The 72089-nt window shown below is 35.3% G+C and overlaps 6 protein-coding genes across 8 annotated transcripts; 3 read left to right on the forward strand and 3 right to left on the reverse strand.

Moving 5' to 3' along the window:
- Window positions 1–1515: 1515 nt before the first annotated feature.
- On the forward strand, window positions 1516–6897 carry LOC116209287 (3-phosphoshikimate 1-carboxyvinyltransferase 2). 2 transcript variants are annotated; one of them, XM_031542882.1, is made up of 9 exons: window positions 1516–2074; window positions 2680–2924; window positions 3365–3518; window positions 3997–4211; window positions 4299–4416; window positions 4883–5093; window positions 5676–5737; window positions 5979–6208; window positions 6542–6897. In XM_031542882.1, exons 1-8 carry the CDS (start codon window positions 1730–1732, stop codon window positions 6195–6197), a joined length of 1569 nt encoding a protein of 522 aa, XP_031398742.1. In that variant the 5' UTR covers window positions 1516–1729; the 3' UTR covers window positions 6198–6208; window positions 6542–6897. The 2 variants fall into 2 exon arrangements, with proteins under 2 accessions (XP_031398742.1, XP_031398741.1); XM_031542881.1 differs by lacking the exon at window positions 6542–6897 and having other exon boundaries at window positions 5979–6442.
- Window positions 6898–11685: 4788 nt separating this feature from the next.
- LOC116209086 lies at window positions 11686–12765 on the reverse strand. The gene has a single exon (XM_031542644.1). It carries the CDS (start codon window positions 12763–12765, stop codon window positions 11686–11688), a length of 1080 nt encoding a protein of 359 aa, XP_031398504.1.
- Window positions 12766–17495: 4730 nt separating this feature from the next.
- Window positions 17496–19753, forward strand: LOC116209275 (UDP-glucuronate 4-epimerase 3-like). Its single transcript, XM_031542870.1, has one exon. The coding sequence runs from the start codon at window positions 18004–18006 to the stop codon at window positions 19369–19371; it is 1368 nt and encodes a 455-aa protein (XP_031398730.1). The 5' UTR covers window positions 17496–18003; the 3' UTR covers window positions 19372–19753.
- An 8969-nt stretch (window positions 19754–28722) lies between these two features.
- On the reverse strand, window positions 28723–31036 carry LOC116209541 (protein transport protein Sec61 subunit beta-like). Of its 2 annotated transcripts, XM_031543198.1 has the most exons (3): window positions 30897–30993; window positions 30698–30756; window positions 28723–29237 (listed from the first exon to the last, which is right to left on the reverse strand). In XM_031543198.1, exon 3 carries the CDS (start codon window positions 29231–29233, stop codon window positions 28991–28993), a length of 243 nt encoding a protein of 80 aa, XP_031399058.1. In that variant the 5' UTR covers window positions 29234–29237; window positions 30698–30756; window positions 30897–30993; the 3' UTR covers window positions 28723–28990. The 2 variants fall into 2 exon arrangements, 1 of the variants encoding a protein (XP_031399058.1); XR_004157276.1 differs by lacking the exon at window positions 30698–30756 and having other exon boundaries at window positions 30897–31036.
- Window positions 31037–35115: 4079 nt separating this feature from the next.
- On the forward strand, window positions 35116–36046 carry LOC116208831 (two-component response regulator ARR22-like). The gene is made up of 2 exons (XM_031542394.1): window positions 35116–35441; window positions 35730–36046. The coding sequence occupies exons 1-2, from the start codon at window positions 35154–35156 to the stop codon at window positions 35904–35906; spliced, it is 465 nt and encodes a 154-aa protein (XP_031398254.1). The 5' UTR covers window positions 35116–35153; the 3' UTR covers window positions 35907–36046.
- A 1825-nt stretch (window positions 36047–37871) lies between these two features.
- Window positions 37872–40132, reverse strand: LOC116209531 (40S ribosomal protein S13-like). The gene is made up of 5 exons (XM_031543188.1): window positions 39954–40132; window positions 39750–39822; window positions 39009–39147; window positions 38693–38879; window positions 37872–38166 (listed from the first exon to the last, which is right to left on the reverse strand). Exons 1-5 carry the CDS (start codon window positions 39974–39976, stop codon window positions 38133–38135), a joined length of 456 nt encoding a protein of 151 aa, XP_031399048.1. The 5' UTR covers window positions 39977–40132; the 3' UTR covers window positions 37872–38132.
- Between the last annotated feature and the right edge of the window lie 31957 nt (window positions 40133–72089).

Here is a 72089-nt window from a genome sequence, read left to right on the forward strand (position 1 = left end):
TATATAAAAAAATTCATATATCCATATATTAATTACAATTATTGAGCAATTTTTTTTGAAAGAATCTTAAAAAGTAATTAATATATATTTATAATGTGGGCTAATTAGAAATGATTCATTAAAGTTGATATAGCTAAAAAAATATGGCGAGATCTGTTTAATTGCAATTGCAAGGACACTCATTGTGGATATAGAGCGTGCATGTCGCATTTTTTGACTAATATATTTTAAAAGGAAAAGCACTTTGCCTCATGACTTTTAGCCTTAGGAAAAGTTTGCCCTCAACCTTTAAAAATTGCAGGATGCCCCTGAGTTTATGAAAAAATAAGCACTTTGCCTCTTTCGGTCATTTTTCTTGCAAAAACGAGTCATGTGTGTGATATGTGACTTCTTTCAGAGGCAAATACCTCATTTCACAAATAAAAATCATAAAAAAATTAAAAAATGAAAAAACAAGAAAACATATCGGAGAAGGAGGGTGAGGGACCCCTCTCCGTTTGTCTCAAATCGAGGATAAGGAGGTTGTTGACTGTGCTAAATAAGATATTCTTTATTCTTTATAATTTTTATTTTGTGGAATGTCGCATTTGCCCCTTAAAGTAAGCCTACTCCAAGATGAGTGCTCTCCTACTCTGACTTCCTTGGAGCCTTTGGTAGCATAGTTGAGACAACGAGAATGGACAGGGAAAGCTTAAACCCAATTCCTACTGTGATGAATATAAGTGTAATTGAAATTCCTGGAGAGTTATACATTCGTATATTGATAAGATATTCACTATTTCTTGAAGCTTGATCTCTCCTGGATGAACCATATAGCCAAGAGAAACCATTGAAGTCACATGTCACGCACATATCTCCTTTTTGCAGGAAATAGGACCAAAGGGGGCAAAGTGTTAATTTTTTCATAAGCTTGGAGGGCATAGTGTAAATTTTTAAAGATGGAGGGCAAACCTCCTAAGACTAAAGGACAAGAGCAAAGTGCTTTTTTTTTTTTTTATCATAAATTTGGAGGATATGGTGCAAATTTTTAAAGATTAGGGGTAAGCCTTTTCTCAGACTAAAAGTAAGGGGCGAAGTGTTTTTATCTCTATAATTGGCTTAAAAGAGGTGTCAAATTGTGGAGAGCACAGTCCCTTCCCTCCTCTTGTCCTTACCAAACCTGAAGAGCATCACCAACTACCTCCCCATTGAGCCCGATTATTTTGAGAGTTGAAATTACTTTGATTTTAACTTTAACTTTAACTCAATAAACTATACAGTAAAAATATATATTTTTCAAATTAGAAATTTTAACTTTAACTTTAACTCAACACACTACACAATTATTTGACTTTTTTCATAATCAAAATTAAAATTACTTTAACTCTGAAATCAAACGCACCATTAATTTTTCATACCAAACAATACATGCCAAAGTCTACTTCACAATAATTTCATCAACTATTTTATTTTTATTTATTTATCTTCCCTAAAAGGCTAAAACCCTCGTGTCAATTGATCCCACATAGAAAGGGGAAGGGGTTGGTGAGAGCATATCGTGTTGGTGTGGGTAGGGAGTCAAACAATCAAGTCCTCCTCCTCCTCCACCTACACCCGCCACCAACTCCACCTCGTCTTCTCACCTCTCCTACCTTCCCAGCAACCAAACCCCTTCGCCCCCATCGTTGTAAGAGAGGCAAGACGAAGAGAGGAAACCCACTGAGGAAATTCCTCTTCTGAAGCAGAAGAAATGGCCCAAGTGATCAGAATCCCAGGTGGGTCTCCCGCCGCCCAGGTTTCCGGCAATTCCGCTGTTTCCTCCTCCAGACCCACCACGAGATTCAACGCCCTCGGGTCATTCCCCGTGAGGTCACAGTTCCTGGGCTCGAAGCTCCTCAGCAATGTGTCTCTCAGGGCAGCAGTCAGTGCCAGTCCCCTACCTCTCAGGGTCTCCGCATCGGTGGCCACCGCAGAGAAGCCGTCGAAGGTGCCAGAGATTGTGCTGGAACCCATTAAGGAGATCTCCGGCACCGTGAGGCTGCCCGGATCCAAGTCTCTCTCAAACCGGATTCTGCTCCTCGCTGCCCTGTCTGAGGTAACTCAAGAAATTGGGCTTCTCTGCTGAGTACAGCTTGTCCTTTTGGTTTTCTCTGCAATTGTTGTCATCTTTTGCTTGGGATTTTGCTGAAAGTTGTGATTTTTATGTCTTGTTTGTTATATTTGTTGAATAATAACTATAATTGGGATTAATTAATTGATTGTGTTAGCTAGCTGAGAAGTGAGAAGTTGTGTATCCATGGATCCTAGTCTGGTGTTTTAATTCTGCTATAGAAATTTTGGGGGTTTATTTCCTGCTGATGAAGCTGAATAGTACTCGGGTGTGCGATCCGAAAAGCTTTTAGGACTTGATTGTGCCTATTTTTGGTATATGAGATAGAAAGGAACTCACATTGCGCTGATGGTAAGTTCAGGACTTCCTATGTGATACTGAAAGCTTGACAGCTTTTGTTTGACATACAGTTTCCATTTTAAGTGCCTGACAGTTTGACTAGCTAAGGCTACATTGTTTACAGAGGCCAGGGTTGGATTAAATTAATTCTTATTATGCATTGAGCCGCTTTTAAAATTTGCTCTTCTTGCTCTCGTATTGTTACCCTGTCAATGGGTGTCTTTTAAGGCTCCTCTTGTTTCTACAACCAGGGAACGACTGTTGTAGACAACCTTTTGGATAGTGATGACATCCATTACATGCTTGGGGCATTGAGAACTCTCGGCCTAAAAGTTGAGGATGACAAGGCCCTTAGACAGGCAGTTGTTGAAGGGTGCAGTGGGCTCTTCCCGGTGGGTAGGGAGCCGAAAGATGAAGTTCAGCTCTTCCTTGGGAATGCTGGTACAGCAATGCGCCCACTTACAGCTGCTCTTGCTGCTGCTGGTGGAAACTCAAGGTCCGTTTACTCCATTGTAAACATGCACATTGAAGATATTGGATATATTTGGAACTATTTATAAATACGTAAAAAACAATTTCATCAAGAGCTTCATGGGAAATACTGTTCCTGGGAATGTCTCAAACATAATTTTTGGAAACAGGCGGGGGTGACTGGAACCGCAACTGTTGCCAATGCTGGCTTGTGGCTATCTGTGAAACTAGAGCTTCAGTTTTTTAGTTCATAACTTTGTTTCCCGAAGAACGTTTCTTAAGAGCACATGTTAGAGCAATATCTAAAAAAAAAAATTATGGGAACACTTATCTAGGAAAGAAAGAAGGTGCTTTTTGTTCTTCAATTTTGAAAGATGATTATTTAAGTTTAATTTCGAACACTTCATGTTCACCTCACTGCAACTCATATTCTGTTGTGTTTACTGATGTTCTGTTGTGTTTCAGTTATGTTCTTGATGGAGTTCCTCGAATGAGAGAGAGACCGATTGGAGATTTGGTGGATGCTCTTAAACAGCTTGGAGTGGATGCTGATTGTTTTCAAGGCACAAACTGTCCTCCTGTTCGAATAAACGGAAAAGGTGGCCTTCCAGGTGGGAAGGTGGGTCTTTCTTTTTATTACATGTAATGTTGTTTTGTTTTCAGAAGCCACAAATTTCTTGTTCTTTATGATCACTAGTACATGGTATGACTGTTAGAAGCTATAATCTCAACTGCACTTTGTTATGGGTTGACGAACATCTTTAATGAGAGCAACACCACCTTCACATTTCAAATAGTAACTGGAATAGACTGGTTAAAAAAAAAAAATGGAAGATAGGTTAATTAATGGTGCACTTGTATGTTGTTGGGAGTGTACCACCACATTCCTCATGAAATAATGCAATTTTTCAGCCTTTTCTTTCGTGTTACAACGTATATCATCCATTTGGTTTATAATTTTTTATTCAACTGTTTTGAATTGCTTCCAATTTCTCCATCTTTTGCAGCAAAATTTGTAATAAACCGTTGGTTTAGCTTTTTAGGAATTTAGCATCGGTGGGGATGTGATCTTGACAATATCTTGTATGTATGTTCAGGTGAAATTATCTGGATCTATCAGCAGTCAGTACTTGACTGCTCTGCTGATGGCAGCTCCTTTATCTCTTGGAGTAGTGGAAATCGAGATCATTGATAAACTCATATCGGTTCCTTACGTGGAGATGACCTTGAAGTTGATGGAGCGGTTTGGAGTTTTTGTGGAGCATAATGAGAGTTGGGATCGGTTCTTGATCCGAGGAGGGCAAAAATACAAGTAGGCTTATACTTTGAGATTAATTTAGCATTTAGCTGATCGATTTCAGTTTTCCTTGCTTACTGGAAAATTATAAAAACTCTGCAGGACTCCTGGAAGTGCTTATGTTGAGGGTGATGCTTCAAGCGCAAGTTACTTCCTTGCTGGTGCTGCGGTCACTGGTGGGACTGTCACTGTTGAAGGTTGTGGCTCAAACAGTTTACAGGTGAGCGAGTCAACTTAACATGTTTGATTCCACTGTGTTATTAGAGGATTAAATTGATTAGTTCGTAGACTCACTGTGATGCCTTAGATTGGACTATCTGGGCCCACGTGTAACACGGTGTAGTCACCTCCAATGTAACACGGTGTAGTCACCTCCAAGGATTTTATGTAGAGGCCTAGATTGAATTAGATATATAACAAGTCTGCAGGATGTTAAAGGGCTGACTGTGCTCAATAGGTAACATGTCTAAGATCTAAAACAATGCGGTGCAGTTGTAAGAGGATATACAAAGAATGAAAAGTATGCTTGAAGTATAAGGGGGTGAAAGAAACAAAAATCAACTATGATTTGAAAATCAGTAGGTTGTGAAGTTGTAAAAGGACGTATAGGTATGCTTAATAGAAGTATATTTGTTACAGGCAGTGAAACTCATTGGTTTTTTGTGGTTCTTGGTGAATAAATGAAGGGAGATGTGAAGTTTGCTGAAGTTCTCGAGAAGATGGGGGCCAAGGTGACCTGGACAGAGAACAGTGTCACAGTGACTGGACCACCACGAGACTCTTTCAGGAGAAAACACCTGAGAGCCATTGATGTAAACATGAATAAGATGCCTGACGTTGCCATGACTCTTGCTGTGGTTGCACTCTTCGCCGATGGTCCCACTGCCATCAGAGATGGTCTCTTTCTATCTCTCTCTCTCTCACACACACATACACAGAATACAGATTAACGGCTTGAACTTGGAAAATATTGGCTAGGACGTTATCAGTTTTTATAAAAATTTAATATCTGATCCTTTCTGCCTCCTCATAGAAAAGAATAAGTATATTTGTGGGCTTTTATTGTAAAGTGCTCCGACTTATGAAAAAAACATGAAGGGCTCCAAAATTGAAATGGAACGTATAATTATCTTATTTTGTTTCGAGAAAGGTAAAAAGAAATATGTTTCCTGGGGAAGTTTTCATGTTCCACCATTTTTGAGGTTCTGTATATGTTTATATATATTAGTACCTTTGAATGCTGTGTTCTCAATTCTTATGATGGACCCAACGTCAGAAAATGGGCTTTTGCTTGTACCTGTTATTTGAAAGCGGAACCTGCTTTCCGATTTCCTATGGAGATACAGCTGATGTTTCAAATTTGTGGATAATTGTCCTGCTTCTTGTTTGCCTTCGAAAAGCATTCCAAAACTGAACTCTCATTTGATTTCCCTTATCTGATTCTAATACACTAACTTTTTCGGTTGTGTTATGATTTAGTGGCGAGTTGGAGGGTGAAAGAGACTGAACGTATGATCGCCATTTGCACGGAGCTCAAAAAGGTATGGAACTGTTTGAGAAAAATTCCCGATTTTCATTTCCTTTCTTTTATGCCAATTGTGGAGATACGGAATACAAACATCCTAGGATGTGTGATCCAACGCTACTTTTTTCCTTGTTTTCCTTGTTCTTTAACGTGGACAAAACTATGAAACCAAAATAACCTCTTGATTTTCAGAACTCTATTTGCTGTTGAAATGTGCTATTATCCTCACCTTTTTCTTTTTCCTCTGAATATTTCAGCTGGGAGCGACAGTTGAGGAAGGACCTGACTACTGCATCATAACTCCTCCAGAGAGACTGAACGTCGCAGCTATAGACACTTACGATGATCATCGGATGGCCATGACTTTCTCACTTGCGGCCTGTGCCGAAGTGCCGGTCACCATCAAGGACCCGAGTTGCACTCGGAAAACCTTCCCCAACTACTTTGAAGTTCTCGAGAGCGTGACAAAGCATTAAGTTGAAGCCAAGTATGTCATCTATGTATACTAATTGTATGTTCTCGTGTTGTCCTTTTTTTTTTTGGCCATATTTTCCTGTTTTCCTTGGAACTGTTGATTTTGTTTTCTTTTTTTTTGTTCGCTATTTTTTATCGAGCCTATATTCTTTGGTCCCAAAAATATGAAGGCAGTTATTTATCATGTTAGCTGGATAGTGCAAGCCCTGCTTATGAAATTAATTCAAGTTCTTATGTTTTCTGAGTATTGGTTTTTTTTTTCTTTTTTCTTTCCCTTTTCGTTTTGTTTTTTTTTTTGGGAATCCCAACTTACTCCCAGAATACTTTGCATCCCGTTACTATACAGGAGAAGAAAAAGGTGCTCCCTTGTTTCCTCCTGCCCACAAAACTCACAAGCCTTATCAGGTATAAAAATGCCCCATGAATTAAGCCTACATTATGTACTTAGTCAATCCAAAACATATAACTAGGTTATGAAGGAGCATCTTCGAATGCTCCCTGAAAACCAAACAGCCTTATGCTATATCACTGGAGTCCCAGCAAGATCACTGGAGTCCCAGCAAGCCTTAAGCCTTGCCCAAGCACTTGCTAGGTTTGGTAGGCCGAATAAGAGACCGGATGGGATTTCTAAAATCCTAATCCTGATAGGCGGCGTTGTTGCCCCATATGAAAGTATGCCAATCAAGAACCCAACTTGATGCATTCGGTGAGAATATCCAATGCATACTTCCTCTTGCTCAAGAATAAGTCAAAGTCAGTGCGATTGACTTCAAAGCCGAGAAAATACGATCAAGGACCAATGTCCTTAATATGAAAGCACTGATGAAGATAGTTATTGAACTTAGCACGTTGCTCAGGCTTGTTGCCCACGAGAATCATATCGTCGACAAAGACTAGAACACCAAGAAAATGCCATCTTTTGAAAAAAGGGAATAGGGAATGGTCCGCTTACGATTGTTGAAAACCATAATGAAGTAGAGCAGTGGCAAATTTGGAGTACCGATTACGAGAGGCCTGATGAAGGGCATCCAAAGGCTTCCATGAGCAGCAAACTTAATGAGTTTGAGAAGAGCGGAAGCCCAGTGTAGGAGACATGTATTAACATGTAGATCTCCATGAAAAAAAGCATCATTAACATCGAGTTGGTGCATCTCCCAGCCTCATGCAACTGCTACTGTTAATAAGACACGATCAGTAACAAGCTTGGCGACATGAGCATGTCTCATGAAAGTCTATTCCTTCACATATGAGTATAAGTGAGAAAATGCCCGATAGGGTGGGACTTACTTGAGGATTTTGACGGAGTGGATATGACCCGTCAAATAATATCGCAATGCACAAATTGGAAAGAAAATTGGGCTTTATTTATGCTGACTGGAAATTTAGAATGCATCTACTTAGTACGGCAGCAAATATCACAAATATCCTCTATTAACCGAGTCTTCCACACACACAGAGAGTGGTACCCTTAAGTCTTGATCTGCCGATTTGGAAAGACTAGTCATCAATGCCAACTATGGTTTACCCCCTGTCTTGAAGTACGTGAATTGATGGTGCCAGTCGACGCAGGCACTTGATCTGCTCGAAGTATTTCGAACAAATTAAATACTTGGAAATAGTGCTCAATCTCCATTTGATTATGTCGGGATATGATACGAGATTATAGCTACGAGGATTGTTATGGCGACCAAATGGAGCTAACGCATATATATAGTGAAACTACAGCCAATTTTTGGCTGTCTGTTTGCTTTTGTTTTTTCTTTTCTGGATCAGTTTTATTGCTATTAAACCAATAAAAGAATTATACAAATTTAGCAATTACAATTCATTATCTTCAAACAACTAGTATTGCACGTGCCTTATTTACGATTATACTATTATCAAGATAGGATATATGTCACATGAAATTAGTACATTCTATTTACAACCGTGATCCGAATGCTATAAGTTGAACAAGGATAACTGGTAAGTAAGTTGATCAAAATAATCTAAAGTACACGTATTAAAAGTTAATTCAGCAACACCATGATTTGAATAGATAATGACCTTTTCAAAACACACCAACAGAACAAAAGGAAGTTATAGACCAAAATTGATATCAAAGAGAATAGCGCGAAAGAGGAGGAGGTTTAAATATTTGATTTTTTTCATAGGGCACAGATGAAAAGAGACCGTGTATTTGAAACACATCAATTGCTCTTGGGCAATAATTGTAAAAAATATCTAACCAAGAAAACAATGAAGTTTGGGTATCTCTCCAATTTGGAGGAAGTTTAGCTCAAATTGTGTTGGAATTTTATTGGGCTTGAATAGACTCAAGGACCCACTTTTGTGAGGGTTAATTTCAGTAAAAGAGGTGAGCAAAGAGTGGAGTAGTGAGTGACAAGAATCAACAGAGAAGCAGCGGCAGAACAGAGAACAAAGAAGCAACATAACAGATTTTTCTATGCGACCACAGCTAGATCAAGCCTCGATCAGGAAGTCAAACGAACTCCGATTGGGACGAAACTTTGGCAGCAACTTCACCACACGATGGGGCAAGGTTCTGAATGGTCATAATTCTTATTCGAACTCTCTAGGTGCTGTTATGGCTGGTTTGTAAACCACAATTATGGATGAGGAATTTAAAGTTTGAGTGATCCAAGAGCTTGTTATCTTGAGTTTGGTGGATCCAAGGGTATGTCCTTGATGAAAAACATTGTGTAATCTGTATTGATAGTGGATTGTTGATTCGGAGTTGGTCTCGTGGTTTTTCCCCACATCGGGGTTTTCCAGGTAAAAATTCTCTGTGTTTTTTCTTCTCTATTGCTTGTTGGTTAATTTGATTGTTTCCTATCTCGATTACACTAGTGGGGGAGGAAGACTAATCGTTGCGTTGTTATTTGGCCGAACACACCCTTCCTAACAAGAGTTATCAGAGCCTTGAATTAGAGAAGTCTGCGATTTTCGGTGTTTTCTAGATGGAGGAGTCTACGGGATTTATGCTCAAGTTGAATGTAACCAAATACTCTATGGATGTCTCGGATGAAGTATCTTCTATTTTGCAAGGACTTGTATGATCCCATTGAAGGGGATTCGGTGAAACCAAAAGATAAGAATGACAAGGCTTGAGAATGCGCAAATCGTAAGACTTCTAGTTTGATTCGGCAGTTGGTAAACAATAGTATTTATCACCATGTTGCTCATGAGACAAATGCGAAAGCTTTTATGGATAAGTTGGCAAATCTCTACGCGAGTAAGACACGGCAAAATAGGCCTTTCTCGTGAAGAAGCTTTTTCATCTCCGTTATCGGGATGAAGGTGATATGACTGTGCACACGAGTGATCTCCAGGATATTGTTAACCAATTGACGAACTTGGAGATAATACTACTCGATGAGCTGCATGCTTGTCTACTTTTAGGAACTCTACCGAATAACTGGGACACACTTGTGGTTGCATTGAGTAATTATGCACCAAATGGGAAGCTACCGTTGGCCACAGTGATAGATAGTTTATTTAATGAGGAGACTAGAAGGAAAGACTCTAAAATTTCCATTCGGTCTGAAACTTTGGTTACTGAACAACGGGGGAGAAGTCAAAGTAGAAATTCCTCTTCCAAGCATGATAACTCACGTGACAAATCGAGGGGTAGATCAAAGTCGAAGACAGGGAAATGAGTCACTTGCTATCATTGTGGCAAAGTGGGACACAATAAAAGGGAGTGTGGAGTTCTGAAAAGGAATCGGAATGGTAACGGTGAGAGTAAGAAGGAAGACAGAAGTGACTTCTGATGGAGAGACCTATATTGTTTGTGATGAAGCCTATGTGAATCTCACGTGTCAAGACTCTTCTTGGATTGCAGATACATGTGTCTCATTTCATATCACTCCTCATTGAGATTTCTTCTCATCTTACACTACCGGGGACTATGGTTATGTGAGAATGAGAAATGGACAGTCATGTAAGAATGTCGGTATTGGTGATGTCTGTATAGAGACCGAGCTTGGCTGCAAGTTGTTTCTGAAGAAGGTGAGGCATGTTCCAGAAACTCGCCTTAATCTAATCTCGACGGGTCAACTTGATAATGAAGGCTACAGTAACAAATTTAGTAGTGGAAGATGAAAACTTTCCAAGAGTTCGTTGATGTAGCATGAGATCAGAAGACCGACACTTTCTACAAGCTGCGTGTCAGGCACAACTGCAGTCAGGTTAATGCTGCTGAAGATTATCCTACCGAGCTATGGTGCAAGAGACTCGGGCATGTCAACAAGAAATGTATCCACATTCCTGCTAGAAAGCAATCTTTGCCCGTCAAAGATATGCACTTGAGCACTTGTGATCATTGTTTAGCTGGTAAGCAGATGAGAGTTTCTTTTGTTAGAAGTTATCCCTCTATATGCAATCATGTACTTGATCTTGTTTATATTGATGTTTGTTTCATGTTGGATAGATCTCTTGGTGGTGTTCTCTATTTTGTGACATTTATAGATGATCACTCTAGGAACGTTCGGGATTATCCTATGAGAACTAAATATTAGGTTATTGAGATTTTCAAGAATTTCCATGTAGCAGTGGAAAGAGAAACGGGCATGGAGCTTAAATGTGTCAGAGCTGATAATGGTGTTGAGTACAAGGGTCCTTTCAAGAACTACTGCAGGACTTATGGGATCAAATTTGAGTAAACGGTACCGAAACGCTACAGCAGAATGGGCTTGTAGAGAGGATGAACCGCACAATTGTTGAGAGGGTTCATTGTATACTTTCTCAAACGAAACTGTCTAAGTCTTTTTGGAGCGATGGACATCGATTAATCTTATTAATCTTACACTGTCAGTTACACTTGATGGAGATGTACCCTAGTAGGTATGGACCGACAAGAGGAAGTATTGTATAAGCATCACAGGGTCGACTAGGACGTCGCATGTTCAAGTAAGTCCTCGTGTCGAGGACTGCCCACTCCTGCCAATGCGAGCGACTCTGGGACAACAACCATGCTATTCGTGGACCCTAAGGACCCAGTGATCTCAGCTCCATCAACGTGCCTAGGAGTTCAGTGGGTATTTCCTTCTTCCCTTGGTCCGGGTCAGGGTCGAGAGCCATCAGTGTTTCTTCCTCAACTGCTGGACTGGTTCGCATCTCCTCCTTCCTTTTCACACCTCTTCCAAGGTTCGCCTTCTGGCCTTGTGGCCACAAATCCAGTCCGAGTCTCCACTCAACTCACTTATGTTTCTACGCCCTGCAAATTGGACCTAACCGGCCTTACAATCACAAATTGAGTCCTGGCACCCTCCTTATCCGATACTCTTAATTCGACTGCTTTAAATGGCCTTGAGCCTTTCTATGCCCCTTAACTTGGAGACTGGACTGGCCCACTTCAATTGCACTCGCCTCGCCTTAAACCTCATCGGAGTCTCGCATAAGACATTCATGTTATTTGCTTTCCTTGTGACACCGTACTCAATTCGCTCCTCAGTTTGAGGAAGCTTCCCCGCTAAGACATCAGGAGGATTATCCTCCTCTTCGAGATCCTTCCCATCCGTGCAACTTCATATTTGGCACCTCCTTTCCAAACCCAGGCCCTTTGTATTTTTGGACATTCCTTGATTTGCTCGTCCTTCCTTGTACGATCATCCTCGACCCAAACTCGATGGAGCCATCCTTGCTTGTTGGCGGTCCGGCCGTCTCTTTGCCCTTCTCCATCACCGGATAACCTTGTACTGCATCTTGGTCAGCATGCTTCGACACTAGTGAGTCACCCCCATGTGTTACCCCAGCCTCCTTATTCTCTTCCCGAGCATTAGCCTCCGAGCTCGCACTCTGTTCATCTGCACATCCTTCACGCTGATGACCCACTCTCCCGCACTTGAAACATATCAAGTTGACACCCTTGTATTCCACCCGATAAACTGCACCTAGTAACTCCACCGAGGGTCTTAACGGTTCTTCAAGATTGACTTCGACACAAGCCCTTACAAAATTGACTCTCGCCAAGTTTACCGTGTTCTGACCAATTCGAATTGGTCTCCCTAATGCATACCCCGTTCGCCGCAATAGAATCTCATTTTGATATTCCATAGGGAGATTGGGAATTCGCACCCACATCGCAACACGATCAATTTTCGCCTCTAGCGGTAAAAAATCTGGCACCCATTCCCGAACCGTCAAGTAGTGACCTAATACCGTCCACGGCCCCCTGTAAAGCGCAAAATCCCTATCTTCGTGAGTTTTAACAATGAAAAAATCATTGGGTAAGTCCGTGAGAGTTAACTCTCCTTTTGGCTGCCAAAGCCTCTGCAGCCGGTTCTTGAGGACCCAATAACTTACTCTCCTCCCCAATACCTTCACAATCAAGGAGCTCCTCCAGTTTGCACGAAACTGTTCCAGTTCAGCTTTGGTTACCAATATGATCGGACAGAGCTGATTTGAGAAATCAACCATCGCGATATCATCAACCTTCATTGTTGCTTGACCCTTTCGGTATTTCGGCAAGCGAGGAGCAACCCTTCTCACACGTCCCTTCCCTAGCAAGGCCTCCCGATAATCCACAGCCTCCTTTTCCCCTTCCTCTCCATTGCCGTCCTCTTCCATATCTTGTTCCTTCTCCTCTTCACCATTTGTCCTGATCCTTTTCACACTCCGACAGGTTGATCTCTCTCTTTCTTCGATTTGCCCCCATTAGTCCCTTGGGCCTCTCCAGCGTCACTCTCGTCCATGCTCACGCTTGAGGATTAATTGAAAATGCTTTCTGTGAATGTTACCCTCTCCGTGAACGTGATTTTTTACCTGTAGCATCGCGCGAGTTTTAATACCTAGTTATGACTCCTGAAAATTTTGGTATGAACTGGAATATGCCATTTCTTGCTTATAATCGAAAATAAAATCTGTATTTTCTTTCTAAAAAACCTATTAGGCAAGTACGGGAACTGTATCCTCTTGATTCCCAAAACTCATAGCAAGTTGACGGTGACATGCGAAATAAATGAAGTATGTATATGTTTCCATTTGATAATTCAATCCAGTTATGAAAATAATGGTTGGATCCCCATCCCTTTATCTAGAAATTGTATAAATCACATTGAGTAGTTAAGATGATTTCATCAGTTTTTCAGATCTCACAGAGAAGTATTGAAGCTTGGCTCGAATTCGGACCCCGGGAAATCCAAGAGACATCGAACAAAGCTCGAATGTTATTTGATTGAGCCTACTTCCCCACAAGAAGCGATAGTTTAATCGTCAAAGACGTGATGATAATAAATTAGTTGAAAATGGAAAATGTGGGGGAACATGAGATGCCAGGAGGTTATGATGATGAAAGTAGGCCGAACTCCCAATCTGTCTCGCTATATCAAAATCGTCACATGGGTTGTGCGGCTCTTGACGGTGGCTTTATTTTTCATCTACTTTTAGTTTTTTTTTACTACATTTATTTTTCGGCCTCCTTTAGAAATTAGAAAGTATAAAAAGTAAATACACAATTTCGTCTCTGCACTAGATAGGTTCCGTCAATTAAGTCCTCATAAAATTTTTATGGATTGGGTCCTTCTAACCTTAATTTGGTCATTCTATAGATCAAATTGGTATTTTTATACAATAAATTGACCTTTTTATAAATTAAATTAGTCCTTGTATACATCAATTTGATCCCTTTATACATCAATTTAGTCCGATTGTTATGCCGTTTAAGTCTCTTCATCGGACCACCACCGTTAGTTTTGATGGAAAAGCGTGAAAACATCCATGTCCTCCTATGCCATTTTTATATAATTTTAGTAAATCATCAAGATAGTCCTTGAAGTTTGCCAACCATCTGTTCATTTCTCAAAGTATTTTTATCATGAATATGGTCCCTGAACTTCAAAAATATATGTTTTAAATTGTTCAAAGACAAGAAAGAGAGGGGAGAACAACAACGGCCCTTCTAGTTGGTGATCAATCGTGAAGTGAGATCGAAGCCTCCGACTTTGTCACCCGAGGGGGAGTTCGCTAGCATTGGCTCCCCCCGCCAGGGAGAGGTCACTTGCGAACTCACACCAGACTCTGTCCATGCAATTAAATGAAAAAAAAAATTGTGGAAAAAATGAAAATAGAAAGTAGATTTAAAAATAGGCTGGATGACCTATTTGATAATAATAATATTGGGACTGTTAGTGGAGTTACGATCGTGAGGACCATATATATGCATATATGATTATGGAGGAGCATATTGTAAGCGAGCAAATCGAAGTACAGAGAGACCAAATTAATGTATAGAGGAGATCAATTTGATATATAGAAGAACCAAAATGATGTATAAAAGAACCAATTTTATGTATATAAAAACTAATTTGATATATGAAAGGACCAATTTGATGTAAATTTTATGAGGACCCAATTTGATTTAACATTTCTATCTTAAGAATGAAATTGTATAATTACTCGAGAAAAATATATTATTTCATTATTGGAGCATGACAATATTTGGTGATGCTACATTCTCACGGTTCATCTTTCATTTTCTTTTAAGATTGCTGATATCGGTCTATATTTCGGCCTAATATAATGATATTTGTCATTTTCAAAATGGGTAAATTACAAAAAAAAACCCAAATTTTGTAAAATGTCTCAATTTTGTCCTAAATTTTGTTTTGTAACAAAAAAAACCATAAGTTTTCTAAAATGTCTCAAAAATGACCTCCGTTATAACTTCCGTCAATTTTTGCTGCTGATGGTGGGTCCCTTTAACAATCCACGTAGGTCACACGTAGGCTAGTGGGTCCCTTTAACAGTCCACGTAAGTCACACGTAGGCAAAAATTGACGGAAGTTATAACGGAGGTCATTTTTGAGACATTTTAGAAAACTTATGGTTTTTTTTGTTACAAAACAAAATTTATGACAAAACTGAGACATTTTACAAAATTTGGGTTTTTTTTTTGTAATTTTCCCTTTTCAAAACAAAAAGAACAAAAACGGAAATATGTCCAAGACAAGAATATCATCCAAGGAAGCAAAATGAAATACCCGTTACCAACAAATAATTCTTTTTTCTTAACGGAATACTATTTAGATGCAAACCAGCTAGTTCTTAGGATGCCGTCGATACATTGTGGTTGATGTAATACATAAACTTGTACTTATTATCATGTATAGAGTCATGAATTACTAATTTACTATAGTTAAGAGTTAAGACTTGATAAATATATCAATTTGAGTTGAAATTAGCTTTGTTCTCATGCACTGCACCAACTATTTTCCATTTGATAGCGCATTTACAATTATCTAAAGTTCAAGACATTTTGGAGTTGATTGTAATATAGTTGAATATAAATTGCTTATAGAATTAGTTAGAACTATTCGAAATGAATCTATTTGAGAAAAATAATAAAAAGATCATAGATAATAAACTAATTAAAATTTTGGAAGTTTACAGAAAGAAACTTAACTAATTCAAATTTTGAAAGTTTATGAGAAAAATATTGGAAATACTATTATTGATGATCTACAGTTGATTACCCGTATTGAATAATACTCGAGTAGGAAAGGAAGTCATTGCACTTTCGGTATTCCATATTTAATTAGGATATAAGCATAAATATGGGAAATTAGTGCATGGACAATGAAATATTCACCATAAATTACTAACGTGAATTGGTTCAAGTGGTTCGGTACTTATTCTGCTTAAACAATGTCTCGGATTTGAGTCCTTGAAAATACAGAAAATAAACGCTGGGAGAGTTGTACCCCTTAATGGGCCGAACAACTCGACTGGATTAGTCAAAACTCAATTAAACTTTGGGATTTTAGGATTCACACAAAAATAAATAAATAATTCGCTATAAGTTTCTAATATTCTATATCTGTTAAATAAAATATCAATATTCTATTTCATAAATATATATATATAAAAATTCAATGTCACTCGTTTCAAATTTGTTAGAGTGTGTATAATGGTATAGGGAAGTTCAACGAGGTCCAACTAATCTAGCTCAAGACAAGTTAGTTCACTAAAAAGTAAAACTCTTATAACATGAATTTTTTCCATTCACAATATTCGACCTTGAGACCTCTTTTGAATTTTTACTATTCATTCTTGCCGCTATACAATTATGATAACATTTGCGGAAAAGATTTCACTAGATAACATGATTATTTTACCCTTTTTTCATTTGTTACCATTTTGAAAAACATTTCCGAACAAAAAATTTCCTTCTTAATGCAAAGTGTAGCACACTGTCCTCCGTCTAAAATGTGATGGAAAACGGGCGTGACACTGGCGGTTCGCAATCCATGTTTAGGTAAAAACTCGTGAGACCCACTCTTCTTCTTTTAAGCATTATTTTTTGCACATGTTTAGTAGGGAGGGAGGGGAAATACAAAGTAGTATGATCTCCCTTGTTAAATGGTGCAATTGCTCGAACTATTATCGCTTCAAGTGATGTACCGGACTCAATCTTAATTGGTCCGACTTGATCTAACTATTTTTCACGCGAAACTAATAATCATCATTTAAAGTAAACAAAGAAGTTGTGGTCTCCCTACTATTAGTCCGGTTAGACCTCATCAAAATCCCTCCATTTCTTAGTATAGTATAGGTCAAAACCACGGAGTCCCCCACCCACAAAAATTGAAATAGTATATACCCTTTTATTTATCTTGCTCCGGAAATAAAAAATAGAAATATCTTTCCGTCGATGATAAACTAGATGGATACTCTTACTACGTATGGATTTCATTAAATATCGTAAATAGATTATCATAAATTATTTTATTTTTTCTATTTTACACGCAATTAAATTTGAGTGACTTTTTTGTAATAAAAAATAAAAAGCTATGGTAATAAATTATCAGAAATATTAATAATCTTTTTTTTTAACAAAAATGTCTTTCAGGTTGGGTTTGAGGTGAGAAAGCGAGAGAGTGAGACAAAAGTGGAAGGAGGAAAAAAAAGGGGGGGGGGGGGGGAAAGTAGGTAGTTATACTGCCAAATTTAAGATTTTGTCATTAATATAATAATTTGTAAAAATTTGAAATATATGTATTAATAGTATTTTGGGAAGATGAAAATGACACGATTTTCGGATTTATATGTTAGTATATATAATAAAATAAGAAATGTGTGTGAACTAAGACAACCTAACTTAAAAGGCCCATCCCAACCAATCAAAATAAATGCCTTTGTTGGTAAAACTAGGGATGGTCATGTTCTAACTGTTCCCATCCTCATTTCTTTCTTCATAGAAATCCCCACCCCCCATTTCAACTTGGGCATTTTTAGAAACAAAAACTATACCCACACACATATACACACACATATATATATATATATAGACATAGAACTTAGAAGCATGCGGGCTCCTATTTTTAACTAAAAAAATCTCTGCAACACAAATAAATCCTCATCATCAATGACACTTCTTTGACTCCTCTCCTCTAACCTCTCTCTCTCCTTCCCCAACAAAGCTTCATTAAACCCCATATCATTAAGCAAGCAAAGCACTAGCACTTGCTTAGATCAAATCAAGTCCAAAGATTTCAAATTAGACCAAAAAAAAAAGAAAAAGAAAAATTAAAGGAGCAGATATGGATGATCTCCTTGCCTGCAAAACCTATGAAGCCCAAAAGAAGAAGTGGAGAGGAGGCGGAGAAGAAGGTAAAGGTGAAGGTGAAGGAGCAGATTATTAGCAATTTCAGAGGGACCTTCCCGTACTTCCAAGAAACCACAAGAAGATTCCTCCCCTTCCTTCCCTGAACATAAAGCAAACACAACCATACATTTCATCAGATTCTTGAGGAAATTTTTGTGCCCCCATTGTTTGTCTGTCGACAACATTTTTCTGGGTCGGATTGGATGGTGCAGATGAAGCCAATGTCGTCGTCGTCCTACTCCCACCTCGTCGACGACATCCCCTCCACGCCGGGCAAGTTCAAGATGATGGACAAATCCCCTTACAGCCATCACCGCCTCTTCAAATGGCACTCCTCTCTCACCAAGCTCACCTTCTGGTCCTTCCTCTTCCTCGGCCTTATCTTCTTCTTCTTCCTCCGTTCCCCCCCGCCGCCGCCGCATCACAGCGGTGCTGACCCCTCCTCCTCCTCCTCCTACCCCCGCCGGCACCTCCGGAACTACAGCTGGGGCGGGCCCACCTGGGAGAAACGCGTCCGTTCCTCCGCCCGGGTGCGGTCCCGGAACGGGATCTCGGTCCTCGTCACCGGGGCGGCCGGGTTCGTCGGCACCCACGTGTCGGCGGCCCTCAAGCGGCGGGGGGACGGCGTCCTCGGCCTCGACAACTTCAACGACTACTACGACCCGTCCCTCAAGCGGGCCAGGCAGGCCCTCCTCGAACGCGCCGGCGTGTTCATCGTCGAGGGGGACATCAACGATGACGCCCTCCTGAGGAAGCTCTTCGAGGTCGTGGCCTTCACCCACGTGATGCATCTGGCGGCTCAGGCCGGCGTGAGGTATGCCATGGAGAACCCTAGCTCCTATGTCCACAGCAACATTGCTGGTCTCGTCAGCATCCTGGAGGTCTGCAAATCGGCGAATCCTCAGCCCGCGATCGTCTGGGCTTCTTCGAGCTCGGTCTACGGGCTCAACACGAAGGTGCCTTTCTCCGAGAAGGATCGCACCGATCAGCCTGCGAGCCTCTATGCCGCCACGAAGAAGGCTGGGGAAGAAATTGCCCACACTTACAATCACATCTATGGCCTCTCCCTCACCGGGCTGAGGTTCTTCACAGTTTACGGCCCCTGGGGAAGGCCTGACATGGCCTACTTCTTCTTCACGAGGGACATCCTCAGGGGGAAGCCGATCTCGATCTTTGAGGCAGCCAATCACGGGACGGTCGCCAGAGATTTCACCTACATTGACGATATCGTGAGGGGCTGCCTGTCGGCCCTGGACACTGCTGAGAAGAGCACGGGGAGCGGGGGCAAAAAGAAGGGCCCTGCCCAATTGAGGGTCTTTAATCTCGGGAACACTTCGCCTGTCCCCGTCACCGAGCTTGTGAACATCTTGGAGAGGCTCCTGAAGGTAAAGGCCAAGAGGCACATAATGAAGTTGCCAAGGAATGGGGACGTGCAGTTCACGCACGCTAATATCAGCTTGGCTCAGCGGGAGCTCGGGTATAAGCCCACCACCGATCTCCAGATGGGGCTGAAGAAGTTCGTGAGGTGGTACCAGAGGTTCTATGCCGGTGGGAAGAAGAGCTCTGTATGAGTATGACATTCATTCCTTCGAAACGAATCTGTGTGTTTTATTCATCGTAGACTTCTCTATATTAGTCATCATTTTAATTAAATGATTCTTGCAGTCATTTAAGGCTGTTCCTTGTGCCACCATTGTTGATTGCCTTTCATAGGTCGAAGTTTTGCGGTGTTGGTAGGCAATTGTTTGGTGGGTTTTCTCCTGTACTGAGCAAAGAGACCGTAGCCAACCCTTTTTCTTCTTTCAATTTTTTTATTTTTATATTTTTGAAATGTAATTGTATTGTAGTTTCAGAATGTGTAGAATTGTTCGATTGATAAGAGAGTAAACTGATTTTGTTCAAAATGTACCATTTCCTTGCCGCTGCAATAAAAAGGTCAATTGTTACTTGTTACTTCCGTGTCTTTCGTATTTTTAGATCGTGCAGTTTACCGTCTCATTGTCCTAATCCATTGGACTCAAAGCGTTCATAACTGTCAAGGAAACGGAAGCAACTTGAATCAACTTGTGAAATCGTCTCGGTTTATGTGGCATTCCCAAGCTCATGTGATTCCGTTCCCTGGTATCAAATCTGGTGTTAGTATCTAATTGCCTTTCTGCACTGTGGTCGGTAGTCGTTTGGTGATTCTATCCAAGTACATCTGTTAATTTAGTATTTGCCTTATCTCATATCATAGTTTTTATCTCTTCATCCGACAAGCTCGATTTCCTTTCTCTGGGACATATTGTAAGTGGATGCGCTCTGCTCGTTCCAGATGATTGAAAGCAAAAGCTCACATACTCTTCTCCCACAGTATAGCTATTGCTTTAGACAGTCCCGAGAACTAAGTTCTATTCTGTATCAGTAACTATGTCATATATCTATCGCGGATGAATGCTGTAAGGAGATCATTATTGTTGCGATTGCTGCCAGAGACAATTCACTGCAGGCAGATTGGATTCTTCCAGGAAATCAGTTCGTGGCAAAGGAGGACCTCTCAAAGGTTCGTATATATCCGGTCTCTTTGTCGGCTTCCATGAATCTTTATAATTATATCTGAAGCAGTTTACAGTTATACAGAGGGGAAATGAGAAAAGCCTTTGGTTTCCCGAGCATGTCGAGCCCCGTAAGGTGTAATGGAAGTGTGAATATGATTTGGTTTTGCAGCTGGCTATGCTTTTTCGAGTCAAAGATGAAGAGGAGATGCTTGCAGATTCGGAATTCAAGTGGGAGTGTCTTTGTCAAGAAGACTGCGGATGTGGAGGTGGTAGTTGAGGGATGTATGCTCTTCTCTGTGAAGTTTAAAAAGCAATGGAATTGGTTGTTGGAAAGGGATATGTAATGTTCATACTTATCGCATCCCATGTCTGTGCCTCGATGCACCCTTCTTTGCTGCAATAGACGTCATGTTTGGTACGATGACATCGAAAGGAATCGTCAATGGTATGGTCCAAATTTGCATGGGATTCTGATTGTATTCAATGATACCAAACTTGACAGAGAATGTTACAGTATGGAATCAAGTGAAAAGCTATTGAAGGAGAAATTTGCAAAACGAGAAATCATTCACCACGTCATCTATGAACCAAACTTTTTGACGGATGGTAAAGCGTCACATCATCATATGTTAGTATAAAATGTGCATGAACCAAATTTTTTGACGAATGTTAAAGCGTCGTGTCATTCTAACGTATGTTAGTATAAGCATCACATCATTCTAACATAATATATGTTAGTATAAGATGTGTCGGAATAATGCAGTACTTTGGCAAAGGTATCTAATTATTTAACTCGTTCATAAGTGACAACGGCTTAAGTTTACCCAATAATCTCTCCTTTCCCACAGAGCAGCAAAGCTAGATATATCTCCGTGATGATCGGTAAATTACAAGAGGAGTACTTATTATCAAGCAAAATTGTTTTGCTCTAGTGAGTTAGCTAGTAATCATTACATTCATCTTATGCGATTTTTCGCCGATCGACTCGTATGTGAGAATCAAAGCAAAGGACATGGAAGGAATTCGAATTAACAATCTGCTTATACACAAAATGGGCTGCACTTATTCTCATTCAATCAAACACTAAAATAAAACAAGCATCCTCATGGCTAATCATTGGATTTCTATTTCCAAAAGCCAACAAATAGATTTTTCTACTGCAGTTGATTAATAGTATTTCCATGTGCAGTGTGCAGTCCTTTGGTGGAGCATTTGCATCAACACAACCCTTCCATCAGTTCTTAATGCTCCTGTACCCAAAAAAAAAAAGGACCCAAATGTGTAAATTAAAGATGAAAAGAAAAAATCCACTAAGAATATCCATATCCATTTATTTGAAACTAAGTATATGATTTGAGAATTGAAAGCTTCCGAGGTAACTCATATAGCCTAACGTTAACAAATATTGTTAAATCCCTCACAACGTCGTTTTTTTACCTGAGGTATCCTAACGTTGTTATTTTTGTTTTACCAACTATTTCCTGGGGCTAGATGGTGACATCAAATTAGCAACGATGAGATAGTTCAAGCAAAAAATCAATGTTGGGATAAATCTAAGAATATATGTTGGTACAATATATCCAAATTATTATCCACGAATGAAACTTGATTCTGTTTTGTTACAGATAATAAAAAGGAAACTTGTTTCGCGAAGATCAAGATTGATTACTTATTCATAGGAATATTCGAGATTCTTTAGTATTTCTTACACCAACGATAACACAAATAAAATAAAATTAAAAAGAACTAACTGCAGATTTGGAGAAACTCTTCTGCATCAGATATGCCCCGTAATCTCATAATTTTAAACAGTAGTTTGTCACAGATTTTATATCATTTGTACTGATGTATTTAATGATCATTAGCTTGTGATACACATGACCTGAAAAACGTGAATTCCATGCATATATAAAAAGACAATAAAATTTGTTACATAAAAAGATTTAAATAGCAGATCTGTGAATTAATCAACAGGTGTATTTTAAACAGCTCTGTAACATAAATGACTTCCTCGAAGATCAGTGAATTGCGTGAATATATAGAAAGATAATAAAATTTTATTTATTCGACGTTTATGGAGAAAATTTTTAATATTGCTTTCAATATTTATTCATGACCGACTTTTTAATATTTCAAGAAAAATATTTGATATTTTTTCGATAATCAGAAGTTTATTTTGCTTTTCAATAGGATAATTAATTATCGAAGGGACACAATTACGAGCTGATGAGATTAAGAAAAAGACTTATGTGGTGCTTTCTTATTGTGCTTGTCACGGAAAGATCCCATACAACTATGGACTATTTTTCACCAGAGATTTGCTCTGTCATCATCTCTAGCGTAGAAAATATTAAAAGAGTAATAAAGTGAGATAAAAAAAAAATAAGTATAAATTTTCTTAAGCAAACTGAACGGGATGACAGCGAAACTTATATTGCATGATTCATCTTCTTCTAATCATCATCAAAATAACGTACCGGAGGCTGTTCAGCCGACGCATCGCATCGGGGGGCCGGGTCTGCGGCTCAGCAGTCGATGGAGGGCAGCTACTGCGGATGCATTGAATGTAACATACATATGGGTTCTTCGCATCAGCACATCTCTGTGAACAGTCTTCCGAACAGCTACGCGATACGGCCTCAGTGGTCACAGCGAGCACTAATGCCGTTACCACAAGGACTATTACGACTGCAGCTCTCCTCATTGAAACCCTTCCCAACACCATCTTCGACGACCGGCAGGCTGCGTGACTAAACAAAAGTCATGAACGTTAACATTAACCGGTTGTCGGTGGTGTTATACATATAGAGGGGCAGGTGCATGTTGACGTATATGGCAAGTGAATTTCATAGGTACGTAGAAATTAATAGGTCTTCCATAGATAGAGGATTAAGAAGGATGACAGCTCCGTTGCCATTTTACTGGAATCTCGCTGGAATCATTTGCGATCCAAGATATCTCGTGGCCTAAGGGAAATTTTAATATGAGGCCTCTAACTTATATTTAATGAAATTGATATATAATTTCATTTTTCTGGTGAATTTATATAATTTTATTTTAAATCTTATATTTTTCACCTTTTGAGATGCAAAATTAATGATTTATTTATTATCAATATCTTCTAATAATTTTTTTCAATGTGATTGTATTACGTTAATCATTCTCAACGAAAAAAATCTTCATTTTGCTCTTGGCATCAACAAAAAGAATAAGGGTAAAGATTTTTAGAAAATCCTTAGAAAAATAATGAATTTCTTTGATAATAATAATAATAAAAAAAAGGAAATTTAGAGGGCAAGAAAAGAGGAAAAGTTTATTTCAGTAAAAGAGGAGAAGGAAAAAAATTACTTTAATTAAACATTATAGAGGATGATAAATTTGGATATAATCAAGAGGATGGGGAAATTTGATTTAGCTAAATTTTATGGATAGCTAATTGGGAGAAAATTAGGAACAATAGATTAGGAAAAATTCCTGAAGAGGAAAATCGGGAATTTTAAGAAATTAATTGTCATAATTTGCTAATCAAACCAAATAATGGAAAATGAGCCTTATTAGGAATAATTAGGGGTCTTAATTTATTTTAGGAAAATAATAATAATTATATATATTAATTATAATAATAGTCCTTAATTATGGAGCCTAACATTCGGGGATTAGGGCGATGGCCTTACTGACTTATCCTAGGGCCGGCCAAGACTGTTACTTCCTCACTTTACATGACAACGAGTTGATAAATGCTCATAAAAACTAATTCTCTTTATTCTTTATTTTAAGTATTAATTTTAATTTTAATAGTTTTAAATTGTTACTTCCCAAACAGTTTTGTTTATTTTAAAATCAACACATATTTTTCAACACTTTTATTTAATAACAGCACTCCCAAACCAAGCCAAGGTTGAATTATTGAAAATTTCTCGTAGTTGATATACAATTAGCCAGCATTGTCATTCAATGTTTCTTTTTTTGATGAATTTGTCATCCAATGTTTCAGTTACCATATGAACGTACCCAAAACTATGGTGAAGACATGGACCTACCACTGACTGCCACGTGTCATGGTTATTTTTCCAGTTAGTGTAGTTTTCATCTTAGACTGGCATGTCTAAATAAACGGAAACTAAGATGAAAATCTGCTCGTTGCGCGGACGATTACCAAGAAATTTAACAAAAAAAATCTTGAAATATCAAAATTTATTAGTATTATTAATTAAACTGGAATAAATATTTTACTAAAACAATCACTATCGAAAAAATTAGTTTAAGAAGGAAATTAGTTTAAATTTAAAACATTCATTTTACAAGTTGAAATTCAACTAAAGAATAAGAATAAATAAATAAAACTACTGAAAATTAGTGGGGAAAAAATTTCTATTAAATTATGAAATAAAATAAAAAAGGAATATTCAAGGTATAGAAATCAGAGTAGTCTTACCATTACAGAAACGATGTCCATATTGTAACTCGAATAGACATCCCGTCGAAACAATCAATCTAGAATAAAGTTCATTCAACAAATCAAAATTCAATAGAAAAAAAAAGAGAAACTTTTGGAGAAAATTATTAAAACAATGAAAATATCATAGCAATTAGTTTGAAATTTGCATTAAAAAATTCTTTCTATGAATCAAAATTCAACCACCACTAAGAACAATTTTGAGAATAAAGTAAAAAAAAAGAATTGGAATTATATATAGAATATCGTTATCTTTTAACCGATTCTCGGTTATGCAAAGGACTATATATATACACAGATGTTAGATTTGTCAGAAAACAACAATTATATATTTAATTTATATATACTAACCATTATAATCTATATATATATAATTGAAGCGGCAACTCTATATATATATATGCCACCTATTTATATTTTGTTACGACACTATATTTTTGTATTATATATATATAGCAATGCAAATTATTGTAATTCTTTTATTGAGCTATATTTTATTATAATCTAAATATTGAGAGATGTATACGTATAATTTATATATTCTATTGCATATTTTGTTTAATTGTATATATCTTTGTGTGCCTTATGTCATATTTTATTCCCGTATATGTATTTGGTTGTCCCTTATATATAAAAATTACATATTTACCACATTATTAAGTAATAAATCAAATTTCCTTAATAAGAATATAAAAATTTCTTTAGTATAAGTGATTTCCTTCGGTTATAAGAACATAATAATTTGTTAATATAATCAATGACATGGCACGTGATAGAACTCCTTTTTTTTATTTTTGATAATGTTACGGTTTGGTTTATTTTCATATATATATATATATATATAGATTAATTCTTTTTTAAGAAAATTTAGGAAGTCAAAAATATTTCAAAAAAGGATAAATGACGTATAAAATTACGTACTTTGCAAAATTTCCCAAATCTAGTATATTCTTTCAAAAGTTTTTGTAAAATCACGTCTTATTTTTGTTTCAAATCTAATATGCCATCAAGATGCTGATGTGGCAATGCCACGTAATTATTTTCTTGAGTAAATGACGCGCAAAATCACATACTTTCCGATTTCCCCCCGATCTAGCATATACTTTTCAATTAAATTGATAAATTAGTTGCACTAAAATATTTAATGCATAATAAATGTACCAATTCTCTTTTACTATATATATATATATATAGATATATAGATTTGTGGGAATATATATTTATAGTACTTTTTTTAACTCTAAATATTATTTAGATATAAAAAATGCATAGTATTTCGGTAACAAAAAAATTTGAGTAGATAAAAAATTATAGAATTTTTTTGATAATTTCATATTTATAAATAATACACAATACCTTTTTTGCTACCAATGACTAAAAATAATTAACAAATCGTTTTTAATTGTTTTACTATTTAAAGCATCTAATGCAAAAATTTTAATTTTTTTCCTGTAAATGATATTTTAACTGTAAATCTTATTTAAACATTTACATTTTTGATCCCATATAATATGGCATTTACTTCTCTGACCCTATTTATTGCATGAGATACAACTGTATATATATAGGTGTATATACATATACTTAATTGCTGCAGTTCTACTATAAGAGCAAAAAGCTTATTCAAGAAATTTATCTAAAATATTTTATAGTTATTATCATGGTAGAAAAGTTATAAGATCTTTTATTTGAAGTATTTTCTTGAAAGTAAAATTAAAATTGATTAATTAGTTGCACTAAGATATTTAACGTGTAATAAATATACCAATCCTCTTTAATTATATGTATATAGATTTGCCGCAAATATATTAAATATAGTTATAGTATTTTTTTTAACTCCAAATGTTATTTAAATATAAAAAGGTGCATAGTATTTCGATAGTATAAGAAATTGAAAAGATAAAAAATTATAAAATTTTTTAAAAATCAATATTATAAATAAATGTACAATACTTCTTTACTAACAAGGACTAAAAATAATTAATAAATAGTTTTTAATTGTTTTACTACTTAATGCATTTAATTCAATAATATTGTTCATTTTTCCTATAAATGATATTTTAACATAAATCTTATTCACACATTTACATTTGTGACCCCATATAATATTGACATTTACTTTTCTAATCCTATTTATTTCATGGGACTTTGTATACATTTACTTGAGGAGTACATGAGTAATAAATGCAATTAATAAATGCTTTCATTAATCTAAATATTATCAATATAACAATTGTTTTATCTATTCGAACAATATAGTTAGAAATAAATAAATTTTGAAAAACAATACAAAATAATTTTCAGTTTAAAGTAATTAATTATGCAAATATAAGAAATAAAAATTTGTACACTTACTTGAGGAGTACTTGAGTAATAAATGCAGTTAATAAATGCTTTGATTAATCTAAATATTATCAATATAAATAATATTTTATTTATATAAATAATATATTTAGAAATAAATAAATTTTGAAAATGATAAAAAATTAATTTTCAGTTTAAAGTTATTAATTAACCAAATATAAGAAATAAAAAACGTGTGAATTCATGAATTTTGAAAGAAAAATATAAAACCGTACAAAACAAAATTAACATATCTAAAGTTAAAAAGCATATCTGTAATATATATGTGCGCTAGATTAGCGATAAATAAATATATAATACATATTAAATGAAATTAGTAGCAAAATTCACGAGACAATATAATTACCTGACAAGATATCACAAAATATTATCATATAAATTGTCACTAAATTATTTAATGTAAGTCTAATTTATTAGAGATTATTATTCAAAATTTGAAGTTAATAGTTCAAAATTTTTATTGTTCATAAGAAGTAAGTTTATCTTTACAAATGTTATTCTATATGATACAAACCCATGCAATGCATGGACTGAAAGACTAGTAGTCAAGTAGAATTGTCTCCAATAGTATTAAATGCTCTCTCATTAATAGAAGAAAATTATTAAAATAATACATGAAAAAAATTAAGAAAATTGATTCAATCAAGTGAAACTTAAATATGAAAATCCAAAATAATTGTTATAAAAAAAGGATATATGTGTCTTAAAACAAACATATATATACAACTAGACAAACGCATCCGAGCTACGCACGGGTAAAAAAGAAAGAGAAATGATTAGGAGAAGAAAAGGAAAATAAGAAGGGGACGAGTGGGAAAATTAGAAAGAGAGTGGGAGGTGAAGAGGAAAATCAGTGAGTGGATTTAAAAGTTACTCGATGAAATTACTAAATTGTTCAAAATATAGTGGTTATAATTAATTAGAGAGAATGTGTCAAACATTTGAAAAAATAAAAAGTGATACAAAAAGAGAAGATTTTTGCTTTATATAATAGCACGGATACAAATAATATGAACACGACAAAAAATATGATCATATAAAAGAAAAAAAATTATATCTCTATTAGTATTAACTGATAAAAAATAAAATTATTCTTAAAACTAAGGATTTTATGAACAATGTTTTATGTGATAAATCTATATTGACAATTAATTTTAAAAAGTGATGCACAGTAATTGCTATTAGTTTGAAATTATTATTGTAATAATTAGCTTACTATAAGTTCTATTCAAAATTATTATTTGAATATTAAGATTAGTAGTTAAAAATTATTATTATTTGTATAAGAAAATTACTATTTCAAAATGTAATAACTACAGTAAAAAACGATATATAGATATATGAACACAAGCCCATTCAAATACTAATATTAATTCCAATTGTATCAACCCAATTGTATTACGAGAATGAGTAAATGGGCTAATTTCTTAGTTGAGTCGACCCACAGTGCTGGCAAATCGTGGCCGGTCACTGCCAACGGGCTGACTGCCCCGACACGATAAGAAGGAAGTGTCTGCCCAATATCTTAGCGGGGCCACAGCAGAGCAGTCATCACAGCTGGAGACTATTCATAAAACTAATCTTTCATATAACGTCGTTTCCTGAATAAGAGACGTAATGCATTCTCAGTTGTATCGAGCATGCCATAAAGAATTACCTAAAGCCATGCGGTCTAATGAGCTTAAACTTAAACCGGATATATCCATCGCACTGCAGCCTCAAACTCTCAACAACATTAGTGAAATTTGATCAAAAGTACAACTAACACTGGTCCATCATGCAGGGGAACCCACAGTAATTAGACTGTTACGCTTGATGGCTGCCCCATATCTTCTATCGTTGGACAAAGTAGAGCTTCCCCATGACATGAAGGACTGCAACGAAAGCTATGAAGCCGATGCTCATGATAAGAACAACATTTGGGGAGATCTTCAGTCCTGGTGCATCATCGGTGTAGAACTGGAGCATGGTCCCAGTCGCACCACCTGAGGCTCCAGTCCCCGAAGTCCTCCTCCTCCTTAAGCTCGCAGTAGCTGCGGCACTTCCCCTTGGGGGAGCTGTTCCACCTAAAGCCATTTCTCTGCATCACCAACCTCAATATTAGGGGATTGACGGTAAAAGAAAACAGAAGAAAGATAAGTTGGCATAAATTTCTAAACAGAGGACAGGAACTCTACACCATTTCTGCAAACTTATATTGCAGGAAGCTTTTGTTTCCAGAGAAATGAAACAACCACGGAGAAAACAGTCAGGCCCCCGTTACAGATGAAAGGAAAAAGAAGTCAATCTTAAGAAGCAGATGGCAACAAGTATAGATATTAAAGTCACAATAAAATAAATCTCGATTCCTCATATTAGAGTATCGTTGATGCTCCCTCTAATGATAGATAATAATAGCATAATTAATGTTACACATGGAATTTTCTGCTCATCCAAACTAAGTTCACTAACCATCAACCCCTTACTCCTTAACATGCCCTCCTGATATTAGATCTGTCCTAATGAAAGCTTTCCCCTTTGCACAGGATCAGTTCAGACTTCATCCCTGCCTCATCTCATTACAGATATTTGTGATACTGTTAGGTAATACACATAAGCACTTCCACAAAAGGAGTCCCCTCCCGGTCCTGCTTCCTCCCTCCATTCCCACTTACTCATTCTCTCTTTAACATAAATCATAATCACTTGAATTTAAATTTTGGAATTCATCCTCGGATCAACATCTGATCTAATTACCACACATATAGCCATTTAAGCTAGAATTCCAAGAGATATCAATCACATTTTTCTGGAGCAGCAATCAACTGTAAACTACACCCACATCTCACCCTCCGAAAGAAAAAAGAAACAGATAATTGCATTTTTACTGCCTGAACACCTCTTCCATTGAAGAGATAAAGCTCTTCAACACAAGATGAGACCTTCTACCATTCATATTAATAAATCCCATCCCACAATACAAGAGGGTCTATGGTACAGTCATTTGAAAGTGACTGCACCAACAGTCAGAGTAATTTACTTCAATTTGTAGTGCAGAAATCACACCATCAAGTAAATTACTTCGAATAAATTCACATGGGTTACTAGTAACAATAGGTACAAATGATGTAAACTACACATATTTCGAAGCAAATTAAACGGATGTCATATAATTCTACTTAGATTCTGAATTTTAATAAACTACACTGTGTATCACATAAAATACGACTCTCATCGATTGCAAATTAGAATTACTCTCTATGCGTCCATCCATTGCACGAAGACATCAGCTATTATTTTTCCAAGATGTAATTTTTCTCCTCTTTCATCGGTAACCGGTTTTTAACGATATAAAAAATCACTTACCAAAAGCTTTCTGTTTTAGCAGACCGAAAGCGATGAAAGGTTGAAGCATGTCAATTCCACATCTACGTTTCTTATCAACATGACATGATGACAGGGCTCAAAGCTTACGAGAACAAAGACTACTAATGAAACGAATGCAAACCGAAAGAAGTCACAATTCAACAATTAATTCAGGGTTATGAAAACGGAGCACACCGTAGAATCGGATTACGAGCAGACGCCCCAACGAAGAAAGATCTAAAGATCTATCAGCTCTGAAAAATAGATCTCATAAATCAACCGGCAAAATTGCGGGGAATCTGCTAAATCGGAATGAAAAGGATGATCCGGACCGCATCGACCAGCACAATTCGTCGATAGATTGGGTCGGAGGAGAAGGAGACGAGGTGGTTACCTGAGTGGACTCGGTGATCGGAGCAGGGGCAGCGGCAGTTTCAAGATCTGAGACGGAGAGAGGGTTTAGACACGATCGGTCAGAACGATCCTGGTTTTAGGACTCGGGAGCTGCTTTTATTGGGTAAATAGGCAATTTCGTTTAGAGTAAATGTGCAATTTGGTCCCTGACTTTGCATGACCTCAATTTGGTTCTCGACTTTTGTTTTTTGCATCAATTCAGTCCCTAAATTTATCAATTTGCATCAATTTTGGTTCTCGTTACATCATTTAGTTCTCTCACTTTACAAAACTGCATCATTTATACATCATTTAGGTCCCTCACTTTGCAAAACTGCATCATTTATGGGTCCCTCACTTTGCAAAACTGCATCATTTATGTGAATGATGCAGTTTTGCAAAGTGAGGGACCTAAATGATGTAACGACGACCAAATTGATACAATCCTGAAAAGTCAGGGACTAAATTGCCTATTTACTCTTTCGTTTACGTCAATTTAGTCTCTTACGTTTTGGTTACATCAATGATGTCTTCGAGTTTGAACTGCTACAACAATTTGATCCTTGTTACATCAATTTAGTTCTTCATTAGTGCATTAGACATCAGATAGTGCGACAATTGCATCAATTAGGTGGTTATGTGGTATAGGTGCATCAATTAGGTGGTTATGTGATATAGGTGCATCAATTAAGTCTTAATGAACCATCAGTTTGGTCCCCTACGGCCCTACCACATTAATAAGGTCTTTAAGTATCATGCCGTTAAATATGAAAGCTAACGGTTAAATGCTAGAAATTGTTACATCAACTTGGTCCTCATACTATATCAATTTAGGCACTGCGCTATTTATTAACAAGTGAATAGGCAATTTGGTCCATGCGATTTGGATGTTACATCAATCTAGTCCTTGACATTTTTTACATCAATCGGGTCCTTCAGTTTTGAAAGTTATATCAATTTAGTCATTGATACATCAATTTGGTGCCCAAGTTTTCATGTTTACATCAATTTGGTCGAGATTAGGGGTTACATCACGAGGGTCCCTGGGCACATCAATAAGATTCCTAGAGACAATGGCAGTTTTCATGAGTGACGGCGTTAAGCAGCCGTTAGCTGCCGCAAGGACCAAATTGATGTAATGTAAACCAAAACTGATGTAGAGGAGGTACTTTTCAATTAGGGTTACATCAATTTGGTCCTCGGTGCCTTATATTTTTCTTATCTTTCTTCTTTCCTAGTAATTTCACTTCACAGACACATTCATCTTCCCATTTTTCTCTTCTTTGAAACGCGACCCATGTTCCAATGTTTCTATCCATCTACATTGTGCGAATCAATCAAGAAGAGGAAGTGTGGGAGCACTATGAATGATGACCGACGCTAAATTCGTATGCATACCTAGGTACTGCTCTCTGTCTCCCTAAAATCCCACGTTGATAGACTCATGAAAAAGTTGATTTTTTTTTTTGGTTTTCATCATATACCATCTCTCTGTCTCTTTTGTGGTTATTTTTTTGGTTTCGATGATGGCATTTTCAAAACGCTGAGTTCTTCAGGGTTTACAGAACTAGTATGTTGATCCTTGTAGTGTGTATTTGTGGAAGACAATTGATGTCCATGTTCATCATGGCGGACAGTTTGTTGGGAGCCCTATGATGAGTTATGAGGGCGGTGATGTATTTACTTTTAAGAATATAGATGTTGATACCCTCATAGCGTTGGATCTGCGTATTTACCAATAAAAGAAGGCCAAAATTAGGTAGAAGGGCCAATCTAATGTACGTTGGATTTGTTTAATGCAGCATTTTTCATGTTTAAAAGGTGTTAGAAACACTATTGGACAAAAATAATGTGAAGGACCAAATTGATGTAGTAGAGGACAAAATTGATGTAGCATAAGGAACATATTGATGGAACATTGTAACTTAAGGGACCTTCATGATGTGAACAGAACCAAATTGATGTAAGCATGAAAATTTAGGGACCAAACTAATGTATCAAGAACTAAATTGATATAACTTTCAAAACTAAAGAACCCGATTGATGTAAAAAATGCCAGGGACTAGATTGATGTAACATCCGAATTGCAGGGACCAAATGGCCTACTCACTCCCGCCATTACATCAGTTCAATCCCTCATCAACTTAACAGAGTTTTAACATCGTCTGCCCTGTTGCCACAAAAGGACAAATCTGCTATTTGAAGGATTAGATTGATGTCACTAAGGATTACTCTGATGTCACGCCAAAATACAGAGACTTGTGGTGCTCCAGTGAGGGCCTAAATTAATATAACGAGGACCAAATTGATGTAGCATTTCAAAACTCGAGGACCCTTTTAATGTAACTAAAATCTAAGGGACTAAATTGATACAAACCTCAGGGACTAAATTGCCTATTTACTCGCTTTTGTTTTATTTTATGATCTATTTCCATCACTCCCGATAGTTTATGAAATGATTAACGACACTTCTCATTTCAAAAATTAATTATATATCATCCTTTCTTTCGTCGATGTGGCACCAAGAGAACATTTACTTTGCCATGCGAATCCCATATTACGGAACTTCACAAACCGACTCGTTACCTGATTTCTTTACCCAAACAAAATCTGACCCCATTTAAGGGGGAAAAAACAATAGAAATGAGTGGTGGTGTGTAGATAATTTTAAAATGATGGGGTGTCACTGACTATTTTACAAACTCTAGAAGGTGCCGTCGAAATTTACCATTTATTTTACCTTTTCTTTTATCTTTTAAATTATAGTGCTTCGTCTCTTCGGAAACATCCATATTGGGACAATAATCTCATCCATTATATATTTTACCATTTAATCTTGACCATCTTCAAATTACATATTTGCCCCTTATACTATAGTCTTTCGAATATTACTTTTACGATTTTAACCAACATAATAATTGAGTAGTTTGATTCGTCTTACCGCGTAGACCAATCATGCGTGATTTTACCATCAATAAACTAGCTTAACAAATCCGTCTATGCACCAAATTTACCCAATTAAGTTCATGAATTAAAAAAGAAAAATAAAAAGCAACTTGTTATTAAAAAAAGGAAGTGGGTTTATGGGGGGTGGGGCTGTGTGGTTCTGTGTGTTGGGGAGGGGCTCCCTCCTCGACGTCAGCCACCCCTCCCTTAGAGGGAGGAGATCCAAGCGCTGTCATCCTATCGGAAAAAAATCGTCTTATGCGATGTTATTTTTCGTAATTTATTTCAAAATTTTTTGGTTTCGGATTTTCGAAAAGCTAGAAATAGGTCATAAGCATACTGACTTTAGTACTTTTTACAATCTTAACTTAATTGCAATAATACCCTGATACTTCGTCTCAATTGTAATCCTTCTTATAAATTTAATATTTAGTAAATCAGCCCCCCATGTCTCAATGTTCTACATAAGACTTTGATCTTTGTGATTGTCCTCCTGAATCTCTATGTAAATATTACCGAGCTACTAGCATGTACATAACCTCATAAGATTTTAAGAAAAATTGTTGCTCTTAGCCCCTCTAATTTAGAATATTATATAATTCAAATTGTTTCGAGAACAAAATCATTTTTGTAAACCGCGATATCATCTACTGAATGCTCTATTCCTAAAATTATATAATTATTCATACATAAAAATAAAACTACTCTATAATATTATTACTCGATTAAACTTATCAAACATTTCATATCGTTAGTTAACTTAAAGACAAAATCATGATAATCAAAAGCTATGACTTGACTGAAATATTTTACAAGTAGCTCTGTATTTATTGGTGAAGAAAGATGCAAGAGCATAGTAAATATATATTGTGTGAGATTATTATGACAATTTTTTTCTCTGAAACGGATCCATTGTCTTACTTACAACAAAATAGAGTTTATCACACATGATGCTTAATTTGTTAAATGTGCAAAATTTTAGTTAATGATCTCTAAAATCGAAAATATCAGAGAACCACGACATGGCTAAATTTTAAAATGATAATTGCAAAAGAACTAATACTTGGACAAGAAGGGAGGGCAGGTATGCACCTTAACCAAAGTTTAGGGAGGACTTTAACAATAGTTATATTCTTCAGGTTCCATATAGAAGCAAGTAAATCGTAGATTACGAAAAAAAAATCTGCAATTAATTCTGAATTAAATGCACTACGATAAAGACAAATTTTTCTTGGTTATAAATTTAACTTATGAATGTCACCATTTGCATAGAAGAGTTTTTAGTTGATCAATAGTAAGCTTAGTTCAGATCATGTCGAACCAAGGTGTTGCTACTGATGGCACAAGCAGCAAAGCTGGTGAGGTCAAGATATCTGAGGAAAGCAAAAGTTTGCAGGGTGGTAAGAAGCTTTCCGTACTCATTGTTGATGATGATCAACTCATCCAGATGATGCACGTAGCCCTCGTGAAAGCCTCTGGAGTGGATGCAGAAATCCTGATAGCTGAAAATGGAGAGGTGGCAGTTGATCTTTGTCGTTCCGGGAAATCCTTCGACTTAATTCTCATGGACAAGCATATGCCCATCATGGATGGAGTTCGGGTAATGTAGACTATATATTATAGTTCCAATATGTTAAAATGAAGGAAAAAATTTGACCAACCCTTCCTTTTTTCACCCTAAAAGGCTAATCAATTAATATCTAAGTTTCATGATGACTCAAAGTTAGTAAGTACATCATGTCTAGATCTGGTTAATAATGATTAATTGAAGCACTTAATAATCCAAAGACTCAAAAAAGAAAAAAGCAGGAAGTATCTCTTATATTGGTTATTATGAGTGAAAATAATTTCTTATTTTTGATTAGTAATGTTAAATGCATATCGATAGGCGACAAGGGAGCTACGCAAGATGGGAGTCAAAAGTATGATCATCGGAGTGACTGCTTGCTCCATGGATTATGAAGTGAAACCTTTTATCGAAGCTGGTTTGAATGAATGCTATCAGAAGCCGCTAGATCCTGAGATGACGAAGTCGATCCTTGCAAAACTCAGCAAAGGCAACTGACTGATAGGTGATATGGTTGATTGTTCTATGTAATCAAAAGTTGTTCGTTGTAGTAAAATCTCAATTAATGCGAGCTCTAAATAGAGGAACAATCTACCGAAATTTAAATTGAATAAAGGGCTATTTTGGCTATTCTTTTCTTGGATAGACTCAATAGAAGCTCACTTGAAGAGGCTCATTAACCTTCACATTTTTTTTTTCCTTTCAATGAGAATACGAGTATCCTCAACCTCTCGGCTAAGGTTAATCCCGTTCAACTGTCGACTTGATCCTAATCCATTAATCTTTAAATTTAATAATTAGATTTGGCAAACTGTAGCTTATGTCATTAATCTTGTTGGCCTACTTTACTAAAATTCTTAAAGTGCAAAACGGTAGAATTAAAAGACTAAAAAAGATTAAGTGGCATCATATTCATATATGAAGCAAAATTGAATCATCGTGTGGTAAAGATTTTCCATCTCCAATCGAATGTAGGAATTTCCATCTGCAATCGAATCTTTGGTCGATAGCCCACATGACTATTTACAAATACGAAAATCCATCGATTATCAACAATGATAGGTAAATGATCCTACAAAATTGAGAGATGCCAATATATATATATATTTGAGTGTGGGCTACTGCCATTTTCTAAATTTATTTGCAAAAGAAGAGAACATATGTGATTTATTAGGTTGCATCTTGTGCACCGTCGGTAACCTTTTTTGTGATAATTTGGACTACTTCAAGATAGATTACCTCTAGATGGATTGATGGACATCCAGTACATTGTTTTGTCTACTACGAAATGTCGGTCTTTAATATCATCGATTTTCATTATCATTTTTTGGAGTAAAACTCAGATCACAAGACATGTAATAAATTTTTACTAAAATAACCTTTGGAAAACAAAATATTCATAATGTTGTTTTTAAATGAGTTAAATAGTTATATTAAATTATGATAACACAAATATTAATATATAAAAAGAATATCTTTAAAATAATTGATCATAGTAATCGATATTAATAAGTTATCTTTAATTAAATATAACACTATTTTTTATTAATATATATAAATAAATAACTAATTAATATTAACGTATGAATATCAAATAAATGAATTATTTAAGTATATATTTAATATTTTAAAAATGATCAATAGATATTTATATGTTTATATATTTAAGTAATTTAAAAATAGTTTAGTAAATCATTATTTAATAATGTATAATTATCTACCTATAAGATTTTTAATTATTAAGATATATCATTATGTGAATTTGGAGGAGGAAGATGATGGGGGTATTTTCAGAAGACTTCCATCACCAAAAAGAACATCAGCAAGTCTAATTTAATCATTTAAGGCGAAATGAAAATATTCGTTTTTAAAGTTTTCCTCTTAATAGAATCTTTTGCAGAAAATAACATTACCTAGGATAGGATTAATTAAATCTTATGACAAAAAATCAAAAGATTGGAAATCACAAACTATTAATGATCTAAGCGATTAACTTCATTGCCAATGAATTTCTCAAATCTCAGGGCATTGATAACTCGTACTTGCTTATACAGAACCCGAATGCAGAATTTGAGATTCAAGCTCAAGCTACCCCGCAAAGAATTCTAACACCATGATTCACCCGAGATCATTGTCTCTAGAAGTTGAACAGGGTTGAAGGGGAAGAGGGAGGGATTGGCTATGGCGGACGTCGAAGGGGTTGACATCAGATTGCGATAAAGACGAGCTCGAGCTTCTGAATCCACACGTCTTATACAGGACCCAACAATAGAATACCACCGATCTAGAATCGAAGAACTGAAATAGATTGACAATTTGAGGTTGGCTACACCATTTTTCTTAGTTCCGATCTTGACAAGGAAAGGGGAGAGTTGTTTGAGACATTTGATCCTCTTGCAGAGTGATTACCATTGCTGTCCAATATATGTAAATAAAAGCACGGAATGGCTGCCAAACAACATAAATAAGGAAACCGGTCGTTCGATTTCCAAAGTCAGCAAAAACATAAAGTCAAAACTAAGTTGTTTTTTGCACTCTTGAACTATAGCAAAATTTCAGAATATGATTCGAGTTCAACAACATAAGGCCGTAGTATGCATTTTCACCGGACAAAAGAGATTGCAATAAACAGAGAATAAAAAAGAGGGGGGTAGGGACAGAGAAGAAAAAAGGAACCAGTACAACATACGACCCTGCAGGCATCAGCAAACTTCTGTATAGCACCTATGCCACGAGTGTGCTGGCAGTTGTAGATTCACTGCGACAAAGGCAGAATTCCCATGTTATTACCATTATAAGATGAATGGTTGGCTTTTTACTCAATTCAGAAAAAATGCCCACCGGCATTTATCAGTTTGGTATTTCCATGTGTATAAAACAAAGGACAAATGAAAAGAAACTTCCACGATGATAGAAACAAGGAAGAAGACCATATTGTCAACTTGACAAATGATGACCAGCAAACAAGGTCATCATAAAGCATGTCCAGTTCTAGATTCTGATGCAGTGTATGTATGATGTAGCTATAGCAAGCTATTCACCCTTACATTTTGGAATTATAAAACAAAATGTCCATTTAACAAACAGATCAATTATTAATACTTGTATAAGCAGGCTTGCCCCTTCTCTACTACAGGACATGTTTTGAAAACTTAAGACAATTTGTATTATATATATATAATAAATCTGCAGATTAGTATGTGGAAAGGATAGTGGAGCTCATTCTTTTAAAACACCATAATGGATTTATATGTGATAAGAATGAGCAAGCGACTGGTACTTACTATTTCCAGACAGGAGGGAGCTTCTTAGTCTTCTTGTAGTAACGGGCAAGGCGGTGGATCCTGCTCTCGACAAGGATCAACCTGAACTTTGAGTCCTTGTCCTTCCTGTTCCTCTCCAAATGCTTCCTGATGGAAACTGCCGTCTTAATGAGATAGTACAAGTCCTCGGGAATTTCAGGCGCCAAACCTAGGACCAAAACCATTAACAAAGTCAATGATAGGGAACATGATGCAACCACCACATAGCTCTTCATTCTTCATTATGCTATAGAGAGAGAGAGAGAGAGAGGATCAGCACGAGGAATGAGATATTCACCATGAGCCTTAAGAAGTCGAAGAATCTTGCTCCCCGTGACACTCTTAACCTGAGCAATACCATGAGAATCTCTCAGAATGACACCAATCTGTGATGGAGTCAGACCTTTCTTTGCGAACTTGCAGATGTTCTCCTCAACCTAGACAAAAATGACGGACACCACCATGAGACCCTCTACGATTCGTATGTAATCAAGCAATGAGTTATCCTGCACTTAAAACAGGGGAAGAAGGATCAAGAGATCTAAGGAACCCCATAAATCTTCGGCGCAAAAACAGAAACTCTCCTCACTATATCACTCTCTTTCCCGCAAACATAATTAAGAACAACAATGTAATGTCTTTAGATTAAAAGAGCAATGTGGCAGAGCAGAAAATCTTTAAATTCTAGTAACACATCCGTCAAAGCTGTTTCAGCAACATTGCTGCACCCAAAAACCGCACCCAGACGATCAAAGCAAAATTCCACATTTCCTTTTTCACAACACCATCATGAAGAAAAACTCAAATCAGAATTAACAAAAGTTCATAGATTCATCGGTCGATCAAACACGAGATACTGATCAGAAGCAGGCCCTTTTATCGTTCTATTAACATTAACGATTTAATCGGCACTGCAACTCCAACATATGATTGCCAAAGTTTCCTTCCCACCCCTATGCTCACTGCAATTTTCTCAGCAGCCAAACAGATTGTACAACCAGGCGTCAAAGACAGAGAAGTATGGCGGAAGCAAACTTACATCCTGAGAAGAGATTTTCAGCCAACTCGGAGGCGTCCTCTTGTACGGCAGAGCGGAAGCTGAAATACCCTTACTGGAGCATAATCCAGAAGAACAACAACAACAAGAAGAACGAATCAATGGCGATTGATGATAATCAGTGTACGGATAAGAAAAGAAGAGAAGAAATGATGAGCAATTTCGTTCAGAAGCATAAGCACGAACCCTCCACTGTGCATGCGACCCATGTTGACCGACTGCGGATAAGCTGTAGCTCCTCCTCTGTCACCTTCAACCTCTTCCTCCTCCTCCCGGCGCGCGGAGCAAACCCTAGAACAAGAACTAGACGAGAAGAGGAAACTGGGGTCCTAGTGGTGCTGCTTGTTTAGGGTTTTTCAATAGTTTCATTAATTGCTGAGGAGCCCTCCAAGTAATTGTGTTTTACATTTTCGGCGCAGAGGTATCCCGGGCCTAGTTGGGCCGTCGAAAGTCTGCAATCCGGCCCAGAGAAATTGGGTCAGAGTAAGGTGCAGTTAATTAGTTGAACAAAGAAATATATAGGAAAAGAGAATGAAAGATAATGATAAAAATAATATTTTGTAAGGAGCACAAATATATGAAAAATGACTTATTTCATTACGTTAAAAACTCTTGCTTACTCATTAAGTGGTTTTTGACTTAATGATTAAGTAGATGGGACCATTTATCTTTCATCTTTCTCTCTTTCTCCTATTTATTTTTCCATGTAACTAATTTATAAATAATTTTTAAGCACTTATTTAATTAAAGTTGTAAACAAACACAGTCTAAGTTTCATCTCTCTAAATATAATAATAAAATAATAATATACAAGACTTGTACCCACGTAACGTGAAACTTAAAAGTATTTGTTTTGGGGTTCGTTTAAAATTTTTGCCAAAAAAATATTTTCTTATGTATCGAACATGTATGCAGAATATATTTACAAAATATAGAAACGGTCTTATTGATTTCAATATTTTTTTAAAAAAAGTATATTAGTTATTGGATTCAATGCTCATTGTGGGATTACCCAACAATTTATTAGTTATTAAAATTAAAACTTTTATTTCGTTGTACTAAGCCACTAGTTTTCTATCCCGTGCATTGTACGAATTCTTTTTCATATATTATTATACCATATCTTATGGTAATTATTTACATTTCCAAACACAAGTTTTCTGATTAAAAATAATAAAAAATTTCAATTATTAATTATAATTTCAATATTTATCTTAACATTTTTTTTGTTAAAAATTAGAGTAAGTTACTTATTTTTTTCCACATGGCCAGTTAATTATCATAACAATATTTTGAAACTATTTATTTCAAATGATATGCATCATCATACTTAGATTGACAATTATTATTAGAATATTTTTATGACAATTATTTTGAATTTTGAATAACATATGGGCTTCTTAACACAACAAAAGATTTTTAAAAATTAATTTCATTTCCTACAATAATTAAATAATTAAATTAGACTAATTTTTAATGGTTCAATATAAATTTTGCATCAAACAGTTCCAATTAGTAAGTATGATATTCTAAATTTATTTAATAGCAAATATATTATAGAGATTTGTTATAAATGACATCCTTATGATAAGCTCATATATGCTTACTTCATTACCCATTTTAATATGGAAATTTCTGACATCCTTTTTTAATTTCTTATTTTATCATAAGTTCAAATCGTATAATTGAAATTCAGCTAATATTCAATTAAATAAATGAAATTCACGTGATTAAATCAACTCTCTTAAACATTTTAAAATTTTGTTCATTAATGAGAGATCATTTATTAATATAGGATTCAATTTTAGTTATATGACCATAAGTTCGCATTTTTTTTTGTTGATTCGGAGTGTCCGAGCTTCGTCCAACTAATTTCAGTGCTCCGTGAATCATTGGTGGCGCATGGAGTAGATAATTACGCCAAAGGCGCTCTGGTGACTCCAAGGGATTTCAAACCTGGGATCGAGTGGATACATGAGCTCCTCTTTAACTACTGAACAAAACTCCTTGGAGTTATAAATTAGTAGAGTTAGTGATCTGTTATCATTTTTTGAAAATTTTTTATATGAATAACTAATTATTTTTTTAATGTTCTATCTTGTACACAATTTTCTTTTCATACATTTATTGCATTTATATAATAATTATATATATTTTTAAAAATAATTTGCCTTTCAAGAATCATAAAAATATCAAAAAATAGTTTAAAATTTCATACCATAATCTTCGAATAGTAACTTTTGATGAAGTTGGACTAATTAACTTATTGAGTATTTTTTTAAAAAAATTTCTCTTACAAATATGATATGTACATTTTTGTACTCAATTTTATATATTTTAATTTCTTTCACATGTCAATAGTTTATGATTTACTCCTATATATGATCAATTAATTATTTTTCAATATAAGTTATATAATAATATCCAATATTTCATTGTTATATAATTATAAACTAACTATTTTAACCCTAATAACTATGACCCCATTTAATGTTGAGTGGAGTCAATTTTAGCAATAATTTACTTCTTAAGAATCATAAAGTATCAAAAAATACTTTAAAAGTTCACAAAAAATCTTCGAATACTAACTTTCGATGAAGTTGAACTAATTAATTTATTCAGTATTTTTTAATTTCTCTTACAAATATGATTTGAACATTTTTATACTCAATTTTATATATTTTAATTTCTTTCACATGTCCATAGTTTATGGTTTACTCCTATATATGATCGATTAATTGTTTTTCAATATAAGTTATATAATAATATCCAATATTTCATTGCTATATAATTATAAGTTGGTCATTTTAATTCTAATAACTTTGACCCTATTTAATCCAAAGTGGAGTCAATTTTACTATATCTATATGGATATGGATGGATAATATGGATATGGATATGGACTCTCTTTTTTTCATTCGTTGCACGGGACTTTTACAACAAATATTTTTATTTACATAATTCAAACTTAATTGTTTTAGTTAATTTTAGGAATTTCATGAAAAATATTGCTTTTTTCTATTGTATATAATATTTACTAATTATATCCAAATATCTTTAAAAATTTTGATCAATTCATATATTACAATTATATTGGAGAAGTAGAAGAAAAATAGTGTTCTAACGTTTTCAAAAGTATCATTTTTTCAATCCGATGAAAGATTAGTAACTATAACATTTTTTTCTATTGCATTTGTGGTTCTGTTATCTTTTATTGTCGTGGGTAATTTCTTGAGATCTTAATTTCTTTGTTGTACTCTACAATATTCACTTATTTGAGATTTCTGATGAGTTAAAAAAGAGTTTAGAGGATAATCTTTTATTTTTCAAAGAAAATAAAATTTCACTATTTGTTGTGTTATTCTTACTCAAATTTCATAATAAATTTCATGAATTTGAATAATTTTAGCTAAAATGAATCAAATATTTCCACGAGAGATTTACTTAATTGAGTTTTTATAAGATTTGCAATAGTTTAAAACATTATTCAGTAAAATTTAAATTCATATAATTATAAATTTTCTTTATTTTCCTAAGATTATGAATATTTTTACTATTGAAATAACATGATTCGAATTAATGTATTCTTCATTTTCATATTTGTTACTATTATTTACAATCATATGTATTATTAATTAATTTTTATTAGCTTATTAATCTATGAATTACAATACTTTACTATTACACCCCATTTATTATACAAAATTGATGGTAAAATTTACATTGAATCGGCATTCGTATTGATGATAAAAATACTATTACGAGAACATTTAACGCAAATAATTAGTAGACTTATCTTTTATAGCTTATTTATTAGTGTTGGGGGTGGAAATTAATATTTTTTAGTATCATATTTAACAATTTAAAATAATTGACTGTAATTTATTTTTCTCCACTGAGATATATTGACCTAAGGCATATACACTCTAATCCATTAATTTTCTTTCATGGGAGATCAAAGTATATTTACTTTAATCAAATCTCATACAATTATGTAAGTTTTTGAGGATAATGTTTAAAATTTTTTTTTTCATTTTTTGGTATATATGTGAATTAATTGTTTATATATTTACAATTATGTGACTCTTTATTTGTATTTAATTCGTGTAAACATATCACTAATAGAGTATTTATTTTCTTTGAGATAGTATTTTTAATCATGAATATTATTACACATTTACCTTTATTTTAATATTTATTTTCTTATAATATTGAAGAAAATTACCTTTCTAACCCTATTTAATGTGTATGATATATTTACTTTCATGAGAGATCAAAGCATATTTAGTTAATGATAATTCAACGAATCGAGCCTTCTAGGTGCTTGCTTTCGATCTCATCAACTCCTATAATCATAAATATAACAAGAAAACAAATTATAAAGCATACTTATGTTGTTTATATATTCCTTATAACAAAACATGTTGCATTTGGTCTCGAAAGAAGGAACTTATTCTTACTTAATTGCCCTTAAGAATCTCATAATTAACTAACTTCAATCGTTTATCATAAGTAATGAATAAGTTATTCCAATCAAAGATAACTTGGGGAAGCAACTAGCTTTCCTTTAACAAATAACCAATCTTATTCCATAAGCCATTGTATTAAAATTTATAAATTTACCCAAACTGAAATTGTAACCAAGACTTAGAAATCCAACAAAACCGGCAATATTGTTTGAAAAGGAAAAGGTGGAAATATAACTTGAGGGTACTGACTCTAAGTTAAGTTACACAATCAATGAATGAACTCATATTTATATGAAAAAAAAAATGAAAATAACCAAAGAACGAAAGATATTAGATCAATGGCTAACTTTTGATCTTTCTCACACCATCAATTATATGACTTTCTACCCAAAATTTGTCTAAGCGAATAAGCGTGAATAATTTGCAAATGAGTTTATATATTAACAATAAATTCCATAGAAGCATTTCCTCTGTTTCCTAGCTTTCCACAAAAAATCTTGACTCAACTATTACTTCTAATTCCAGCCAATTAACCAACTCATTTCCCAATTTAGTACTCTAGGTAATTCATTATCAATTAATTCACAACAACGAATTCCGAATCAAACACAAGAAGCTCAACACAAGAAGAAATTAGAATCATTAATACATATGCAACATCTCCATAAACAAAGCGAATTCAGGCTCAAATTACTTCCTATGTCATTCTCTAAAGTCTTAGCCCCATTAAGTCTCCAATACAATCAAGATAAACACTATTAACCGCTCTTTCTATCCATGCATATCACGTATCCCTGCTCTGCTCAAATTTTGGAATCCAACCAATCACCCGTTACTACCCGATTTCAAGAGAAAAAAAATGATTAAAGAAAAAGGAGAAGTCGAATAACATGAAGTCAGCAATACATATCTAAGTTAGCCCGTACTAATTAAGTGCAAGCTAAGCCCTTCCCCTATGGGTCGGTTTTGTCTCCCTCTGCTCGGCCCTCTCTTCCATGAGTTTCATTCCGAGCTCCCGATCACCCTCTCTACCACTCTATTGCCCATCCTATCTCTTTGGTTTTGTCTCGAATGGAGCTCTCTCTCTCTCTCTCTCTCTCTCTCTCTCTATTTCTTCTTCATTTTCGTTCTTTTGTTTTCCCCAGCTAAAGTAAGACAAAGAAAGAAAGAGAAAGAGACAAGAGAAATGGAATAGATGGCGGTGGAATGGGTAAACGTGGAGCCCATGCCACCATTCTTTTTTTTCAACAACATAAAAGTATGTCATATATATAGATATATATATATATATATATAAGAATATGTAAGTATATGTGTATGTATGCTTGTTTGAAAGTATGCCGGGTCTCACAATCGCCTAATTTGGTAGAGAGGTCTTCATTTAAATCTGAAATTGTGGTCAAATGATGGACTCTACTACTATCATCTAAGACTTGAAAAGTTCTCACGTTAGCATATATTATATCCAAATTGTTATTTTTACTCATGATCATTTATACGAAAAGAAAAAAATAAAAAGGTTCTAACTTTACCCGACTTCCAAAATTTGTACTAAGAGGGCTACTTTCATGCATTACGGTGGTGTTATACAACATGTTTTACAATAAAGAGTTATTAAGACTAATAATAGTTACTAGAAAATTACTAAGATATGATGAAACATGTAAATACCCAATTCAAGTATCATGACCATTTATTTAAAAAAAGAAAAAAAAACAAGTACAAGGGTTCTAACTTTACCAGACTTCCAGAATTCGTACCAAGGGTCTACCTTCATGTATTACAGTGGTGTTATACTGCATGTTCTACAATAAAGTAGCACAAGTTATTAAGACTAATAATAGTTACTATAAAATTACTAAGATATAATGAAACATGTAAATACCCGATTCAAGTATCTTGACCTCATAGGATCCATAGAACCGTTTGCATCTATCGATAGCTCCGGAGTCAAGGGATTATTGTGATTTGCCGAATAATCTAAACATTTAAAAGGTTAGTCAAGTACAATAAGTTGATCATATGTAAAGCAAAAATATAAAAAGAAAAGGCTTTGTTACCTGATACTTGTCTTAAGTTTTCTTTCTTGGATTTTTTTTTCTTCCGCTTCTCAAGACTATGCTTTATTCTTTTATTAGGTACTCTTTTTGGTCTCATTTGCATTGGATCAAGCACTTGCATTTCAGTTTCATGCCCAAAACCGGTAGTTTTACCATCTCCATCCAACAATATATTATATTTTGCTTGCCCCTTTGTTGCCTTTAAACTTTTCAATTCTTTCTCAAGTTCATTCAAGCTTTGTTACGCTAATTTTCAGTATCATCATCATCCACGCTCAAACTCATAACAGCAAAAGCATGTCACATTAATTTATTAAGAAGCATGGTCTTTCATGGCTTGGATACATTTTTGGAGTAAGAGCTATCAATATCAATAGAAATTCTTTCCTTTTGCCAATTTGGTCCATCCTTTTTAGAATATACTAGGAAGGAATATTGGATGCTTCTTTGTGAAGTTCAAGATATGTAAAGCATGTCTACATAACCATCCTAATGATTCGAATAGTTTGCAACTGCAAGTAAGAGTGCAATCAATTGAATTGAAATGAGCAACATGCTCCGTTTTGCTTTCATTTGCTAAAGTATACGAGTACATTAGATCCCCAGTATCTGAACTCATAATGAATATAAACATGTTTTGTAAAAATTCATCTTGAAACTTTTTAAAAATTATATGAGTATACTCATCAGACGCATGCTTCAATAACTCATTATCCCTTACTACAAGCTTTTGTTTTCCTTTGGCACATTCAAAATCATCACAAACTTCAACATTTCGCATATTTTCTAGTTGCTTTTCATAATGATTAACAAACTCAGTTAAGAACATCACTTTACTAGCCATAGATTAAAAAACATTATTTGTGCTTTCACTTCTTTGAGTAGATCTTATGCCCGCTGAAAAAGTATCATTACTGAAAACATGAGACAATTTATGAACGCAATGCATATAGACGATTCAACCATTTATTATTTGCAAGGTCTCATTCCTTAACCATTTCACTCCAAGGTGTTTTCAAACTCAAATATAGATTTACAACCATGCAAAAGTCTTGAATAAAATATTTGCTTAAATTTGGGTTAAGATAAAAGATGGGGAATGTGTTGTGCAACATTCTTAGAAATATGCCACATACATAGACGATGCTTTGTTTTAGAAAATACTATTTCAATCGCCTTGGCCATAGCATGATCCTGATCAGTAAATATGGTTTTAGGATCTTTCCCCATTGCATGTAGAAAAGTTTGAAATGCCTAAATAAAGAAAACAATTGTTTCATCTACAAGAAATGTACAACAAAATATAACGTTTTTTGCAGTGATGAGTAACACCTATGAATGGAGCACATATCATGTTGTATTTATTAGTACGATATGTAGAATCAAATAGCACGACATCTCCAAAATATTGGTAATCAATTTTTGACAGTCTATCACACCAAAAAAGATCAGTCATTCTAAACTCATCATCCACTTGCAAGGAATAATAAACAATTCCCATATTCCATTCTCAATTTTGAATTTCACGTAAGCTCCACATTCACATCTCTCTATAGTCCTTTCATATTTTCGATCTTGTTTAAGAGAACCCTTAGGCCTAAACCCCTAACAACTACACAAAAAAATGCAAGTTTACAATTCACCGGCGTGATTGTAGTATTTCTTACCTTTGGGTATGCTGAATCCCTTATTGAAGGCATACAAATTGTATGCATTGTAAGCCTCTTCCTCGCTATTAAAAATCTGACCGACTAGTAATTACAAGTCCTTATTCGCTTCTCGTACAATAACGCTAGGAGTTGAGTCTTTAACATTTGCCAGAGAAATAAAATCCAAGATATAAATCATATAGATACTTAATGGCCATTAGTAGAGAAAATGCAAAAAGGATAAGGAGAATCATACCCATCAGTGAAACAAGATGATCTTCAATATTATACAACTTTTCTTTTAAAAATGATAAGAGCTTAAATGCAGAGGAATATGTTCATCCATGAAATGCAAATCGGATAGTAAACATGAGTGGAGTGAACAATTGCAAGAACTAATTATATAGGCAATGCATATCTCTAAATAATTATTGCACAAAAAGTATCCGCGAATTCAATAGTTTTGGCACAAAAATCTCAATTAAAAACAATACATCAATCCCTTCCCAAATGTTCTCAATGCATTTTGTTAATATAGAAATTCAAGATGGTATGCCATATAAGATAACTTATCAATGGAGAATGAATTATAAGAAAAAATTTCAAAGAGAAATGTAAAGAACAAATGTCAGTATCTTCATGCAAATTTCTCTTGCTTGCTCAATTTTGGTCTCCACTTTGAGGACTGCATTAACTTGGGAAAAAAACTTCAAACAAATTAGAATAGTTAAGAAAGGGAAGAATCAAGAACAAAATTAACAAAATAAGAGGGAGATAACGTAACTTCGTATCTCTAATTTGCTTCAACAACTAGGGAGAGATACGAGTGAACAAGAAAAATGAGAGGAGGCTGGCTAGCCCAGCTCGTATTATGCAAAATCAAGCAAAATTGAGGTTTGAGGTCTCGAGGGAGATGGCGGCCGATTTCCATGTAGGCTGATGAGATGGTGTCTGAATTTTCTAGCGAGAGAGGGGAGAGAACCAACTAGCTAGAGATAAGAGGCTGAGAGAAGACACGATGGAGATGGCGGTCAATTTCCATGGAGACAGCGAGATAGCATCTGGATTTTCTATAGAGAGGAGAGAGAGAGAGAAAAGATTAACGATGGAGATGGATAAGAAATGATAGAGATGGAGAGGAGAGAAGAAACGATGGAGATGAATAGGAGAGATGAGAACAGAAGGATGATAGAAAAAGGAAGGTTTTTTTTTCCTCTAAATAGGACAAACATTAGATTTAACACTGTTAAATGCTAGAGACTCATGAGGGTCCACATGAATGATTTGGCAAATTTTTATTGGTATTCTCTCACTAGTTAAATTGATATGCTAATGAGGTAGGACTATCTAATATTTTCTCATTCTACTCCCTATGTCTCAAAGATGGACCTGTTTTAATCTGTAAAGAAAGAAAGAAAGATTTGTAAAGAAAGATTCTTTGCATTGGTTAAAATATGCACTCCTTTGAGCTTAGGTTTCGGTTTTCGGGAATAGTAAAGGGAATGAGGAAAAAAATTGCAAGAGTACAAGAAATTCTATTACTAAGAATGGAACCCAAATTTTTATAATCAAATACGAATGTCACCGTTCTAGACATTTAGTTTTTTCCTTTTTCACGTGATGAACTTTTGAATAATATTGAATGATATTTTCTGACAGAAAAAAAAAACTGTGGATTGCCGATCTCGTGCTCTGTCCCGTGATTTCGAGAGAGGTTCTCTACGACCTTCCAGTTTAACAAAAAAAGCAAAAAAAAAGCTTCTACAGTCACTTAAAATATCATTATTTATTTCATTTTATTATTAGATCTACTTTGAATCATTCTTTATTTTCTTATTTATTTCGGTAATAACTTTGAATAATTTTGGATCACAAGAGAAGTTTATAGGCCTAGGATCAGGATATATAAAATCCATTATATGTGCTATTATATACTTCTTTTTTCTCTAACTTTGTATCATATTAAGCTTTTCTGGAAGGCTGGTGAAGCAAGTAACTCTGACCCATCGATTAATTAATTACCCTTTATAAATTATATCTAAAGAAGTGAATCCACTGCTGGACATGCATATGCATGACAAGCATTATTTATTTGGCCTTTCCCTCAAGTGTTGATATTATCCAACCAGGAATTTCTTAAAAACGCCTTAAATCTTCATGATTTTATGTGCATGCGATCATTCATCACGTCAACTCTTTCTTTGTTTTTTTTTTCCTTTAAGCTTATTAACTTTAAATAAAGTCCCGAATTTAAGTCCTATGAATAGAGAAAATTCACATGTTGAAAGAATTTTATCTATTAGTGGATCGAATTGAACCTAATAGGAATTAAAAAAATTGAAAATGAATGGTCAGAATTGAATTCAATAACTTTTGATTATGAGTCAGAAGGCAAGCGTTATTTCACTAAGTGCTAGTTTCTCTCATTATATTAAGCTTTTATTTTCAGTGAGTGGGAGCTTTTAACTCTACTTAGGTCTTCTGATCGATCAAATATGTTACATACCTACATCTAATATATACATACATACATATATATATATATATATATTCTCCTCGTGTATATACCCTCCTACTAGAAAATTTGACATTCTTACATTTTTATTGTTTATCAGAATAAAAATCAATACATATACATACATACATATATATATATATATATATAGGAACCTCAGAGCAAGGAATCATCGGTCTTATTCTGGGAGATTAAAATCTGTGGTTGGACTCGGGACAAAAGCGTGGGAGAGGAAGCTGATTGCGGGCAACGACTTCTATTAATTTAAGATTTTATTTTCGGTGGGTATTAGTTCTTTAAGTAGCAAATCCAATTGGGCAAGCGCTTACTTAAGCTTTAGTCATTTGCTTTTAGCATAAAACGAGAACTAATACAAGAAATCTATATAGGAATGAGTTTTTTTATCCGAAAGTTTCATATGTTCATCTAATTAGGCTGCTCGTCGAAAAGCTTGTGTATATATTTCGCGTATTAGAATTATTTAATTATAATTTACAAGATGACTGGTAAACAATTGTGGTATTATAGTTCCATTGGAACAATAAGCGGTCGGTCCCATTGCTCAACTCAATAACTTAAGCTATTAAGAAGACTCGAGTCTCTTATAAACTTATTTTTGGAATGTGGGATCTTAACATATCGAAACGGCCAACAGAATATACATCAAATAATTCTTCCATTATATTATAGGTTTTGTCTATTGGATTATAGGAGAGATTTGGAAATTAGAGGTCAAAAGTCAAAATTTGGGAAGAGTTTTATGATTTTACGTCAATTTCTAAATCACTAAATTATCCTTCGCACTTTCCTTACTAACTAAATTATTTCCCTAAAATTTGGGTTTTTTTTTTGATGTTTGGAGATTGTGATGACTAGGGAACTTCGATATTTGATCGCAATATAGTTTTTCTTTTTTATTCAGAAGTTTATGGCTTGTTTGGTTTGTGGATGAAATTTTAGAATCACAATTCTAACTTAATTCTACCCACAATAAAAGAAAATAACTCATACAAATTCAAAGAGCGGACCCCATTTATACCACTTTTTTCCATAACAAAACAAAATAATTCATACAAAGTCAAAGGGTGGGTCCCATTTATATCACTCATTTTCAAAATCAAAATCTGATTTTAAAATCCTACTATGAAACCAAACGCAGCATTAGAAATTTTGAAACTTGTTTGTATATAAATATTGTGGCTTATTTGCGCCGAACAATTCGTTGTTTGGAACTTGTATTTGGTAATTGGATATTTTTTGTAGCAGAATAATTTGTATAAATTGGATATAAGTCTGTAGAAGTATTTTTTATCCTCAAATTTTATTAACGGGCAAAAGACGGTTCTTAGTGGCTACCCTTCATATTAGTGAAAAGGATTTCGGAAATTTCCTTTGAAATATCAACGAATTCGGGATGGGTTTGAGATTTATTTTTTCTTGATAGGCTTGTTTATGGAAAAGTTTTTTTCTTTTTGTTTTTTTTATGAAAGGGTATGGAAAAGTTAGTGATTTAGAGTAAACTTAAAAGGAAACTATTGATTAAATACTAGTCCTTTTCCACCGAAAAAAATACTAGTCCTTTTCAATATTCTAATAGGTACAAAAACATTTCATCTATATCTATATAATGAAATGAAAAAAATAAGAAAAAAGTATTTGGAATTATTTCATAAATATAATAACATGAAAAGATAAATATTATTTTAAAATAAAAATACGTAACAATTTTTTTTTATAATTTTGTGTTTTCGACAGATTTTCTCGAGGGAAATCCTATGAAAACTAAAAAAAATTTAAAAAAAAAAAGAAATTAAATTCCAAGGGAAATGAAAATTTTCGAAGGAATATTCCCTTGATTTTTCAAGGGATTTCCAGGGATCTTTTCCCCTCATTTAACCGAGGGATAGGGAAACCGCAAATATCTTGCTTGAAAATGCACTTCTTAGTCTCATTTTAAAGGGAAATTCCCCTGCAAAAACGCAAAAATTCTAGTAGTGTGTTCAGATTTAGCCGAACTTCTATGAGTGGAGAATGCTACTACGCACTTGTAAGTTCTTCAGAATCCCCTATAAACATAGGTATGACTTTTAGCTCCAAAACATTTCATATTAAGAATATTCTCTCAGAATCATAAGGTCAAGTCAGGCCATAATCCCAATTTCACTACTCTTTGTAGCTTCAAGCTAATAAGCAAGGTTAATCGGGCACTACTAAAAATACCAGATTATCGAGAGAATTACAAAGGGATTGCATCCCTCGGTAATTCCTTGAAAATCCCTTGAAAACTTTACCGAGAGATTTTTTCATAGGCAATTACTAAGGGATTTTCTCTCGGTAAAATATAAAAATATTTTATCAAGGGATTTTTACCTCAGTAAAATTTTTAAAAAATTAATTTTTTAAAATATTTTACCGAGGGATTTTTTCCTCTGTAAATTTAAAAGTATCAATTTTTTAATAAAAAGTAAAAAAATAAAATATCAAATGAGAATTAATATTTGTTTTATAATAATAATTATAGAGATATATATCACATATAAATTATATTTCTTGAAGAGAATATTATATTGTAAGTTAAATGTAAAATTAATTTAATTTAGAATTGAAAGTGTTAAATATTTATATTAAATATGAAATTAACTAATTTGAATATTTAAAATTTTGAGTTTTTGAAAAAATGTTCATAGATATAAGTATATAAATATAATTAGGCGTGGGTAATGGACATGCTAATTTCATCTCGTAGTTAGTAAACAATAGCTTACGTACTGAAATTAATTAAGATTATTTCTATACTCGGAGTGCGAGTCATAAATAGATGCATTTTATAGTTACTTACCGTTTAATATTGTACATGAGAAGTTCAAAAAAAATGAATGAAATAAATAGTATTAGAAGTAAAACGTTAAATATTAATATAGGGTATTTATGTCGAATAAATAAAACATAAGTACAGCTATACAAAAATAATTAAAAATAATTTTAATTATGTTAGAAAAACTTTTAACAAATTTACGTTGATAAACAAAAAGATTATGAGGTAATTAAAAAATTAAATACAGTTATTTCTATTATAAGCAGAAACAATTGCACTGGAAGGACAAAAAGACATGGCATTGGCGTGGTGGCTGCTTGCGAAGTGCTGGAATTATTCGTGGGAGGGAAGGCAGGGTATAGTGCAGCCTAGGGGTGTGTACGGATACTGGGTATACCCAGAATCGGTCGGAACCTACTCGTTAGGGTAGGGTCTGGGTAGTTCGTATTGAAAATAGGGTAGGGTCCGGGTATCAAAATAAGGAACCGGTGAAATTCGGTTCCGGTTCTGGTTCCAACCTACAGGGTATCCAGAATCGGAACCGGAACCGGATGGTAATTACTTAAAAAAAAAAAAGAAGGTAAAGTTAGTCTCATTCTTTGTTAGTCTTAACAGATCGGGAAGATTGAAGACATTAGACACAGGACAGGAAGAACCTAAATCGCCTCTCATCTCTGACCCCACCTCCTCTCATCTCCGTCGGTCGCTTCTCGTCTCCTACTCTGAGTACTCTCCACTCTAGCTCCTCTTTGTTATCGTTCTTCTCGCCTCGGTTCACGTCCTGGTATCGTTCTTCTCGCCTCCCCTCTTTCTTTTAGAGCCCTTCGACATCATTATTACAACCGATAGTTTGGCCTCTCAAATCTTAGTTTGCGTACATGAAGTTCTGTTCAGCTCCGTTCTTATCCAAGCGATTCATTAGCGGCTCATTACATTACACCTGTGTTTCGTGTCGTATGGATTGAGTTCTCTTTTACTGTTGCGGATGTTGAAGAAAGAAAAGCGAGAATTGGATTTTTCTTATTCTGCTTTGGAAAGTTTTGATAAGCTTTCATTGGATGAAGGTAGGTTGGTAGGTGGGATTGGTTAGTTGAACTTGAGATGTATGTATCTAATCCGACCACAATGTGGAGACTGGAGAGGGTTTGGCTTATTGATCTTGTACGTTTGATTGGTTGACTGCTAGATGTAAAGTGATCCTTTCTGCTTTGGGTTGTAAACTATTACATAAGGTTTGGCGTGCCTGGGTGAAGTGAGTTTGTTTTCCGTTTTCCTCCTCCTTTCCTTTCGACTGCTAGTCTATCTATGTGTTAAAAGCTTTTTCCAAATCTTGTGGTTCCTTCTCAGTTGCATGAAGGGAAAAATTCTTACTTGAAACACCAAGAAGAGAAAATATCTTTCAGATTAGAGTTTAAAGATATTGTAGAGCAATGTATCGGTCATTTAACAAAACAAAAAAAAGCCTGATGATCAGATTTTCCTGAGATCGCCATTTTACTTCGATGTTTTCTGAGACGGAGAAATTTGCAGCTACTAGCTATTGTATTTCTACCCTGAGAAACTATTCCATAATTGAGCTGTAGAATGTATAATCATGCTTTCTGCCCATTGAATATATAGTTGGTTTTCTCTTGGTGGTTGTATGTGGGTAACTGTCAAATTCGATGAATTCTAAGGGATATTTAGTTTTAAGGGTATTTACCTAAAATGGCTCATGGTTTGCCCATTTTGTCAAATCTATCATATGCTTTTTTTTTTGTCAAATCTATCACATGGTTTACTTTTTGCATCAAATCTATCACGGCGTTATCTTTACCGTCGACATCTAACGGCCGTGCTGACGTGGCGTCTACGTGGCAAGTGTGGCCCACTATCCCTCCACGTGCCACGTCAGTACGGCCGTTAGATGTCGACGGTAAAGATAACGCCGTGATAGATTTGATGCAAAAAGTAAACCATGTGATAGATTTGACAAAAAAAAAGCATATGATAGATTTGACAAAACGGACAAACCATGAGCCATTTTAGGTAAAAACCCCTTTAGTTTTATGGATATTTAGTTTTGTGAATGGATTAATGAGACATATTATTTTTTTGTTTTGGATTAATATAAATCTATGTCCATATTATATTTGCCGTGATTACTGATTATGGGTGAGATATTTTTCGATTTTATTTAGCGAGATATAAATAATTTACAAGTTCCAACAGGGTATTCGGAATCTGTGGTATAATACAGGTTCCGGGTAGGTTTCGGTTTCAGAATTCAACAGGGTAGGGTCCGGTTCCAAAATCTTGGAACCAGTCCCTTATAGGGTAGGGTCCGGGTATCGTGAAAAAAACAGGATACCCAGAACCGATCAACCCTAGTGCAGCCGTAAGACAGCGCGTGTGCACCGGCGCCCGTGCTCCCCCCATATGTGGGCCGGTTCTGGGCCTTCCCTGGCCTGGGTCGGACAACTTCTTTTTTTAGTTAAGAAAATTCATCGTTACATTACTGAGGGAATTTTGCCTACGTAATCCCTCCGTAAAATTGCCGAGGCAAGGATTACCAAGGGATACAAATCCCTTGGTAATTCCTCGATAATCCCGTTTACCGAGGGAAAACCAAGGGATCCTCTCTTCGATAATCCCGGTAATTTTAGCATCTGGGGCTAAACGTAGTATATAATGACTGCGAGCCCAGGTCAAGATCAATCATCAATATTCTTTTAAGACGGAATAAATTATTCCCATTAACCGGCCAGTACCAAAGCCAATGCTAGAAACAAGATATGTATATACACCACATTTTATATTTTTTTACCCTTGAAAAGTAATATTCTTCATTAATTTGTATCTTGTGATATGTTATTTAGTGATATATCGCTTACATATGCAATGATGATTCTTTTTAATTATTTGGCTTATCAGTGACCATTGCTTATGAGAAAAATGATTGATAATCGTGATTCACGAAGTAGTACATTTATTAAGGGGAAAAAAAAGCGTAAAAGCAACAAGATGAATATAATACATTACTATTCACCAAAGAAAGTATAATATATTACTGGGGATAAAGACTAAGATGGTTTTATAAATTTGGCATTCCGTTAGTTTTGATACTACAAGTTTCAAAAGTGCCGAATCCATTCTATACATTTGATTCGTTAGATCTTTTTGGTCCGTTTCATAACCGGTCAAATGAAATTGCAGACGTGGACTTCACAACATTAAGTTTATCCACGTGGTAATGTATTATTAGCTAAGAAAATAAAAAATACAAAAAAATTCAAGAAAAGGGAAACCCCAGCCCATGGCTAAGATGTTACCGGCGATGGAAGGCCCTGGTCTGGTTACCTCTCCTCCCCGACGCCCCCCACCCCTGGTATAGGCTTCCCCTCCCTCCGTCTACCGAAGCAAAGGGAGGAGGGTGGACTGAATCGAGGGTGGGGGGCCCCTTCTTGAGACCCCTTTCCCCTCGGTGAGGTCGCCGAAGGCCAGTGGAGACCCTCCTTTTGGAGATCCCTCCCCCAGCGAGGTCGCTGAAGACTTCTCAGCATCCAACTACCTTGCTTGGGGGGAGGAGGGGTCACCGAAAGGGGGGCCCCCACCCTCGCTCGGTACGGGCTCTCCCTCCCTTCCTCTTTTTTCAACAAAGGGAGGGAGGAGGGGGAGACCGAATAGAGGGTGAGTGGCCCTTTTCTAACGAACCTTTCCCCACGACGAGGTTTCTGGAGGCTAGTGGGGCCTCCCTTCCTATGATCCCTCCCCCGGTGAGGTCGCCGAAGGCCAAGGAGTCTCCAACAACCTCATCGGGGGGTTGGTCATCGACCATCCCCGGCAACACCCTATTCACGGGCTTGGGTTTCTTTTTTTATTGTTTGTAATTATTTTTTCAGCTAATAATAAATTGCCATGTGGATAAACTTAACGTCGTGAAGTTCAAGTCAACAATTTTGTTTGTCCGATTAAGGAACGAACCAAAAAAGTTTAACGGATGAAACGTACATAACTGATTCGACACTTTTGAAATTGATATGGCCAAAACTGACCGAAAACCAAACTCATAGGATAATTTTTGTCTTTATCCCTTAGTACAAAAATAGAGACGTCGAAACCTAAGTTCACCTACTACCTTTCATATAGTTATATGTATACCTTCACATGACCACAATCAACATGGTGTCCGGGAGAAAAGCAATTAAGAATGGCAATTCTTGGTAAGTTCAGAGCTTTGGTGATGGGGATCTTTGCTATGTGCAACATTAACATAAAAGCATCTCCTGATACAACTCTCGTGTACTCGCTTTGCAATCCCGATATATTTGAAGCAGGTGGTGATTTTGATCGAAGCCTAGCTTTCGTCCTCAATGATGTGTCAATTCTAACACCTAAGAGAGGTTACGATTATTACAGCGAATCCCCATTGTCGGATGATCCTGCCTACGGACATGGAGCTTGCAGTGGCGCACTTTCAATTTCGGAGTGTGCGGATTGCATGTATGCAGCTATGTATAAAGTATATGAAGTTTGTAGTAAAAGTTACGGGGGACAAATTCAATTACAGGATTGCAGAATAAGATACGAGAGATATCTCTTTGAGGAATAATCTTCTGTTCATTTACTTGCATCATTATTTATGAGACATGTTGAGTTGTATTCGTAAGTGTTTTCACAAGAATTATCAGCTTGGTTTAAGTCTTTCTTGTCTCCCCCCATTTTGGGTGCAATAATCAGGGTCTTATGGACTAAATCCTAGTCTAATACATCGCCATTAGATATCTCAATAAGAATTGAATCCAAGACTTCGAATAAAGGAACCCTGAGATGTTTCTTTTTCTGTTTACTAAGGACATTCTTGTATGGGTGTCTTACTTCCTAAAACCTTCCATCTATCTTCGGCTGGGTCTAATGTTTTTCACAAGACTCCCAATTTCGATTTTTCGTTTGTCAGATAACAAACATATATTTGTCTGAGATGCGCAGCGAAGCATAGGATGTATTCGTATTTTTACATCCAAGAAGCGCACTAATACTACGCATAGACTATTACACATTTTTTCTTGGGCCTTTACAATATCTTAAGAATTATAATTACCTTTTATAATTTTTTAATATTTAATATATAGTGAGTACATAACGAAATTAATTAAAAAGACTAAAATTCATGTTGAGAGAGTTTTATTCCCTTAGTAGACTAACCTGGCTCGAATTAAATTAGTTGGAATTCGTTGCACTTCCAGATAGTAGGTACGTACTGGGAAAAAAATTGTGAGATGGGATTTAGAAAGGAAATAGTTTAAAACCGTGAGAGAGAGAGAGAGAGAAAGGGGGAGAGAGAGGAAATAGTGGCAAAAGGGAGAAGAGGTGAAAGAAAATAGTGGTGGAGTGGTGAAATGGGTGATTAGAAAGATAATAAAATTACTAATTTGTCCCTTTAATTTTATTATATCATAATTTAAATAGTTAGAATTTTTAATTTTTACTTTTGTAATGGGCGTTTTTGGGATAACGAAAGTTACCTAAACTGCCTTCATATTTCCTTTCATAATATAGATATGTGTATAAAACAAATTACCACGACGACTAACTGTATAAAATTCTGATAATATATAAAGATTCAAATTAGATATTTACAATTTCGACATCATAAGTAATTATTTTCAGAAAACGTGCGAAAGCAAATCCATTGTATGCAAATGATAAAAACACTATAAAAATAATTAATTAATCACATATAGAATTTTCAAAGAAAAATTTAGAAATCGCTAATTTGGTAAACTTTAACTTATGGTCATTTGCCAAGCAAACTGAAGTTTTTACCAAATATAACATAAAATTTTGAAAATAATGATGTCATAGACACATTTTTAAAAAAGGGGCGAAAATTTTTATTATGTAATATTTGAGTTAAATATATAAGATAAACGTGCAGTTATAAGTGCCTTGTCAAGAATTCGATCCCAAAATAGACGAGGAAGGGATTGTCTTCGGTGATCGAGCAAGAGGAAGAGAGGAAAAAAAATGCTCTTGCTATGTGAAGTCCAAAACTGTTAATAAATCCAAGATGACGAGGAAGAGAATGTCTTCGGTAGTTCGACCAAGAGGAAGATAAAAGATCGTGTTATGTGGCATCCAAAACTGTCAATAACCCAAGAATAAATGAGGAAGAGATTGTCCACGGCAATTCGACCAACAGGAGAGAAAATTGACGGGAGCTATGGAGTCCGAAGCTACCGGTAATAAATGCAGCCCCTGGATGTGGATAATCGACTCGGTTACTTCATCTTCCTTTACGCCAAATCCAAAAGGTGAATTCATTATTTCAACCGAGTGCAATATCTATTAAACAAATTACTGATTAGTTTATATTTGTTCCTCTCTTCCATCTTCTCCTTCTAAATGTTCAACTTTTGTAGGGAAAAGATTTGGATTAAAAGGGATATGTCCCGATAAATTCATGGCAGCCATTTGATAGAAGTTGAGTCCACTAACACTTTGATCCTCTAATTTTTCAATTGTCAGTACTTGATTATCTGAATTTTTAAAATCGAAAATTTGATCCCTGAATTTTCAAAAATCATAACAAAATGATCATTTTAGGGACCAAATTGTTGGAAAAAAAAAGGCTAAAAGGACCATTTTGTTATAGTTTTTGAAAATTAAGGGATCAAATTCTCGATTTTAAAAATTCAGGTAGTTAAGTTCTGGCAATTGAAAAATTAGAGAACCAAAGTGTTAGTGAACTCATAGAAGTTGGACTTAATCGATACCTTTTCGCACATGCCGTTTCGCACCACGCCACCCCTAGTATAAAAGTTGCCAGAGAAATGGTAAGATCCCTGTCTCTTGCCTTTCCCCCGCACTGCCCTTCTTTTATCCTATATATATTTTTATGCTTAAAAAGTACATTCCGTAAAAAGCCTCTATTATTATTTTTATATGTACCATGATATCCGAAAGTTCAATGAGTTAGAAATAATCAAATTTGAGTCAGATCGGTCCATTAAGGGCAAAATTATCCTAGCGTAATCTTTCTCCATTCACAATAATCGGATTCGAGACCTCACTTTTGGGGAAACAAATGTGCAAGTGCTTGAAAACCAAACTAGGTGATCATCACAAATTTTGATTCCTCTAGCACTGCGTGCAATTACAGGACTATATCGCTGCCAGGTACTGTTGCGTAAGCATGATTTTTAAGCCTCCGCCACTACTTGGAATCTTGTTAGTCCGTGTTATCGGGACCCAAATGGATTTGAATCGCCACTACACTGTTTATTTGACCAATGAGTCAGCTAGATCACCTAAGAGGGCAAGACACTAACCACCTAAGAATTTAAGTTTGACTCAATCTTCGAACCAAAGAAATGAGTGCGGGGATTTTGTTACGAGATTAGAAACCCGCAAGCTAATAACTCGCCTTTTCGGTACCCTTATGGAGTCATATTAGTTTCTAACACTTTTTATTTTGAAGTCCAATTGTTTATCCTAGGGTCTAGGCCTTATTCGCGAATGTACAAATGTACAAAAATAAAATTACAAATTTCAAACTATGCAAGTATTCGTGCTTATGTACAAATTATGCATGTCAACTTTGAAAATGAGCCATATATTCGGGTCAAAAAATAAGAATGTGCCATACTTTTAGGCTAAGATGTAAATGGGTCATACATTCAGGCCAATACATTCATACAAAAAAGGGCTGAGTGGGCCTAGAAAATCGGCTTATGGGCGAAAAGGAAAATGGGTCTAGAACACCTGACCTAGAAAAATTCTAGATTTATTTTCCTATATCTACACCTTTTATTCACATTGTGTCCTACTTTGTTTCAATTTTATAATCAATGCTATATTTAGATGACTTGACCATTTAATCCCCAAAAATCTACAAAAATGAACCTAATTCTCTCAAGGTCAATATGGCCTTCAATTTGGATCCTAGGACTCAATAGTGGGTTCATTACCTTTAATCCCCATGATTCATGTCAATATACATGATTAACCGCTTCTAAACCTCTAAAACACAAAGTGAGATTTTTTAACCAAATTAGTTCTAAATTACGTCAAATGATGGACTTTACCGGCTTAAGAAACCCCGGGTCCTAATGACCCACCCTCAAGGTCACAAGAACCTTCCTAAGAGCTTAAGACACTCTAATTAATATCTAATTACCCTTAGTTCCATGTGATTAAACCAAGCTAACATAATTATTACAAATGAATACATCAATTTCACTGTTTGACCGATTTTGACTCGATTATTTACACACATATTTGACCATATTCGTATATACACGCAAGAATGATTATTCACACTAATCAAGCCTAAGGACATGCAATTAGACTCAATTAGAACCAAATCCCTAAGGCCAAAGCACTAGTTAGGTCAATTTACCCTAATTAGTCTAATTAATCCCAATGGCACTCTAATTGAGCAAAATCGAACCTAACGTAAACTACTCGGCCACATTACCATCAACATCATCAAGGACTCCATTCATCAATTGAAGCAAAAATCAAAGCAATTGGCCATAATTAGGCCTTATTACACAAGGATCTAAACTAATCAACACAATTAGCCCCTAATCAAGGAATCATGCAATTGACTCTCGGATCAATTCATCAAAAAATTTTCAGCATGCTTACGAGACCAATTTTGAGCTAATTAAGGCCAATTGGATAATTAATCCTAATCTCAATCAATCGGGAGCTAATTAGCACTAATTAAGCCTAATTGAGCCACAAATAATCAAATTGACTCATCTAAGCCTAATTATCTGAAAATTACAGAATATTAAGAAGCTCAATTCATGCTAATTTTGACTAATTAAGCAAATTCAAGCCTAATTACTCGTAGCCAAGTATGCAATTAGTCCGATTACATGCAATTTGATCCAAATTAGACCCAATCGACTACAAATTGGACTAAATTACCATGTGACCACAGTAATTAAGCAAAATTAAGTCAAATTAGAGCCCAATTAGCATGCCACAAGTGAATAATCCTATGGGGGCACTAATCACACACAATCAAGACAAAATTAGCGAGATTAAGCCTATGTACAAGATATCAACCACCAAAATACTCTAATCAACCTATCAACATGCTATCCTAGCATTCACCTACCCATCTTAGCAATATTATTCAGAAAATACCCACGAGAAGTCCAAAAGTCCGATTTAATTACTCATCGAATTTAGAGAAATGAAGGAGAGGAGTGAACCAACCCCGATACGAGCTAAAGAGCTTCCACCAAGGTCGGCCAGCCTCTGGTCGGAGTGTGTCCCTACCTTTTCTTCTACCAATCCTCGGGAAATCACCTCCAATCAAGTAGTGGGGACTCGACCACGGGTTTTCCTTACTAATTAGGGGAAGACTTAGGCTTAATTTGGAGATTTTGGATCAATATTTGGTAGAACCTCAACACTTGAAGTTGGCCAAAAGTCCTTTCTTCAACAAATAATCCTCTATTTATAGGCAAAGGGGAGTCGAAGGTCGTTTTGCGAATAACAAAACATCAAGGGTCAAAATGAAAGAGAATTTTCAAATTTCAAAGCTCCAAATGGGTTCAGATCCGTCTGGACAGCTGGACGGGGTTGGTAACCGCGCCTCCATATTGGGGTTTGCAAAACCGCGCCCCATCGTAAATATCCACCTCGGTAGGAGCTCAGTTCAATCACTTCGAGCTGAATTGGTTTGATCTGAAAAAATGGTGCATTCGCCCTTAAACTTGTCAAAAAACTTCTGTTTTGCCCTTTTCGGGGTTTTAAAGTGCATTTGAGCATAGACAAATTATGAAAAAATATCTTGAGGTCTAGAAAATAGTTTTTGACTGGAAAACACCCTGACATGAATATTTCTGGTTACGTGAGAATATCGAATTTTCCGTCTTGAACCCTTTCTCCTACTGAATAAACTATATGAATCAAAGGGTTTGAATCAGAGAATACTAATGTGCCTTTTTTTGTTAAAAATACGAGCAATTGGGATTTAAAAACAAGGTCTTTGGAGATTAGGCGTTACGTTTCAAAACTCATTTTACGCACGCTTCTCCAGAGACTAAAATCTTACCAATTATCCTGTATTGTTTTAAAAATAGACACTGAAAGTAGAAATTAAGTATTTAGTACTCGAGAACTTATCTTTTCAATCTCGAAAGTCTTTCTTCTGATGTGTGGTCCCCTTGTGCTTTTATTTGCTCTCTGATCCAATGTGCTCCTTAGATGGTTGACTTAGCCCAGGCTGGAACAAGGTGCATACAGGTATGCCCCCACAATGCTTGGATTGTACATCCATGCCAACCAGTACACCTTGAATGATGTTTTCATACTCCTTCAATTACTTTAGGAGACTGAAATTGTTCTCTTCTACTTGATACAATTCACAACCACTCGATAAGAACTTGTGATTAGGTGCATAGAGCTTTTTATGCTCCTCCATCGACTATATATTGAGGGCCATCACCGTGTCCCGCTGCCCTCTTTGTGTGAGTTATTGGGCATAGTCTTGTTCTTGTCTTCTCGTGTATATGTTACTAACGAATAGCATTACTTTGTCGTCTGATCCCCACTACACTAAACAATGCAATCTACTTTGTCTAGCTTGACGAAGCTCGCCTTTCTTTCTAAAAGTATAAGATGGTAGAGTCAAGGTCATCATTTTATGGCTCGCACCTGAAGTGCTTACTGCACTACCTCTTCAAGTGTAATTACTAACAACAAATTCTGATGCCTCACATCCTATATATTGAACATTCCTCAGAGCCGGTGATGCTGATGTAAACTTTAATGATTAGGAACTTGTACTTATTGTTGGTGGAGCAACTTGGCGTGGACAAAACTTCAATTGATCTATCATTCCCATAGAAACTTCAAATGCACGAGACCTTGTCGTATGCTTCCCAAAAATGAAGCAATTGCTCACCGCTTTCATTTGTGCATCCATTCGAATTTCGACCTAAAATTTTCACTAGTGAAGAATATTTTTTTTCATGCACTTCACATGGTCTTTAAAACTCCATTCTGGAATCTGATGTATCAAAATAAAATGCAACACACGATTTTTTGGACAAGAGAATAAAAAGCAACACATTGTTCCTTCTTTTTTATGTCTCCGGTGAAATTAAGACAAAGCATGTCAATGAGCTCTTTTGCTATTTATTTTTAGATTATATATATATATATATATATATATATATTTAATTAGACTTAGATGTAGATTTCAATGTACTCAAATATATTTCTTGAAGTGAGCAGCCCTCAACAAGAACAAGATTAAACTCTAGAAACCCCTATTTATTATCGTCGTAGGACCTAAAAATCTCTTTTATGCAAGAAGTTTCAACTTATATTTCCTGTGGTATTTAGTATAAAAAATTTATCGCTTAGATTGTTTTACATTGCCATTGAAAGTTACGAGGCTTGGTTAGGCCAAGGTACTGTAGCTTTCTTTTAAAAGGGTATTAATAACATTTCCAAATAGGACAAGGTGAGTTGAGGAGATGTATTACATCGAAAAAGGGAGAGTGATTTCCACCCTAAAAAAGGTGATTTTGGTATTAAAATAACTGGAGATTTTAGAGTAAGGTTTAGATTCTTGGGAATATATATATACTAGTAGGGTTGACCATGTACGGAGAAACTAATAAATAAAATTATACACAATACATATACGATGAAAAACATATATTACTTGCTTGTTTGTTAAATTCTACTCTAATTAAATGCAATTATTATAAAATATCTAAAAATTTTGACAATTCAATATCGTTGTTAAAAATACATGATTTATTCTTCGACCGATCCTTATTATGCTATTATATTAATGCATCTTATCCATAATATTATTCGCTTATTCAAGTCCTATAAGTAACAATTAATCCATGTTTAAATACTTCATAAATCGGCCTATAAGATTGAATTAAGAATGGAAATAAGGCTCATCTTGTATCTTTTTTAGTTAAGTAAAATGAATTTCGTAATTAAGTTAATATAGAAGATTAATTAAAGTTCTTTTTGTATTTGATAAATTACTATTACTATTACTATTACTATTATATTTATTATTATAATATATATTTATTATATTCTCATTATTTACTTCACAGCTAAGTGAACTTATATATTATTGTATTAATATATATTTATAATATTTGTTATTTTAATATTTATAATATTATATTTATGATAATATTTATTTTTATTATTACATTTATTATTATTATTATTATTATTATTATCATTATTATTATTATTATTATTATTATTATTATTATTTGCTTCATAGCTAAGTAAACGTATATATTATTATATTAATTTATATTATTATTACATATTTCGTGGTTAAGTAATGTATATATTTACATGAATTTATTTGCATTTTATAAAAAATAAAAGAGAAATTCGAGAGTATGAAAAACGAATGTACTTTCTACAAGAACTTTCGAAATACGTCTGGTTTATATATATATAAATAGATATGTGGCTTCTATTTGCTTTATATGTGTTCTTATAGTGGCAAGGATCCTGATATATCTTATTGAAAATAAAATTTTCTAAATTTCTTAGTCCTAGGACAATATAGTTAATGGAAATTATAACAAGCTACTAAGTCAAAGAGAAGATTATTCAACTTATAAATTAAGTTTATGGTGCTTGATTAAGACAATATCTTGCTAGCATGATGATTAGCATGTTGTTGGGGGCCTCTCTTCTCTTATTATACGGACCAAGAAAGTGAAATTTGGAGTTGACTTGGGACAAGATAAAAACTGTTGAGGCACATTCAGTTTAGTAAATGCACAGAATGAGATTCTTCTATATTGAATGGACTCGACGTTATGGTTTAGGCACAACTCAAGTGAAAATGTTACGAGCTTACGGGAGGATTGTATTTTTGGTCTAACAGGTCTCTAGTTTCATTGACAGCTTAATATAGCTTTCTCAAAATCTTGTTAGTCTTCTTTGATACTTGCTTAAAATTTGAATAGGCTAAGTGTGAAACTACGACTAACGTGATGGGAGATGATTACTTGAAAAGGAATATCAATTCTATGCAGCTAAGAAAAATAGTGTAGCCTTATATCTTATTTGCCGAATTAGTATGCAAGTATGTTAATAAGTCCTATTTAAGGTCACTGAGCTTCTGAAGAAAGTTTATCTCTGGACTTTTGCTATGTCCTCAATTACTTTGACATGATGGAAACTATATTGTGATTATTTGAAGATACTTGGTATCTGAGTGTGTTGCATGCATGGAGATTCTGCAAAGTAATTAGCTAGATACTTATCTTTCCACCAAGAATAACCTCGGTCTTTTATATGCTCCATTAGAGATCTAGCTATATTTTTGTTCCGACTTATATTAGATACATGCTAAAAATTTTCATTGAAGATGGGGTACAACAAGTTCTTTTTATAAAGGACTTACATCTATTAACACCAAAACTAAAAAGAGATCTAATTCAAATCACAGAGGGAAGGATCATGGCTATCCCCCCCCCCCCCCCCCCATTTTTTTTTGCTTGGCAGCTGAAGATTTCACCTTACTTCAAGTGCGTATCACCATCCTTGCAACTCACTTGAATTAAATCAGAGAACGACTCAATGCAACTTTGACTTTTCGTGCCCCATTAGATGGCGTCAATTTTATGGATGTGAAAAATCGAAAGCCAAAGTTACGAATTTGAAAAATCTAACCTTGACCACGAACAATCCACACATGCAACCTGTTGATGAAAATACTACAAGAGCACACTCCAATGACCAGGGCATAGCTGCGGGTTGTCTTCCGATTTCTTTCTCAAACATTTTAAAGTCACTAGAGCTTATGAGAGACTATGAATCATGCGTGCCTTGACATATATATATGAATTATGAATATCTGATATTAACCCCATTATAATATTCTTGGTGTATACAATTAATGAATCAACCGAATCGGATATATATTAGCATCCAAGTTAAAACTTGGACTAAGCCTGTTCTAGTTGAGCTGCACTGCGTCTCACGCCTTCGCTTCGCTTTGCTTCACTACCTAGGCTGACCCTTACTTTTCAAAGGATTAATGGGCCATAACGGTGTTGGGCCCAGAAAACCGCCCCCTAACCTTATGCTCAGAAAGAATAAAAGGAAAAAAAAAAGAAAAAAAAAAGAAGAAGAAGAAGGAACATCTGGCTCACTGTTCAATTATTTTTTATGAATAGCCACTTCTGCTCACTATTCAATTGATGAAACATAAATGAGCAATTTCCACATTAATTGTCACCTCTTGATCTGCTCAAAAAAATTAATAGTCCATCTGAACTTTCATAGAAAAGTTACTAAGATTTTTATATTGATTTGTGGGCAGAGTACACGGGATAAGTGATGGATCTCATCATGAAATCGGTGCCCTTTAGAATTATCTTTTAGCACTATTTGCTTTTATATCAGTCGCAGTACTTTTATAATGAATTAAGGTTAAAGGTCGTACATGTCTTTTGATCCAATAATGTACTTGGTCTGCCATACATGAATTGTTGATTGGGTCAAGTTTTGATTGTTCAACTTGACAGAAGTAATAAGATCACTAGACCTTATTTAGCCACTCCAGGAGCAACTGTTCATGACTATTATGGAAAAATGCTTTACAAAATCCTATCCTCTAAAAAAAACCAACGAGGAGATACATTAGTTACATATATATATATATATATATATATAATCGAGATCCAGCGATATAACGCAGGGTCTTCCAAAAGTGGAATAAGTGTTAGAAGTACGTTCGATTGATTCAATATCAATGAACCTAGAAAAAAGAGTTGAGGGTTAGAATGAGCATATAACAAGAATTTGAATTCCTTGGGGATTTTTGATTGGTGCTGAGCTAACCACAGCGCAAAGTCGTATATCTTTGGTTAATTAGATCCAAAAGGTTTATCGATCCCAAGGGGTGAAAATCCATAATAGGCACATAGAAATTATTGTACGCCAACTAATATCAAAAGTCTTAGTTTCCAAGGATGGAATGTCTAATGTTTTTTTCACTTGGAGAACTAATTTGAATTGTTGTGAGCGGAACGAACGGGGCGCGCTTTGGAAGAATGATTTGTTAGAGGGCCATCTTATTGGAAATAACAAGAACATCTTTGAATACTCAAAGTTTCATATTTGAAGCAAGTTTTCAAGGAACTGCTCGAGTTTTAGCCAAAGCTGTTCTCTAGGGTCGGATCGATTGGTTGAAAGGCCTAAAAGAGAACGTTGTTATAGGAGTGATGATACCCGTTGGTACCAGATTCAAAGGATTAGTGCACCGTTCAAGGCAACATAAGAATATTCCTTTGGAAATAAAAAAAATAAGAATTTTTTCAAGGGCGAAATCAAAGATATTTTGTTACACTACAGAGAATTATTTAATTCTTGCATTTCAAAGAATTTTCATGATACACCAGAACAATCATTTAAAGGATTTAATAATTCCTAAAAGTGGATTAATACTTTATTGATGAAAAACTCTCTAGGTCATTTGATGTTGTCTTGAAAATAAAGATCATAACGAATAGAGGGTAGCGATTTGGATTGTATATTGACAGACACGGCCAATTATTTAGTTCAGGGGAACTCGTCGCTTTTTAAGAAAAAGAAAAAAAGAAGAGGAAGTGGGGGGAGAAATGACAAGAAGATATTGGAACGTCAATTTACAAGAGATGATGGAAGCAAGAGTTCATTTTGGTCATGGTACTAGGAAATGAAATCCTAGGATGGTACCTTATATTTCTGCAAAGTGTAAAGGTATTCATATTACAATCTTACAAACCTGCTCGTTTTTTATCAGAAGCTTGTGATTTTATTTTTGATGTAGCATGTCATGGAAAACAATTTTAATTGTTGGTACCGAAAATAAAGCAGCTGATTTAGTAGCATGGGCTACAATAAAAGGCTAGGTGTCATTACGTTAATAAAAAGTGGCTCGGTGGTATGTTAACGAATTGGTCCACTATAGAAAAGAGACTTCATAAGTTCAGGGACTTGAGAAAGGAACAAATGAGGGGGAAACTCAACCATCTTCCAAAAAGAGACGCAACTATGTCGAAGAGACAATTATCTCACTTGCAAACATATCTCGGCGGGATTAAATATATGACAAGCTTTCCCAATATTGTAATTATTGTTGATTAGCAAAGGAATATACGGCTCTTCAAGAATGTATCGCTTTGGGAATTCCAACAATTTGCTTAATCGATACAAACTGTGACCCAAATCTTTTAGATATTTCAATTCTAGCAAATGATGATGCTATATTTTCAATCCGATTAATTCTTAACAAATCAGTGTTCGCAATTTGTGAGGTCGTTACGAAATCCTTGATTAATAATAAGATAAATAAATTCTTTTTTGAACTCCATAGATTTATGGAATCGGTTAATACTCTCGAATCGCATAAAAGAAATAAAATTTACTGGGGATATTTTGTGATTAGTTAGTATCCAAAATAGAAAATTCAACTAATCAAGTGGAAAAAGAGATGGTTGAATCAAAATAATTCCCTTTCAAGTTCTATTTTTGTCAGAGGACAATATACATGTTCTATCATGGTCCACTGACATACTAAAAGGGTTATACGATATATCTGGTGTGACAGTAGCCCAACATTTCTAATGGCAAATGGAGGTTTTCAAGTCCATGGTCAAGTACTTAAACTTCTTGGGTTGTTATTGCTATCTTATTAGGTTTAGCTAGTATAGATGTTTGGAATCCACAAACCATTCCAAATGCCGGTCAGAATTTCTTCGAATATGTCCTTGAATTCATTCAAGACGTTTGGGTTCCTTTTATTGGAATTATGTTTCTATTTATTTTTGTTTCTAATTGGTCAGGGGCTCTTTTACCATGGAAAATCATACAGTTACCTCATGGGGAATTAGCAACACCTACGAATGATATAAATACTACCGTTGTTTTAGGATTACTCACATAAGTGAGCCACCGATTCAGGTACAAGATCTTTGTTCCTAGTTTCATGCTAGGACGTTGAGATTGATTGATCCTGATTAGCTCACATGGTGGGTTTGTGTTGGATGACAAACTCATGATGTTTTTGGTGTTCTTAGCATGTTATTGAGCTATTTGGTGTTCTTGATATGTTCGAATAAAGATTTGATGAGATTTGGAGTTTATGGTGGTTTGATAATGTAAGTAGGTGTCTACAGTGGTATTAGTTGTTTACAAAAACCAGACTCACATGAACCGGCTAATCCACTTAATATGGCTCAAAAGAATTAATTTAAGGTTAATTGCACCGGTGGTCCAAAATGTTTCATAAATATTTCAAGTTGCCCCCATCGTCTCGCCCTGTGAGACAGCAAAGAATCGAAGACAGAGGGGAGGGATTGCAGGGTCGTCGGATCGAAGGGGCGGATCTCGGAGGTCGTTGGACGGGAACTCAACAGAGGGTAGGTTCAAGCCCGTCAGATCGGAGGGGCGGATCTAGGGGGCCATTGGACGGGAACTTGCCGGAACTTGCAGAAGAGAGAGAAAGTCGAGAAGGAAGAGAGAAAATGTTGGGCAAAATTGAAAAAGTTCAAAAAAATTAGGTGGTTTTGTAATTTTAAAAATTTGGAGTATAACGGCGTCAAGTGTAAGATGACGGAATGTACCATATTGAAACGGTTTTGAAACTTAATGTACCATCAAGTTACCAAAAAAACATTTTGGACCAACTTGAAACATTTATGAAACATTTTGGACCACCGGTACAATTTACCCTTAATTTAATTATATTGCAATTTTGAGCTCAAACCATCAAGACATGATAACCGATGATAGAACCGAAATTAAAGTATGAAACCGGACCGGAAGAGGGGCAAGAGCTCTATGACCTGAGAAGCCATTTGAGTCGAATTGGCAAGGTTGGGCAAGGGGCCGACCCACTCGCGAGTTTAATATGGCCCATTGGTCCCACTTTTGGCCCATGGGGTCCATTTTGGGCCCCGTGGGCCGAATTGAGCTCTTTTATTCCCTTTTGAAAATTAGACAGTGGTTAATTATGAAGTTCAATCCAAATGAAGGCCCGTCTTGAAACGACTTTGGTAATCAAAATCTTGTTCGTATGTCACGAAGAGTATGAGCGAGATTATGACCGCATGTGCTAGCCTTAGTGATTACAGGTCCACGACCTTTTTCGTCGATATTAGTCGGCCCGATTATCGGGAGCGATCCTCGAGGTTATCTCATGCTATTGTGAGGGCACACATGGATTGGATCAATGGAATTGGTTTAGCCTTTTTTTTTGTTGCTAAATAATGTGATTCATTAATAAGAAGTTACGCTTATATTATGGCCTAGGCATAGGTATGAATACCCTTCAAAAATACATAGCAATTGAAAATTTGACAATGAGTCATATTGGCCCAAGTCATGAGCAAGGGAAATGTCCGTCCTAGGGATCTAGGAATATAGCCAATCCAAAAAGAAACTCAGAGACAAAATTATATTTGAAAATATGCTTCGAATCACTCATTGCGAGTTTTGTGGGTGCAAAATGGCTTCTACTAATAGCAATGCGTCGCAGCGTAGCCAGATTTTCTTTGATCCTCTTTCTACAACAATGGTTAGGACAAAAAGGGCAGCTCGGGTCTTTGCTTGAAGTGGTTTACCTTCATTCGAGATTTGGAACCATGATAATGTTGGTGAGCTGTTCGGATGTTGTAGAACTCCCGAAAGGCATGATATGGTGGTATTCTAGGATGCATCTGTACTGATGATGATCCAATCACGTCCTGTGGGCTCCTGAGATGCTTCAAGTTATACAGGTGGTGTGCGTGAGCTTTCTTCTTGTTGCATCTTGTTG

The sequence above is a fragment of the Punica granatum genome, chromosome 5 (genome assembly GCF_007655135.1).
Source record: "Punica granatum isolate Tunisia-2019 chromosome 5, ASM765513v2, whole genome shotgun sequence".
NCBI lineage: Eukaryota > Viridiplantae > Streptophyta > Magnoliopsida > Myrtales > Lythraceae > Punica > Punica granatum.

Bases quoted from the DNA above. Each gene is read 5' to 3' on its own strand.
- LOC116209287 (XM_031542882.1), top strand. From the start codon at position 1,730: ATGGCCCAAGTGATCAGAATCCCAGGTGGGTCTCCCGCCGCCCAGGTT. The intron at 2,075-2,679 runs GTAACTCAAGAA...TTCTACAACCAG, and splicing joins TCCTCGCTGCCCTGTCTGAG to GGAACGACTGTTGTAGACAA. The intron at 5,094-5,675 runs GTCTCTTTCTAT...GTTATGATTTAG, and splicing joins TCCCACTGCCATCAGAGATG to TGGCGAGTTGGAGGGTGAAA.
- LOC116209086 (XM_031542644.1), bottom strand. From the start codon at position 12,765: ATGGAAGAGGACGGCAATGGAGAGGAAGGGGAAAAGGAGGCTGTGGAT.
- LOC116209275 (XM_031542870.1), top strand. From the start codon at position 18,004: ATGGTGCAGATGAAGCCAATGTCGTCGTCGTCCTACTCCCACCTCGTC.
- LOC116209541 (XM_031543198.1), bottom strand. From the start codon at position 29,233: ATGGCTTTAGGTGGAACAGCTCCCCCAAGGGGAAGTGCCGCAGCTACT.
- LOC116208831 (XM_031542394.1), top strand. From the start codon at position 35,154: ATGTCGAACCAAGGTGTTGCTACTGATGGCACAAGCAGCAAAGCTGGT. The intron at 35,442-35,729 runs GTAATGTAGACT...GCATATCGATAG, and splicing joins CCATCATGGATGGAGTTCGG to GCGACAAGGGAGCTACGCAA.
- LOC116209531 (XM_031543188.1), bottom strand. From the start codon at position 39,976: ATGGGTCGCATGCACAGTGGAGG. The intron at 39,823-39,953 runs GTTCGTGCTTAT...ATTATGCTCCAG, and splicing joins GGTCGCATGCACAGTGGAGG to TAAGGGTATTTCAGCTTCCG. The intron at 38,880-39,008 runs GTGAATATCTCA...TTTTGGTCCTAG, and splicing joins TCGACTTCTTAAGGCTCATG to GTTTGGCGCCTGAAATTCCC.